This window comes from Pistacia vera, unplaced genomic scaffold (genome assembly GCF_008641045.1).
Source record: "Pistacia vera cultivar Batoury unplaced genomic scaffold, PisVer_v2 Contig1242, whole genome shotgun sequence".
NCBI classification, from domain to species: domain Eukaryota; kingdom Viridiplantae; phylum Streptophyta; class Magnoliopsida; order Sapindales; family Anacardiaceae; genus Pistacia; species Pistacia vera.
This window is the reverse complement of record NW_022195296.1, coordinates 58,400-130,488: the sequence shown is the minus strand read 5'-3', so window position 1 is coordinate 130,488 and position 72,089 is coordinate 58,400. Positions and strand designations below refer to the sequence as shown.

Below are 72,089 nucleotides of genomic sequence, written 5' to 3'. Positions count from 1 at the left end.
TTTAAATATAATCTCACTAATTTAATTTTAATATTAAAATTAAATGCAGGCAACAACCTCAGCAAATTTAATTACACTGTGAGATTATCAAAATACCCTTTCCTCCCAAAAGACAAAAATACCCTTCTCACAAATTGATTCTTAAATTATCTTCTAAGTGTGTGACCCGTAGGCTCCTCATCATATCGGCAGTGTGTAGTATCGCGATTAACACCAATTAATTGTCTCACTATACATAGACCAAGATTGGCCCCTAGCAAGGCATCATGGCCACCCGATAGATTCGGATTTAGCGAAACCGCAGCCTGTCAATGGTACGGTTACCATACAATCAAATCCTTTCATCAACTGTTATCTCATCAAGACTGAGGTACATAAATATTGTCAATCTCAGATATCCGCAACATGTTTGTATTCAGTTAATGGACCAATGATCGAAATAATAAATTGGATTGAGCATCAACTCAATCCCACTGTGGTCACAGATTTAGTGTCATTGCCATTTACTGAATTACCCAGTGAGATAACTTCTCCCATAACCAGGAGTGATGAATCATTTGTCAATCCACCATAATCTTGATACACTTCTCAATGTAGCCAATCACTACCGTATTGATAGCTCTGAATAGAACTATGTTGGGCTAGTGTCAAACTACACTAATTGGTGCACAAGGCACTCCAGTGATCTCCAGTCTAAGGATCATATGCACCACCATCTATTAGAGGATTTATTCCATAGATACTAGGGTTACCATCCATATGGAATCCTTTGGTGGGTCTATCTAATAAACTTGCCTCTAGCAAGCACCCCTACGTTGCACCAGGTTGTCGACAAACAACCTTGACAAGTGAAAGCAGTCACTGCCTTTCGACAGGGTCGTTTAACACTATGATAGCCTTACTGTATTATCTATGTCCTTGGTCAGAATAATACTGGAGCTACGAACATTTCTAGAATGGCGACCATATGTGATCGTACGGTTCTCATTATCAAGATTTGAAACACTTGATACCGTCGTCACGATTCTACCATCCTAAAGACATATATCATTACATATAACTATGATTTACGTGATATAGAAGAATATACTTTTTATTGATAAATAAACATTTATTACTGAGTCAATTTTACAATAATAGATTGGCTCTAGGGCACCTACTTTAACATAACAAAGTTGGCCATTCAGTAGTGCAGTGTTACCACAGGTTCAATTCAGCTTATAATGGTAACATGCAGTACTCTAGGTAGTATCCTGGATCCTGACATGGCAATATGTAATATCCTAGACCTTCAAATGTTCCCCAGTTTACTGGCTCTACTCCACAACAGTTCTACAACACAACCAGCAGTATAAATTCCTCTTAGATGCCTCATGGTGATTTTTCTGGTTTCACATGCAATTCCTGAAGTGGAACTGCTTCAGCAGCTACTTTTGGCCCTCCTATCCGACTGCCCACTGGACACAATCAAGCCTTTCTCGCTGCCACTTCATTTAGTTTTAAACCAGAAACTACACTCGGTCTATGCTACTCAGGTCACCCCTATTGATCCCATTTGGTATATGGACTCTAGGGCCACTGATCATGTAGCCTGAAATCTAAGTCAGCTGCAAATCAGCAAGGAATATGGTGGTGGAAGTCAACTTCAAGTTCGGAATGGTGAGCATCTTGATATATCCCATACTGGTAACATGCTCTTACCTAGCTTATTTCATTCTAAGTGTTTACATCTCAAAAATATCTTATGTGTACCAAAATAACAAAAAATTTGATTAGCTTCTCTAAATTCACTGAGAACAATAATGTAATTGTTGAATTTACTTTTGATTGTTGTGTTGTCAAGGACCAAACAACCAGAGCAATATTACTACAAACGGATCTTAAAGGTGGCTTGTTCCAACTAAAAATCCCTCACTCCAAACATGCTTGCTACTCACCATCTGCCTCATCTGTTTTTCAGCCTAGTTTATAGCCTTCTAGTTCAATTAATTACATTTTCAACTGTAACACTTTTTTTAGTATTGTGTCAGAGTCAAAGTGTCCAAATACTTTCATTATTGAGTCTAGTGGTCAAGACAGTTATGGTGTTTCTAATTTTGTTGATTCAAGTTTAAGTGTTTTTACTGCTCTTTTTAATTCATATTTTTAACTTGTTTCTTTGCAATTTTTTGTTTGTAATAATGTGAATGCTCTACAATGTATATCATCTTCTATTAATATTAAAAGTGTAGTATCTGATCTTTCTCTTAATTCATTTGTTATTCTGTCTAGTAACCAGCATGTTTCTCTTTCTTTATCTACTGATTGTATATCTCATAATATTGTGCCTGAAATATCTGAGTTTACACATAATGAATTCAGTTCATATTATTTTTCTTATCCATTATCTACTGATTGCATATCCCATAATATTATGGTTGAAAAATTTGAGATCACACACAATGATTTTAGTTTACATGCTGCTGTCTTACTGAAAATGCATCTACACAACATTACATCACTTGGCATAGAAGGCTATGACACCCTTATTCCAATGTTATGTCTGCAATTATGTCCTCCTTGCCTAAACACAAACACCCGAGAGTTAATTTTAACTGTTTTTCTTCATTTTATGATACATGTCACCTAGGAAAAATGCATCATGTTAGTTTCCCTGCATCTCAAACACAAGCTATTGCCCCATTAGAACTTATTCATAGTGATGTATGGGGCCTTGCCCCTTTATCATCCATTGAAGGTTTTAGGTACTATGTTCACTTCTTGGACGATTATAGTCGATACACATGGTTGTTTCCACTTAGAACTAAAGCTGAAGTAAAATCCATCTTTATCAAATTTCATCACCTAGCCGAGAGGCAATTTGGCAACAAACTAAAATGCCTACAAACTGACCAAGGAGGAGAGTTTGTTGCTCTTCATTCCTACCTTATAGACCTTAGGGATACAATTTAGGCATTCTTGTTCCCATATTCATCAACAAAATGGTAGAAGCGAAAGAAAACACAAACATATAGTAGAGACAGGCTTTACACTACTTGCACATGCATCAATGCCTCTTCAATATTGGTGGCTGTCTTTTGAAACTATTGTCTACCTAATAAACAGAATGTACACCCATTTTGGATAATGTTTCTCCTTGTCAGAAGCTTTTTCATAAAACTCCTTGCTTTGAAAGTTTGAAAGTGTTTGGATGCTCCTGTTTTCCTTTTCTTAGAGTTTTTAATCAATATAAGTTTAGTTTTCACTCAACCAAATGTGTTTTTGTTGGTTATTGTCTTGTTCACAAAGGTCATAAATGTCTAAGGTTTGATGGAAAATTTTTTATTACTCTTAGTGTTAAGTTTAATGAGTTAGAATTTCCTTTTAGTTCTACCTTTACTCTAATGATTGATTCGAGTTTTTCTATCTCTAAAAGTCAGCATGATACTCTCACCACCACTATTTCTTTTCCATTCACTGGTGTATCTTTTAATTCAACCCTTACTCCAACATTTAATCCAAGCTTTCCTACCTCTAAAAACTAGTCTGATACACTCGTCACTACTGCTTCATTTCCATACACGGCTGTACCTTTCAGTATTGCTACACAGTCACTCTCCACAGTCCATTGCAATAATTAGCTCTGGGAAACAGGTTAATAGTAGTACGACAAAAAGCACTGGTTCTTCAGTTCCAAATTACTGTCATTCATCACTTGGTCTTTTATCAAATCGCCCTTCACAATCAGTCCACAATTCACAAGCAGCCAACAATTGCTCTTCACAACTACCACAACCTACCTCATCATTATACACATGTCCATTAGTCTCTACACTACCTGTCATTACATACTCAACCTCACTTTGATAATCCGAAGATTATACTATTTTATTTAGGCATTTATGCCAGATTTTAGATACTTCTTAGTTTATTTATGCCTGAATTGCTACTTAATTCTTTATATTTTGTGTTTCAGGCCAAAATGGACATTTTGAGCAAATAATGAGCGAATTGGAGTTTCTGGACTCAGAAGTAAGTGGATCTCAGAAGTTGGGAGAGTTCTGAAGCAGAGTGAAGCACCATGAAGCTTGTTCCCATGGGAGAGCATCGAAGATTGAAAATTCAAGCAAAGAAGCAAACGGAGGGCAATTCTATAATTTCAGCATTTTGTATGAAGGTTTGCCATGGTGAAGTTTGTTCTTAGCCGTGGCAAAAAGAGTTACGCACGAGAGTCATTTTTTACTTCGTCGCCGCGGCGAAGTCTACAAATTTCAGTTTCTTTAAAACGCCTAGTTTCAATATTAGGCAAAGTCTTAGGTTTTTGGGCGAAGTATAAAAGCAAAACTTTGCCATTTTGAGAAGATGGTCGTTTTTGGTCTAGAGCAGCTTATTTTCATTCTCCTTAGTTTAGATTTGACGAATTTTGGGTTGAAAAGTGAGAAGATTTGGGATTGAATCTGGTGGGTTCTTCAACTAGGGGAGATCTCTTGTCTTTTCTCTCATTTCAATATGTTGAACCTTGAGTTTATTGTTTTTCTTGCTTGTTATGTTGATTTAGCTATGAACTAACCCATTTTGGTTTAGGGTTTTGATGTAATTCAGATTTCCATGGATTGAGTAATTGATTTTTGTTATTTTCATATGCTATTACATGGTTTGTGTTGTTATTCTGATTTTATTGCTTTTATTTGATGAACATGATGAGATTGAGAAATGAGTCATATTAAGCTTCTTGGGTAATCACCATTGTAGTATTGAATGCTAGAGATAGATTTAAGAATCAACGAAATCAATCTAGGATTCCATGTGCTTAATGAGCTTAGAACTATTAATCTTCAAATTTTTGGGTGCGGAAGTTTAATAAGGAAATTTAGGAAAACATCGCCTGAGAAGGTATGTTTTACAATTTAGAGAATTTGATTTACAATCAATGCATGTGAATATAGAAATAGCATAATCCATAGGTTTAATCCATAGAGTTCGAATGAAGTCAAAACCCTACCCGTTTGTTTAAATTGATATTATCTTGCTTTCATAATTTAGTTTTAAATATTTAGCAAATTTTGTTTTAGTTTTAAGTTCAATTTTCTCCCATTAATCCAAACAAATTCGATTGCTCCAACTTGAAAACAGTACAAAACTTAGTGCTTAGCAACCCATCCTCGTGGGAATGATACTCACTCATCACTTTATTACTTTGTACAACTAGTGCACTTGCCATTTATGCATGTTGTAGTAACAACGCATCACACTTCTAACTTGCTCACTTGAAATTAATCTCACATCCACAACCAACAATTATCCTTTAACAAAACCACAACCTATCTCCTCATTATATGCATGCCCATTAGCCTCCACATTACCTGTCATTACATCCTTAGCTTCACTTCCAACCTGCTGATAATCCGAGAATTATACTGTTTTTATTAGGCTTTTTGGTCGGATTTTAGATACTTCTTAGTTCATTTTTGCCTGAATTGAATCTTAATTCTCTACATTTTGTGTTTCAGGCCAAAATGGACATTTTGAGTAAATAATGAGCGAATTGGAGTTTCTGGACCCAGAAGTGAGCGGATCTCGGAATTTGGAAGAGTTCTTAAGCAGATGGAAGCACTATGAAGCTTGTTCCCATGGGAAAGCATTGGAGATTGAAGATTCAAGCAAAGAAACAAGCAAAGGGCAATTCTATAAATTCAAAATTTTTCATGAAGGTTTGCCTCGGCGAAGCTCTATTCTTCGTCGTGGCAAAGAAAGTTAACAACGGGATTCCAACTTACCTCGTCGCTGCGGCAAAAGTCTTCCTTCGCCGTGGCGAAGTCTGCGAATTTCAGATTTCTTCAAAATGCACAATTTCATTTTAGGAAGGTTTTAGGTTTTTAGGGCGACGTATAAAAGGAATACTTTGCCATTTTTGTAAGGGAGAGACGTTTTTGCCTTGTTTTAGAGTTTTCTTTGGAACATTACTTGGATTTATGTTGAGAAATAGAGAAGATTGGATTTTTTAACCTTGGAGATTCTTCAACTAGGGGAGATATCTTTTCTTTCTCTTTATTTCAATATGCTTACTGTTTTATTTACTGTTTTCTTTTATGTTAAATTAGTTATGAACTAACCCTTTTTGGGTTAGGGTTTTGATGAACTTCGGATTTTTATGGATTAATGAATTGATTACTGTTATTTCCATCCTCTATTGCATACATTGTGTGGTTATTCTGTTTTTATGGAATTTATTTGATGAACATGATGAGATTGAGAAATGAATAATGTTGAGCTTCTTGGGTAATCACCATTGTAGTATTAAATGCTAAAGATAGATTTAAGAGACAAGGGAAAGCAACCTAGGGTTTTATTAGCTTAATGAACTTGATTCTATTATTCTTCAATTTGTTGGGTGTAAGCGTATTATACTATGATTTTGCATTGAATTTTGATAGGATTTGGGATACTTTATACAATTTGGGCCATAATTGCTACTAATTCTATTAATTTGTCTTTGTAGGCCTAAACGATGATTTAGCATAAATGACAGTTTTGAGCGTAAATTGTGTAACTTGAGCTTGAAAACTCGGAATAACCTGAATTTAGAAGCTTTGGAAAGCTAAGAAGAAGAGCTACAACGTTCATGTTTGGGTTTTCCTAATTCTGATGGACAAAGGTGAAAACTTGGCTTGAAGTCGTGAAAAGGACGCTGGGAACTGAAGAAAAACGTCTTTGGACGTGCTTCCGTATTTCTGCCATAACTGAGCTGTAGACCTGTATTATGCTGATTCTTGAACGACCAGAAAGATAATTGAAAGGGCTACAATTCATATGTTTTACACTTTTCCAGATTCTAATATATCATGCTCAAATTGGGCCTGTAAGTCTTCTCCGCGGCGAGGAAAAATCTTCGCCGCGGCGAAACCCGCGTCAGATGCAAAAATAAAACGACGCATTTTGGCTTGCTAGGGCTTCGTCCTTAGTGAGAGAGGTATAATTAGAGCGAAAAGGAAGAGAAAAGAGGGCTTGGTTCGTGATTTGGGAGGCAGCTTATGGAAGGAGAAGATTATTGAAGATTTGGGCTTCAAATTAGAGAAGATTTCTCCATCTTTTGCTTGCTTTTCAATGATGATCTTGATTCTCGTTTGTTTGTTGTTTTATTTCGTTTTTGGCATGAACTGAGTTGTTTAGCTAGGGTTTGAGTAATCTTGATACAATGATTCAAATTTATATGGATTGATTACTTTGAGTTTTAATTTCATGATTGAGTGTTTATCTCTTTGCTTAATGGCTTTTGGATGCTTGATCACCTTCAAATGTGTGTTGTTCACAATGAGACTGAGAAGTGATTTGTGATTGTGCTCTTGGATAAAACCATGTAGCAAACGCTAGAGATAGGTTTAGCGATCTATGAAATCTAGATAGAATTCCACAAAGCTTAAAATCCTTTGAACTATTAATCTTCATTTTGTTGGGTGCGGAAGCTTAATAGGGATAAGTAGGGAAATGTAGCATGAGAATGTATGTTTTACAACTTAGGGAATTCGATTTTCAATCAAGGAATTAGAACTTGGGTAATAGATTCTATGATTGGGTTAGCGTATTTAGGTGAATTCAACACCTAGCATTTGTTTTAGAATTGTTAATTAGTTAAGTTGGGTTTTGCATTTATATTTAGTTTGTTAATCTTCCATCAATCCAATTTATTGTTGCTTCAATTAGGACTTAAACTAGAAAAATCGGTAATTAGTAACACTATCCTCGTGGGAACGATACTCACTCATCACTATTACTTTTTGCGACTAGTATACTTGCTATTTTTGCATGTTGTAGTAAACACGCATCAAGTTTTTGGCGCCATTGCCGGGGATAGTTGATTATTAATATTGATAGTATCTAGTGTAGTGCTAAATTGAAGCTTTTATTCCATTTTTGTAGTAATTGTAAATATTGTAGTCTTAAGTATGAGAATTGACATTACCTCTTTCGTGCAAGGCAATGATGAATCACTATATGAAGCTTGGGAGAGGTACACGGGTTGTTAAGGAATTGTCCACATAATGGTCTACCGTTTTGGAGACAAGTCCAAACATTTTACAATGGGTTGCTACCAAATATTCAAATGATGGTAGATGTGGCGCAGGCGGAGCCTTAAATAACAAGACCCCAGAAGATGCTTATGAATTGCTTGAGTTGATGGCCAACAATAACTACCAAAGACCTAATGAGAGAGCAATGCCGAAGAGAATAATGGGCTACATGAAGTTGACGCGTTCGACACATATCTGCACAAATTGCACCATGTCAAAGAGATGGGAGGTATGAATGTAATTCTACACTCACATTTATAACTTGTGAATTTGTGCAGGAAACCATGGGAGTGTGGAATGCCAAGATGGAAACCAGTTATTTCTCACACAACCGAGCAAGTGAATTACAGGTTAGTTCACAAAGGCTGCAAAATGACCCCTTCGCCAATACCTACAATCTTGGTTGGGAGATCACCCAAATTTGTCTGGAGCGATCAAAGCAGTCAATCAAATCAAAGGACAATGCCAAACCATCAACCAGTGGTGAATCATCAACCATGGAGCAAAGAATGTCGAAATTGGAAGATATATTCGAAGAGGTCATGCAAGAAACACAAGTTTTATGAATGAGACACACTCAAACTTCATAAATCAAGGAGTGTCCATTCAAAATTGGAGGTTCAAATGGGGCAATTGGTTGAACAACTGACAGAGAGATCTCAAGGTTCTTTGCCGAGCACAAAGGTCACAAATCCTGAAGAACAATTAAATGTCATACCATTGAGGAGAGGTAGTGTTAGAGCAACCTCACAATGAAGAAAAGTTGGAAGAAACATGAAGACAAGACCAATGAAGAGGAAAATCTCAAAGCAGAAAGGTGTACAAAATACTTACGGGAATTTCAACCAAGCAACTCACCTCACAAGGAACAATTTGAGGAATTTGGTGTAAATGCGCACAAGTCAAAATTGGTGTTGGAAGAGACTAAACATTGGACTCAACCAATCACCATCTCATCTCAAGTACGCATATACGAATTTGAAGTTCCGAAAAGATGCTTATAGAATGTCCGAAATCCAAAGGAAGATCAAGAGGTGGCAATGGGAAGTGAAGCACCCCACAAGGATCCGGATTGACGAAGGACCATGGGAAAGTAGCTTTCGACTATAAACAAGCGCTTCTTGGGAGGCAACCCAAGTCTTTCAATTGTTTTTCATTCATTGCTGTTTGAATTTGTTTAGTTTTCTTATGATTTTGAATTAGTTTTAATTTATGTGTTTTGGGGTTTAGGTGAAGTTTAAAGCAAGGAAGAAAGGAAAAACCCAGACTTCGCCGGGGCGAAGTGCCCTGAAGAATGTTGTAGCTCCTGTATTTTCGCCGCGGCGACAGCTGGGTTTGAATTTAGGGTTTATCATGAAGAACTTCGCCACGGCGAAGTCTATTCCTCGCCGCGGCGAAGTCTGTTTTCTTTAATAGTCGCGGTGACCTTTCATTTTGTGAAAATTTTCCTGAAGCACTTTTCTTTTGTTTGTTGTTTATTTTTATGTTGCAAGTAGGAATTAATGTTGATTTCTGGTTTTGGCTCTTTATTTGTTTTTGTTTAGATTAGGTTTAGTTTAATAAGGTTGAGATTAGGATGTAATTCTTTCATATTAACGGTGAGGGTATCTAACACATTTGGCACCATTGACTTTCATTTGTTGACAGATGATGATGATAAGGAAGCCAAGGAATGGATGCCAGGATGTTGCACAAAAATTGGCCTTTACGGATTAGTCAGGGGAGTATCTCAACATTTACTTTGTTTTTCTATTCCTTGGATGTGTATGATGTGACATTGGGGACAATGTCATTTTAAGTTTGGGGGTAGGAAATAGCATAATAAGCTTGGTTTAAGGGTATATCGGCTGGAAACCAGAACCGCCCTAAAAACTGCCTAGCAGTACTTGGCAACTCTCAGTATAACAACGCCACGTACACCTAAACGGGAAAAAAAAAAAAGAGTTTTATTTATATTAGTTTGATTGTTTTGCCGATGATGAATTGCATAAGTCTATGATGAAACTTGAATTGTTGGATATTATTCTTGGAAAATGTTAAGCATTGCTTCAAGTTTAGGTTTATTGACTAAATTTTGATTGAGGTTTGTTGAGTGGTTCAGCCACCATTTTCATTTATTTCGGCATGCTTAGAAACATTTTATGTGGTTAGGTGAAGTTTGATAATGTTGGTGGACTCTAGAACCTAGTGAGAAGTGCTTGAGGCGAAATTCTGGATTAGACATTGTGAGGAAAGATTGGCATTTTTTTTGGGAACGTTTGGCCTTTCCAGCTGACCCATAAATGAATCTTCCCTAGTCACCCATTGAGCCTTATGAGATTTTCATTGCCTTATTTTCCTTGCAAACCAAAAACTGTCCAATCCCTATACCCTAAACACTTTATCATACCCTTAGGAGAATTATGGACCTAATGTATGACACAAAAGAGCTTTGAGAGGTGTGTGAATAAGGATGGACCAAAATCTTAAGTTTGGGGGTTGCAACAAAAAAAAAAAAAAAAAGGCAAGAAGAAGGGGCAATAGAACTCAATGGTGTTGCAAAAATTGTTATTGTAAATATTATATTTGAAAAAAAAAAAGAAAAAAAGGAAGAAGAAGAAGAAAAAAAAAAAGAAAAAAAAATTGCTTTAGTTCAATTCAAAATCAACAAAAGAATGCATAAGTTTGAGGGTTGTAAAATGGTTGACACTTTGATTGGTGGTTGAGAAAGAAAGTGGGATTGATGTAGCTCTTAGTGTTTGCATGAGGAAAACCGAGTTCTCTTACTTGTTTATCCTATCCCTTCCTTGGAGCCCATACCCTTGCCTAACGTTACAAGCTTGCAAAGACCTTTGATCCTTAGCGATGTCTAGTCCACATTAGTGGAGGTAGTTCGATACTTGGCTTATGGAGTCTGCCACCATTGATAAACTTTACATTTCTGCATAAAATAATCCGGGAAGTGGAATGGGACTGAAGTGGGGATCACCTACTCGGGGGATCAATAGAGAAATAGTCGATGCAACTATAACTTCTTGGAGTGTTGAACATTTCTACTAATTATTTTCAACAACCTTAGAGACTTGTATAAATTCTAGGCAATTCGTGTGTTGAGTTTGAGCCTAATTTTTGTTTGTTCATTTTTTTGATTTTGTTGTTTGTGTTTTGGTTGTTGTTGCTTTCTCCTTAGTTTTATCCTTTTTGCTCGAGGACGAGCAAATCTTAAGTTTGGGGGGTAGTGATAAGCGTATTTATACTATGATTTTGCATTGAATTTTGATAGGATTTGGGATACTTTTCATACAATTTGGGATAATTGCTACCTAATTCTATTAATTGTCTTTGCAGGCCTAAACGATGATTTTAGCATAAATGACAGTTTTGAGGTTAATTGTGTAACTTGAGCTTGAAAACTCGGATAACCTGAATTTAGAAGCTTTGGAAAGCTAAGAAGAAGAGCTACAACGTTCATGTTTTGGGTTTTCCTAATTCTGACTGGACAAAGATGAAAACTTGGCTTGAAGTCGTGAAAAGGACGTGGGAACTGAAGAAAAACGTCTTTGGATGTGCTTCCGTATTTCTTCCATAACTTGAGCTGTAGACCTCGTATTATGCTGATTCTTGAACGACCAGAAATATAATTGAAAGGGCTACAATCTATGTTTTACACTTTTCCAGATTCTAAATATATCATGCTCAAATTGGGCCTGTAAGTTCTTCGCCGCGGCGAGGAAAAATCTTCGCCGCGGGAAACCTGCGTCAGATGCAAAAATAAAACGACGCATTTTGGCTGTTGTAGGGCTTCGTCCTTAAGTGAGAGAGGTATAAATTAGAGCGAAAAGGAAGAGAAAAAGAGGGCTTGGTTCGTGATTTGGGAGGCAGCTTATGGAGGAGAAGATTATTGAAGATTGGGCTTAAATTAGAGAAGATTTCTCCATCTTTTGCTTGCTTTTCAATGATGAATTTGATTCAGTTTTTTTGGTTTTATTTCGTTTTTGAGCATGAACTGGTTGTTTAGCAGGGTTTGATGTAATCTTGATACAATGATTCAAATTTATATGGATTGAATTATTGAGTTTTAATTTCATGTTGAGTTTTTATCTTTGCTTAATGTCTTTTGGATGTTGATCACCATTCAAATGTGTGTTATTCACAATGAGACTGAGAAGTGATTTGTGATTGTGCCTCTTGGGATAAATACCATAGATTAGCAAACGTAGAGATAGGTTTAGCGATCTATGAAATCTAGATAGAATTCCACAAAGCTTAAAATCCTTTGCGTATTAATCTTCATTTTGTTGGGTGCGGAAGCTTAATAGGATAAGTAGGGAAATGTAGCATGAGAATGTTGTTTTACAACTTAGGGAATTCGATTTCACAAGGAATTAGAACTTGGGTAATAAGTTCTATGATTTGGGTTAGTATTAGGTGAATTCAACACCCTGCATTTGTTTTAGAATTGTTTATTAGTTAGTGTTGGGTTTTGCATTATATTTAGTTTGTTAATCTTCCATCAATCCAATTATTGTTGCTTCAATTAGGACTTAAACTAGAAAAATCGGTAATTAGTAACACTATCCTCGTGGGAACGATACTCACTCATCACTTTATTACTTTTTACGACTAGTATACTTGATTTTTGCATGTTGTAGTAAAACACCTCATTGGGTGCGGAAGTGTAATAGGAAAGTAGGAATTCATAGCGAGAAGGTATGTTTGACAATTTAGAGAATTGATTTACAATCGTGCAGTGAGTGTGGAATTAGCATAATCCATTGAAGCCGTCCATAGGTCTGAATAAAGTTAAAACCCTAACCATTTGTAAATTGATATTATCCTTGCGTTAATTTCTTTCTTTCAAATTCAGGTTTAATACCAGAGGTTTGTTTTAGTTTTAAGTTTAATTTTCTCCATTTAATCCAAACAACTCGATTGCTCCAACTTGAAAATAGTAGAAAATTTAGTGCTTAGCAACCAATCCTCGTGGGAACAATACTCACTCATCACTTTATTACTTGTGCGACTAGTGTACTTGCTATTTATGCATGTAGTTACAACGCATCAAGTTTTTGAGGTTTTTGGCGCTGTTGCCGGGGATTGAGTTTCGTGCTAGCATTAAAATTTTCGTGTGTTAGCTAGATTGGAGTGTTATTTTTACTTAATTGTTGTTTGTTTAATTTTTGTTATTTTTCTTTGTTTGGTGTGATTTCACTCTTGCTATTTTTCTGTGTAGTTTATGTGAAGAGCAAGACGTCAGCCAGTGGTTCCTGTTGATCCTGAGATTGAAAGAACCACTCGAAGACTGAACAGAGAAAGAAGAAAAGAGAAGCTATAGTTGAACTAGAAGTAATAGTTGTAGAGATGACAGAGAATAGAACACTGAGGGAATTCTCTGTTCCCACAGTTGAAGACAGTGGGTCGAGTATTACTAGACTAGTGATACAAGCCAACAACTTCGAGATAAAGCCGACAATCATCCAAATGATCCAATAGTCGGTTCAGTTCAGGGGTGATTTGAAGGAAGATCCAGATCTACACATTGCAAATTTTTTAGAGATTTGTGATACTTTCAAGTCAAACGGAGTATCAGATGATGCAATCAGATTGAGACTATTCCCATTTTCATTGAAGGATAAAGCTAAGGGATGGTTAGTAGCACTACCATCAGGAACAATCACCACATGGAGTGATTTAGCACAGAAGTTCCTAACAAAATTCTTTCCTCCAGCAAAGTCGGCAAAGTTGAGAAATGACATCACGTCATTCATTCAAGAAGAGTCAGAATCATTGTATGAGGCTTGGGAGAGATACAAAGAATTACTGAGAAGGTGCCCACATCATGGGTTGCCAGTTTGGATGCAAGTCCAAACATTTTATAATGGATTAATGGTGAATGTGCAAACTATGGTGGATGTAGCCTCGGGAGGAGCATTACAGAATAAGACTTCGGAAGAAGCTCACAAGTTGCTTGTGGTTCTAGCAAGCAACAATTATCAAATACCTAATGAGAGGGTGCAACCAAAGAAATCTATGGGTCTTCATGAAGTTGATGCATATACAGCCATTTCAGCCCAACTGACAACACTTCAGAAATAGTTTGGAAGTATGCAGGTAAATTCCATTCAAGCTCCTCAACTAAGTTGTGATTTTTGTGCTGGTAGTCAGGTGAGCAGTGAATGTCAAGTAGGGAACACTTTCGTCTTAGCATCGTCATCATAAGAGCAGGTTAACTACTTGGCTGGAAATCAAAGGCAACCGAACAATCTGTACTCCAACACATATAATCCTGGTTGGAGGAATCACCCGAACCTGTCTTTGGGCAATCAAAACCAATATAATTAGTAAAACAATCAATGGAATCAAAGGGCATTGCCAAACAACCAAACAGGGGTGAACAACCAACAAGGAGACCCAAGAGTGACAAAATTGGAGGACATGTTTGGGAAGTTTATGCAAGAGACCACGGGTTTTATGAATGAGATGAGACTAATTTCAGAAATCAAGGGGCATCCATTCGGAACTTGGAGGTACAAATGGGGCAGTTAGTTGAAAAGCTAAATGAGAGACCACATGGGTCTTTACCAAGCAACACAGTGACTAACCCACATGAGCAAGCAAATGCAATAATTTTGAGGAGTTGGACAGTTTTGGAAGAGGTGGAAAAATCAAGAGAAGAAGAAAAGCCACCAAGGGAAAAGGAAGAATCTGATGAGGAAGTAGATGAAGAGATAGTTGCTGAAGAGAAACCATCTATTTCTAGGGAAGAAGAACAGAAACGGGAAGAGAGGCAAAGGAGAAGGAGAGAGAAATTGTCATTTCCCGAGATATCACCAGAATTGGCACATCACACTCCACCTGTGCCGTTTCCTCAAAGACTGGAGACAATGAATCAGGATAAGCAGTTTTCCAAATTCATTGAAATATTTAGAAAGTTGCACATTAATATTCCTTTTGCAGATGCATTGCAACAGACGCTGAGCTACGCGAAATTTCTTAAGGAAATTTTATCAAACAAAAGAAAGTTAGAGGATGAGGAAATAGTGATGCTGACAGAGGAGTGCAGTGCCATTCTCCAAAAGAAGCTACCTCCGAAACTCAAAGATCCAAGGAGTTTTACTATTCCTTGCATTATAGGAGATATTACTTTTAATTGTGTTTTATGTGATTTAGGTGCTAGCATCAATTTAATGCCTTTTTCTGTTTTCAGGAGATTGGGAATTGGTGAAGTGAATCCAACGACCATGTCGTTGTAACTTGCAGATAGGTCCATAAAACACCCACGAGGTATAGTTGAAGATGTGTTGGTGAAGGTAGACAAGATAATCTTTCCGGCAGATTTTGTCGTATTGGACATAGAAGAGGATAAGGAAATGCCTCTTATTTTGGGTCGACCATTTCTGGCCACAGGAAGAGCACTCATAAATGTGCAAGAAAGAAAGTTACTGTTGAGGGTTCAGGATGAGACAGTAACATTCAATGTGTTTGAGGCTATGAAGTTTCCATCCAAGACGGATTCTTGCTTTAGTGTTGATGTGGTGGATAAACTAGTAGCGGAGACCATTGAAGAGAATACTCCACAACTACCTTTAGAAGCATGTATTGCACAATCAAGAATAGTAGAGATAGAGGAATCGATAAAGAATGAATGTGCTAGATTGTTGGAAGCACTTCAGCCGATTGATGAAAACCGAGATCTTGAATTTGAGGAATTTGATTATGAGAAAGAGAAGGCAAAGGAAAGAAATGAGGAGCCTCCAAAGCTTGAATTGAATCCCTTACCTTCCCACCTCAAATACATGTATCTTGGGGGAATCGGAAACATTCCTAGTAATCGTCAGTTCAAAGTTGAGCAATTTGGAAGAAGAGCGATTGATTCGGGTTTTGAGAGAACATCGATCAGCGATTGGATGGACTGTTTCGGATATCAGAGGCATCTTTCCATCTTTTTGCATGCATAAGATACTCATGGAGGATGATATCAAGCCTAGAGTTCAACCACAACAAATATTGAATCCTTCGATGAAGGAAGTGGTGAGAAAGGAGATAGTGAAACTTCTAGATGTGGGAATAATTTATCCCATTTCTGATAGTCCATGGGTGAGTCTGATGCAAGAGGTTCCGAAGAAGGGAGGTATCACAGTGGTAAAGAATGAGAGCAATGAATTGATACCAAATAGGACGGTCACAAGCTGGAGAGTGTGCATTGATTACCGGAAATTAAATGAAGCGACAAGGAAGGATCATTTCCCACTTCCTTTCATTGATCAGATATTGGAGAGGTTGGCAGGGCATGCTTACTACTGTTTTCTGGATGGTTATTCAGGGTACAATCAGATTGTCATCGCTCTTAAGGATCAAGAGAAGATGACCTTCACTTGTCCATATGGCACCTTTGCTTACCGAAGGATGCCCTTTGGGTTATGCAATGCACCAGCCACATTTCAGAGATGCATGATGTCGATCTTTGGTGATATGGTGGAGAGGTTTATAGAAGTCTTCATGGATGACTTCTTTGTTTTTGGTTTGTCCTTTGATCATTGTTTATCTAATCTTCCGTTTGTTTTGCAGCGATGTCAGGAGACGAACTTGGTGCTCAATTGGGAGAAGTGCCACTTCATGGTTCAGGAAGGGATAGTGCTTGGTCATAAGATCTCTAAAGATGGAATAGAAGTGGATCGAGCAAAGATGGACGTGATTGAGAAGCTGCCACCACCCTCCAATGTTAAAGCAGTTCGAAGTTTCTTGGGGCATGTGAGGTTCTATAGACGGTTCATCAAGGATTTTTCTAAGATTTCTAAACCCCTTTGCAATTTATTGATTAAAGATGTTGCTTTTGATTTTAATGATGAATGCATGCATGTTTTTCAAACTCTAAAAAAATTACTTGTATCTGTACCTATTATTGCAGTCCCTAATTGGAGACTACCATTTGAATTGATGTGTGATGCTAGTGATTTTGCGTTAGGAGCAGTGTTAGGACAGTGGAAAAACAAAGTGTTGCATGTAATTCAATATGCTAGCAAAACACTTATTGATGCACAATTGAATTACACCACCACTAAAAAAGAATTGTTGGCTATGGTTTTTGCTTTTGATAAATTTTGTTCATATTTGTTAAGTGCCAAGGTGATAGTCTACACGGACCATTCAGCACTCAACCACTTGTTGGCAAAGCAAGAAGAACCTCGGCTGATAAGATGGATCTTATTACTATAAGAGTTTGAGTTGGAGATACGAGATAAGAAAGGGTCGGAAAATGTGGTAGCGGACCACTTGTTAAGGATTGAACGACCAATTCAGGGAAATGAAGAAGAAACCCAAATCAGAGAAACTTTCCTGGATGAGAAATTGATGAGAGTAGAGGAAGCATCGTGGTATGCAAATTTTGCAAACTATTTGTCAGCGAGAGTGCTCCCGATTGGCATGACCTTCCAACAAAAGAGGAAGTTTTTCTCAGATTTGAAATAGTATTTCTGGGAAGAACCGTTCCTTTATAGACACTGCGTTGACCAGATGATACGTATGTGTGTGCCAGAAGAGCAAATGGAAAGTATTCTAAGGCATTGTCATGAGAGGGAAGTAGGTGGCCATTTTGGAGGAGCTAGGATAGCAGCCAAGGTTCTTCAATTTGGGTTTTACTGGCCAACCCTTTTTAAGGATTCTTTTCGGATGGTTCAGAATGTGACCAATGTCAATGGAGTGGTAATATTTCGAAGAGGGATGAGATGCCGTTGAACAATATCCTTGTGGTTGAGCTGTTTGATGTGTGAGGAGTTGATTTCATGGGGCTCTTCCCAAATTCTTTTGGGAACACATATATTTTGGTAACAATGGATTACGTATCAAAGTAGGTGGAAGCAGTTGCATTGCCGTCTAATGATGCCAGCGTAGTGATTAATTTTGTCAGAAATAATATTTTCTCAAGTTTTGGAGTACCAAGGGCAATCATTGGTGATGGAGGATCGCACTTTTACAATAGGCAATTTGATGCCCTGTTGGGAGAGTATGGGGTAAAACATAGAGTTGCAACACCTTACCATCCACAAACCAACGGGCAAGTAGAACTGTCGAACAGAGAACTAAGGGAAATTTTAGAAAAGACAGTAAATGCATCTAGGAAAGATTGGTCACGGAAATTGGATGATGCATTATGAGCATATCGAACTGCATTTAAGACTCCGATTGGAATGTCTCCATTCAGGATGGTTTATGGGAAGGCATGTCACTTGCCGGTAGAACTTGAGCATAAGGCCTATTGGACAATAAAGCAGCTCAACATGGATTTACGAGCTACTGGAGAAGAAAGGATGCTGACTTTGAATGAGCTCGATGAGTTCCGTCAAGAAGCATATGAGAATGCTAGAATGTATAAGGAAAAGACCAAGAAGTGGCATGACAAGCATATTTGGAAAAAGAACTTTGAAGTGGGTCAAAAAGTGTTGTTGTTTAACTCTAGACTTAGGCTTTTCCCAGGAAAACTTAGGTTAAGATGGTCCGGACCCTTCATAGTTACAAGAGTCTACCCATTTGGAGCAGTGGAGGTGTCACATGAAGAAAAAGACACATTTAAGGCCAATGGCCAGAGGTTGAAGCCATACATCGACGAAGTGATGAGTTGCAAGTCAATTCCTCCCCGGCTCGACATTCCAACATGAGAATTCAAAAGAGCCGAGCTTTCCGACTATAAATAAGCGCTCCTTGGGAGGCAACCCAAGTGTTTTCATTTGTTGTTGTTTAGTTTTCTTATAATTGTAGATGAAGTCTAATTTATGTGTTTTTTGGTGTTTCAGGTGACTTATCAAATCAAGACGGAAAACTGAATTGTCTAGTTTACGCGACAGTGAAGAACATTTGTGAAAAATTGGAATTCGAAAAGTCCCAGACTTCGCCGAGGCGGTGCGTCTCTGTAATTGTTCACCGCGGCGAAGAAAGTTGAGCAAAATTTACAAAGGGAAAGTTCACCATAGCGAAGAAAGTTCTTTATCGGGGCGAGTAGCTACTGGAATTGTTTGCCACGGCGAAGAATTTGTCCTCGCCGCGGTGTCGACTGGGTTTTTAAAAACCCTAATTTCGACCTGATGAACTTCACCACGGCGAAGAACAAGCTTCGCCGCAGCGAAGTCTGCTTTATATAAATACCCACTTTATTTTCTTCATTTTTCACGCCACCCTTCAAACACATTTGAGAGAAAAAATTTTCACTTTCAGTCTTGATCCTTTCCAGTGAATTTCCATCACTTCTTCTAACTCCTAAACCATCCCAAACACAAACACAACTTGATCTAACCAAGATCTTTGCGAAAAATTGAAGGTGATTTTTGGCTAAATTGGTGGCGAATACTCCATTGTTTTGGTAAGAGTTCAAGTTCCCTAAGCTTTTAATCGAAATTTTTTGTATTTAGATTTATGGATCTAAAAATATTGATTGTGGTTGAGTTGTGGATTTTGGTGATTTTATGCGTTAATTTTGTGTTGGAGGAAGTGTTGAATTTGCATTGTTTGATATTGAGGAGTGTGGATTTTGATTTTTGGAGTATTTGGTTGATTATGGAAAATTTGTAGTTTGGGGGTCATTTTGCAGGTTTTGGAAGTTGTGGTGCTTCTGCAGGATTGAGTGTGGTTGTTCGTATGGTGTTTAGAATTGAATTTTTGAGTTAAATTGTTGTGGGAAAAATGCCGGTCAAAGTACCATCCAAAGGTAAAGGAAAAGGGAAGAAAGTAGACAACCGATTTATGAGTGATAAGGCTCGGAAATGCTATGAAGGGACAGCCCAAAGGAAAGATAAAGGATTTATCCCTAAGTGTGGATTGACCATGACCACGCTGACGAATGGAGTGAAGGGAGACTTTGGGGGTTGTTTATGCGTTAACCCGAGCATGCGGCCGTAGAACCGATTGTAAGAGAGTTCTATGCCAACCTCCTTGAGTGTAATGAGGGGGTTGTCTATGTGAGGGGGATTGATGTACCTGTTGATGTTAAAGAGATCAATAAATTCTTTGAGTTACCTAAAACCTCCCGTGATGAACATATGGAGTGGAAGTCGAGACGATTTGATGCTGATGTAATACTTCTGGTCTTAACAAAACCGGGTACTACTTGGGAGGTTTCGAAGAAAGGAAAGAAGTCTATCAAGGGAACAAATCTGACTCCGATGGCTCGGTTGTGGCAATATTTTGTGAGTACGAGGCTGATTCCGGAGACACATTACAGCACAGTAACTTATGAAAAGACATTGCTTCTTTATTCCATTGCCACAAGGAAGAAAATTGATGTGGGAAACATCATCCTGAATAGTATCAAGAATGCAGCTCAACCAGGGCGAGGCAGTTTCCCATTTCCACAGCTCATCATAGCATTTGCCTTAAAGCAAGAGTCGAGAAGTCTGATGATGAACCACTGATCCATGCTGCCCCAATCCTCGACTCAGACTACTATCATAAGCACCTTGAACGTACAAACGATGAGCAACCTAGCGTGGGACAAAATGACAGAGAACCACACAGGGAGCTGCCACATCATCCAATTCCACAGCCACTATGAAGGAAATGGTGCAGTAGATGATGTGTCAGATGAGACGTGTGATAAAACGTCAGGAATGGCTGGCAGAGTAGACCTGGATAATGTTTGACATGTAGAAGAGTAGCTTCGACAAGCTCAATGTTGATACTACGGCATTCCAATGGGCTGACTGGGATTCAGATGAGTGGATGGGCTCCGAGTCAGAAGAGGACGACGTCGAGGGAGATGAGGAGGCCGACGAATGAGCCGGAACACCTGTTTTGTATTTTGTTTTTGTTTGTTTTTTTTATTTTGGTTTATTGTTGGGTATTGTGGAACTTTGAATTGATTTTTGATTTGTCTGTGGTTTGTTTTTGGATTTTTTTTCGTTTAGTTTAAATTTGTGTTGAACTTTTTAGTTGAAAAGACGAGATTAGGGTTGTAATATTTTCATATTAGTTCGTGAAATTTTTCTAACACAGTGGACACCACAGTTTTCAATTGTGTTTACAGATTTTGGTGATGAAAAAGTCAAGGACCGAGTGTTCACAATGTTGAGCGACATTTCAGCTTCACAGATTAATCAGGGAACTATCTCGTACTTTTACAGATTTTGTTTTTCTATTCTTAATTTGTGCATAATGTGACATTGGGGACAATGTCATCTTTAGTTTGGGGGTAGGAAAAATTTGAGAATTTTTGAACTTTTTATTTTATTTCATTTCTATGTTTTGTTGTGTATGCCAACGATGAATTGTATAAATCAATGATGAGACTAGGGTTGTTGGGATTTTATTGTTGAAAAATGTTAAGCATTGCTTCAAGTTTTTGTTTATTGATTAGATTTTGATTGAGGTTTGTTGAGTGGTTCAGCCACCATTTTCATTTATTTCGGCATGTGTAGATTCATTTTATGTGGTTAGGTAAAGTTTGATAATGTTGGTGGACTCTAGTACCTAGTAGATAAGTGCTTGAGGCGAAATTCTAGGAATAGACATTGTTGAGGAAATGATTTAGGCATTTTTCGGAACATTTGAGCCTTTCCAGCCAACCCACAAATGAATTTTTCCCTAGTCACCCACTTAAGCCTTATGAGATTATCATTGCATTTTATTTTCTTGTAAACCGAAAATTTTCCTATCCAACTACCCTAAACACATAATCATACCCTTTAGGAGAATTTTGAACTTAAGGCAAACACAATGAACCTGAAGAGTTGTATGAATGAACTAAAAGAATAGTTTAGGGGTTGTGAGATGAGCAAAAAGAATAAGAGAGGTAGTTAACCTCAATTTGATTTTTATTATTTTCCAAAAAAAAAAAAAAATTGAGAATTGCATTGCAGAAGCAAAAATAAGAATTGTGCATGGTTGAGGGTTGTTAATTGGTTGACATATTGAGTGATGGTTGAGAAAGTAAGTGGGAGTTTGATTAAGTCTTAGTGTTTGCTTTAAGGAAACCAAATTCTTTTGTTTGTTTATCTTTTTCCTTTCCTTTGGAGCCCATTACCTGAGCCTAACGTTATAAGCTTACAAAGACCTTTTCATTCTTAGCGATGTCTAATCCTCATTAGTGGAGAGTAGTTCGATATTTAGGCTTATGGAGTCTGCCGCCATTTGATAAACTTTGCGTTTCTGCATAAAATAATCCGAGAAGTCAAAAGGTGGATTGAAGTGGGCATTACCTACTCGGGGGACCAATAGAGAAAGATAGTCGATGTTACTTATAACTTCTTGGAGTGTTAAACATTTTTCTAGTAATAATTTTACAACAACCTTTGAGATTTGTATAAATTCTAGGCAGTTTGTGTGTTGAGTTGAGTCTTATGTTTTCCTTTTTAAGTTTTGTTAATTTTCCTGTTTTGCGTTTATTTGGGCGTTTGTTGTTTTTCTTTCATTTTGTTTTGTACCTGATCTCGAGGACGAGCAGGTCTTTAGTTTGGGGGTATTTGATAATCCGAGAATTATACTGTTTTTATTAGGCTTTTAGATACCTTTTAGTTCATTTATGCCTGAATTGCTACTTATCTTTTTACATTTTGTGTTTCAGGCTAAAATGGACATTTTGAGCAAATAATGAGCGAATTGGAGTTTCTGGACTCAGAAGTAAGCGAATCTCAGAATTTGGAAAAGTTCTGAAGCAGAGTGAAGCACTATGAAGCTTGTTTCCATGGGAGAGCATCGAAGATAGAAGATTCAAGCCAAGAAGAAAGCGGAGGGCAATTCTGTAATTTCAGAATTCTTCATGGAGGTTTGCCGCGGCAAAGTTTGTTCTTCGCCGTGGCGAAATAAGTCACGCACGAGAATCCCTTTCACTTCGTCGCTGCGGCTAGATTTCTTCTTCGCCGCGGCGAAGTCTGCAATTTTCAGTTTCTTTAAAACGCATAGTTTCAATATTAGGCAAAGTTTTAGGTTTTTGGGCGAGGTATAAAAGCGAAACTTTACCATTTTGAGAGGGGGGTCGTGTTTTCCTTAACCTAGAATAGCTCTTTCATCTTCTTAGTTTGATTTTTGACGAATTTGTGTTGAAAAGTGAGAAGATTTGGGATTAACTCCAGTGGATTCTTCAATTAGGGGAGATCTCTTGTCTTTTCTCTTATTTTTATTATGTTGAACTTTATGTTTATGGTTTTTCTTGCTTATTGTATGGATTTAGCTATGAACTAACCCATTTTGGGTTAGGGTTTTGATGTAGTTCGGATTCTCATGGATTAAGCAATTGATTTTTATTATTTTCATATGTTATTGCAATGATTGTGGGGTTATTCTGTTTTTAATGTTATTAATTGATGAACATGATGAGATTGAGAAATAACTCATGTTAAGCTTCTTGGGTAATCGCCATTGTAGTATTAGATGCTAGAGATAGATTTAAGAATCAATGAAATCAATCTAGGATTCTAGGTGCTTAATGAGCTTAGAACTATTAATCTTCAATTTATTGGGTGCGGAAGTTTAATAGAGAAAAGTAGGAAAACATAGCTTGAGAAGGTATGTTTACAATGTAGAGAATTCGATTTACAATCAATGCATGTGAATATGGAAATAGCATAATCTGTAGGTGTAATCCATAGAGTCCGAATGAAATCAAAACCCTACCCGTTGTTTTAAATTGATATTACCTTGTTTCTAATCTTGCTTTCATAATTTAGCTTTGAATATTTAGAAATCTTGTTTTAGTTTTAAGTTTAATTTTCTCCATTTAATCCAAACAACTCGATTGCTCCAACTTGAAAACAGTAGAAAACTTAGTGCTTAGTAACCAATCCTTGTGGGAACGATACTCACTCATCACTTTATTACTTGTGCAATGCACTTGCTATTTATGCATGTTGTAGTTTCAACGCATCACACAGCAACCTTTGGCTCTCCCATATAACTTACTATTGATATGCAAATACTCTGCAGTTAATTCATCCCATCCATTACTGCTTTTTTCTTGACATATTAAATAATATAATACTAGGAGTATTTTTTTTCTAAATAATAACTAGGCACATGCATGAATATTAATTCTAAGATACTTAAGGCAGTTTAATAAATTATAAATTGTTGATGCTTGATTTTAACACCAAAGACTCGCACGTGCAAAGTGCTAAGGAACTCTTAGAAATCACGTGAATAATTATGATAATCTAATGTAAAAACCGAATAATAAATAAAAGATGATTTTTGAAGTGGTTTGGATGCTTAAAGCGAATCATACATCCACTGCTATTTTATATATGAGATATTACAGAAGGTCGCATATAGCGAACAGAGGTACAATAGCTGCATATTCATATTGAATATTAAGTCAATCTCTTTCTCTTAGGTTATCTTTGCTCTGGAAATAAAGATTACAATCAGAAATCCCAAAAATGAAAGGGGGAGTCCTCTATTTATAGAAGAGGAATTCGAGGTAACAATTACAAATCTGCAAATGGGTAGATGTTGTGCAAGTCCTTTCTTGTGTCTCATTGGTTGATAACTCATAGACAAAACTTGAATTTGCCAAGTTGGTGACAACCATACTCTTTCTGTCATAGAGCGACGTGGCAACTCCTAGACGGCACAAAGCTTTCCTAAACTCTGATTGGTGCTTACTGACATAAGCTTACACCAACCCTGACTTTTTAGACATAACAGAAGCTTCCTAGTTCTTAGGGTTCAAGGATTGAGTCTTGAGAACTTCATGATTATGTCGCGACCTGACTTGTTATGAGGAGTATTTGCCCGAGCAATCAGTTGAGGATAGCCACATTGTTACAAATGACATGAGGTTGATAGCTTTACTCGACCAGCGAACCGAGAGAAGGTCACGACATGAATCTTCAAGATTTACACAAGTGACCTGAGGTGATCATCCTAAAGGGTTCAGCGACCCATGATAGATCTTGCTTAGTGCTATAACGATGTGTTTTGAGCTCTATCTGACTTTAGCGACCTGAAAACACTTAGGATATTTCGCTATCGAAAACTGAGAATCATTTCACTTTGAGTTTGACACGAAGAAAAGAGTGTTTTATTCGAACAACCTCTTTAGATGTTATCTGTTGTGCTTGACAGCTATTTTGATCAATAAAATAAGCTTTATCTAATAGACGTGTCTCTGCGCAATGAATGTTAGCCATGATAATGAAATGCAAGCTATGCTGAAACGACATTCTCTTTTGAAGTATTAAATGCATATGAGGGCGCATTCAATGTAGAGGGGATAATCACGCCGATGTGTGACGATTTCAATGAAGGGAAACGTCGGTTGATCTCCACAAAGCATGATGGTTACTCTTCGCACAAATTAATGACACGTGATCACGATCAACAACTATTAATGCGTCCCACCAAAACGTCGCTTATAAAAGAAAACCAAGCGTCATCTTCCTCCCTATAAAACCCTAAGTCCATTTCAAGTTTTTCACAGAACTTAAACTTTCAGAGAGAAAAACAGCATTTTCACACTCAAGAGATTAGTTCATCCTTTTCCTGGTTAATGTGCACTCATTGGTACGACATAACATCTACTCCCAGTAACTGAGAGGTAAAGTAAATACTTTTCCTTTTCTTTTTTTCATTTCTGTTAAAAAACTTAGTTTTTATAGTAATGGTGGGTGTAAACGTCTGATAGACTTAGACAGTGAACATCCTCAGGTTGTGTTTAAAAAGAAACACTCTTAAGAGTTGAAACCTAGGGTATAGATCTTTAGAAAACCACCCTTAAGAATTTTTAGGGTTTGTAGGCTATAGAAGAGAAACCACGGTATCTTTTACTCTTTTGAGTTGTCGTACAGGATAATGTAAACGGAGACTGGGTCACTTTTACATGTCGCACATTTTCTGACTCTAAGAGGGAGGCTCACAACCACCAGGCACCTCAGCAGGCCTCGGGCAGGTGGTACCAACAACGATTACGAAGGATGAAATCCAAAAAGCACTAGACCAGTATACGATCAACGTAAATGTGCATCAGTACAGGTATACATTGCTCAAGACCCTCTTAAGGGAATGACTGTGATCTCAGAAGCGATCTTCAAATGTGGAGTGAGGATACCTCTCCACCCCTATATCAGGTCGATTCTCGACCATTTCTTGATTGCACCATCCCAGTTAATGCCAATTGCGTATATGATAGCAGTCGCTATGTGTATCACCTTTAGCGAACACAACCTCAGCGAGCCAACAACGGTGGAACTTGGCTGCGCTTACTACCTAAATAAGAGTAAAGATAAGGATTCATACTATCTCTCCAAGTGATCAACGATCGAATGAGGGATATTTAGTTACCCCAGCAAAGTCAAGGCTTATGAGACCAAGTATTTCTTCTTCGAGTACGATGGAATCTATAAATTTAATGAACCGAGTAGGTTTTTCATTTAATTTCCAAACTACTCATCCTTTAACTCTTCCTTGATAAATAAGGCTAATGAATTTTTTACTTTCTTGCAGAAAACAAAATGACCAGATTGTTGGCGCTAGCTGATTTTAGCCGCATTGAGGCATTTGGTCAATTGCCCAACCAGAGTCGTGACATGAAACTGCTTGTGACTACCGCTAATCTGCCAAAGTATGATTTTTTCAGCCTCGAGACGTCTTTGGAAGCTCCAGCACTAAGTATTTCTCATGTAGAAAAACTTTAAGTCTTTGCTAACAAAGGAAGACTCCGTTTGTTGATGCCTTTTTTATGCCATGCAGCAACTATGCCACCAAAGGGCCCGAAGACATCAAAGAAACTTGGGGGGTTCACCTTCCCCAAGATTAATTTGATCGAACCAATTGGAGCGACCTCAACGATATCCCAACAAGGGGGATACGAATTGGTGTCAAAGGGCAACAACCCCCTGAGTGACGTAAGGAAGCCCCCCGTTTTGTGGCTACTCACGCTCTGAAGAAGAAGAAAAAGACCACGGGCCAGAAGACCAAGAAAAGAAAGCAAATACCCATCGAAGAAGAAACTGATTCTCAATCAAAAGGCTTCAGGGTATTGATAGATAGGCTTCAGCCCTATCAAGTCTTCTCTACGGGGGGCACCCTCAAAGGAGGCTCCTGGGACCTCGGCTGCCCCCGGGAGTTCGCAAAGGGAAGAAGGGCCAACCACAACTGCTCAAGGAGAAGCAGACGAACAACGGGTCGAATAGGGTCCTGCCTCTACAAGGCTAGACCCGTCCGTGTTGGATCTATTAGGGCAACTACTAGACCACTAACGGCTGGTGGTTTACACCCTCTTAGAATGCCAACTTGCCACAAGCTTCGACAGGTTTGTGGCTTCTCGACCCACCAACCTGGTGACCACCGCCCTTCAAATGCAAAGTTAGGTAAAAAGATATGCTCTCTTCGAGAACTTTTCCTTACAAGACGTCCTCTTAATTTTTTAAGATCTAAAAAAAAAAAAAAAAAAAAAAAAAACTAATTTTATATTCCGTTTCCATGTAGTCTTTGCTTGCCTTGAGTGTGGCCCAACAAAAGATGAAGATCAATTCTGCTGGCAAACTCCACGAGTTGAAGGAGGAAATTGCCAAACTGAAGCATGATCTTGCGGCTTCAAATGCAGAGGCGAAGGCTTCCCATATTCAGGCGAACATGTACCTAACATAAAGGAATTCTGCTCTATGAGCAACCGACTTTCAAAAGACCGAGCTTGAGAAGAAAGACAATAATACCAAGGAGCTCCAACGGATAGTGGCAAGGCTCACCAAAAAGTTGGGCCAGAGAGAAAATGAGCTACAAGCTAGCGCGAAGCGTGAAAAAGCAGTGGAAAAGACTGAGGTGAGTTATGGGAAAACTTAGAAAAGCAGAAGAAGGCATTGTAGATGGATCTCGAGTTGGCTCAAGGGCGAGTCACTTCGTTGACCGAGCAGATGAAGCGGCAAAACCTTGATCTCGAGAGGAAGGCTACTCACTAGGCAATATAAGCTATTTACAGCTTGCGGTTGAGAAATTCGGACATGGATATCTCCGACCTCCTTGATGAGTATCAAGTCACTCTCGTTTCCATGCTCGAGGCTGAAGAGCGAGAGGAACAAGAGCTTGTCTGGGAGGGTGATTAGCCGGAAACAAAAATTCTTGAAGATTGAGGAGATGACCCAGAGGTTGGCTATCAGCCAAACGACCAAGAGGTCGCGTATAGGGATCTCGAAAAGGAAGACTAATGATCGCTCTCTTCTCTGCTTAAATGAAGTCTTTTTTGCTTATCTTTTATTGATGTAGCTCCTGGTCTTCCCTTGTCCATATTCATGAAATATATAAAAAGGAAATTTGACCAATTGTGATAGTACTTTTATAACTCAAGCACTTCATAAAACAAATATAGCATATCCAATCATTGAATCTTGTAAAATGTTATAAATAACAAGATTGTTAAAAACTTGAGATTACAACACAAGTATTCCTTTAAAGAGAATTGGAACAATCTTACTCATGATATTTACAACAATGAGAACTTTACAAGTAAAAAAAATGATCAAGCTAAAAGCAAGTTCGGAATTACTAATAATAAGGGTGAAGATGCTTAGCATTCCAAGCTTGCGGCACCTCAAAACCATTAAGCCTTTTAAGGTGATACGTTCCAGGTCATATTACCTTGTGACGCAATATAAGCCTTCCCAATTAGGTCCCAATACCCCCGCACTTGGTTCTCTTGTGCCAAGAAGGACTTTTTTCAAAACCAAGTCGCCAACCTAGAAGTCTCTTCTCCTAACTTTAGAGTCGAAGAATCTTTTCACTTGTTACTAGTAGGAAGCTATCCTTAACCGAGGTTTATTGTGATGTTCTTCAGCTAAGTCTAGACTTGTACGTAAGAGTGCTTCATTGTTTGCTTTATTATAAAATTCCCTCCGAAGAGAACCAATCCCTACTTCCACTAGAACCATTGCCTCACAACCATATGCTAGCGAGAATGGTGTTTCTGAAGCAGAGGTTCTCGGAGTTTTTCTATATGACCATAGAACTTCTGGGAGATCATCAGTCTAATTGCCCTTGGATGCGCCAAGCTTGGCATTCAAGGTGTGCTTGATAGTCTTGTTGACAGCTTCAACCTAACCATTAGCCTACGATCTTGCTATTGAGGAAAATTTCTTATAAACCCCCAACTCTTCACAAAACTGCTTAAATTCCTCATTGTCGAACTACTTCCCATTATCAGAGATAAGTGTATGAGAAATCCCATAATGGCACACTATATTCTTAAAGACGAAGTCTTTGTGCTTCTTTGTAGTGATCGCAGCCAAAGGTTCTACCTCGACCCATTTAGTGAAATAATCCACTACGACTACTGTATACTTGACGCCCCCTCTACCGGTTGGCATGGGCCCTATGAGATCAATTCCTCACATAGAGAATGGCCAAGGACTGGTCATCATCGTTAACTGGTGGGAAGGAGCTCGCGGGATGTTCACCAATCTTTGGCACTGTTGTGTCGTTTGCAACAACTACTAGCAAGTGCACTAGTCTCAAGTAATATAGTATAATAAAATACAGGTTATCGTACCCAAGGGATTGGGTAAACAAGTACTGAAATATTATTTAGTCTTAACTTTATCTAGATAATCAAAACTTAGAATGGTGATCTTTAAAACTGAAAATATTAAAATCTAAAATATTAAAAACAAATTGCAGTAAAAGTAAAATTAAGAATTCAATGAGAGAAAGCGGCTAAGACTTCAGGCTCATGTATAACTTCTCTGCACCACTCAATTTACTATGGTCAATGAATTTATTTAATTAATGTGACAACGGGATTTCCTAGGTTAACCAATATTCTCTCTCAAGCAATATTAATTCTACTTCTATTTCACAACCTAGATATCTCTATATAGATTCAATGAAATAGACGAGCATTTAGCTTTGTGAAATCCTCTAGCTTTCAGCAAAAGTCAATCCTGCCTATGACTATTGCATGTATCAATTCATATATCTCTATATCCAATTAATCCATGGCCTATATTACTAGAGCACTCATGTGAGATCTCCTCTCGGTCTCAATCACACAAAACAATTCTATCAGAAATTGATCAAGTTCCTAATAGCATTAAGCACATAATATAGACTCATCATTAGAAAAATAATTCACTGACCAAAAAGTAAAAGATTGATCACAGATCCATAAATAGACTAACCCTAGTCTTAGCCTGGGAAAATTAGTTCATAATAAAAGAAACAAGAATAGAATCCAAGAAATAAATCATATAGAAAAGTAAAAACAAACTCTTTGATGAATTGTTGTTCTTGATTCTCCTTTCTCTTTTGTTACCTACTAATCTCTCCCCAAGAATGGGTAAAATTCCGCCCCCAAGGAGTAATCTTAATCATCCTTAAATACCCAAAAGAGTTCTAAACGAAAAAGGAAAGAAAAACTAATAAAAACCCTAAAAGTGCCTGACACAGCCTAGGCCGTGTCTAAATGTACGTTAACACAGCCTAGGCCGTGGTGTTTCCTGTCCTCATTATTTTATCTTCATTCCACCACCACGACCGTGGTAAACCACCAAGGCAAGGCCATGGCTTTCAAACTTATCAGCAAATCTCAATTTCTTCAAGCTTTGAGTTCCAATTTCATTCTAATGCTCCAATCTACTCAATTAACGCCTGAAAATTACAAAATTCTCCAAATCAATAGCTAACCATTCATATTTCAAACTTAACAAAAACTAACATAAAAACACAAAAAACAAATGAGAAATTAACTAGAAGGCTATAAAAACAAACCTAAAAATACTAAATTTATGCAACTTATCAGGCACTTATCACACTTTTTCACAAAGTTGAAGGCATCTTCATGAAGTAAAGGTCAATAATATCCCTAACGAATAATTTTATTGGTGAGAGATCGTGTAACAGTGTGATTACCACATATCCCTTCATGTATCTCTTTCATGATGTAGTCTGCTTCATCATCCGTCACACATTAGAGGACGGGAGTGCTAAACCCTCGCTTATATAACTGATCTTTGATGAGAGTGTAACGGGCAGCTCGAGTTCGTAGGAGTCTTGCCTCAGCCTTGCTGTCGGGCAAAATCTCATCTCGAAGATACTGAGTAATCGAAGTCATCTAGGAAATAGATTTGGTTGTAGCTACGGCTTGCTCAGGCGAGTTAATATTGGAAACCTTGATGTATCAAACCGGAATACTGTCCGTAGCATCGAAATCCAGTGACAAGGCTATCTTTGCTAAAACATCTGCGATAGAGTTACTGTCTCTTGGGATTTGCTTAATTGTATAATGTTTGAAGGGCTCAAGCATGGCCTTAGCTTTCTTTAAATAGCTGATCATATTCTCTTCTTTGGCTTGATACTCTCCCAAAATCTGATTGACGACCAGTTGGAAGTCTCTATTAATGTCAATCATATCAGACCCCATTTCTCTTGTTAGTCGTAAACTAGCAAATATCGCTTCATATTCAGCCTCATTATTCGTAACTTTGAACCCAAACCTAAGGACTCCATAAATATGAGTCCCTACGGGACTAATAAGTAGAAGGCCAGCTCTAGTTCTTCTCTTGTTCGAAGACCCATTAACATAGAGGCTTCAAGTTGACAAGTTTTGAACAGTTTCCCGGACAACTTCACTAGCTGGCCATTGAATTTTTCCTTCTTCTCAGATGAGAGCTGTGCTGACTGCATCTTGAGAGATGGACAGGTAAAGAAATAAGATTTCCTTGGGAAGTGGCTTGGACAGAATATGTGGCTTTCTGAGATACTCTTTTATACTTTGGAAGGCTTGTTCACATTCTGAACTCCATTCAAACCTTTTGTTGGCCCCAAGTATATTAAAGAATGGCAAACAACGATCTATCGCTCTTGATATGAAGTGACTAAGAGCCACTATCCTCCTATTTAAGCTCTAAACTTACTTTCGGTTGGTGGGACTCTTCATATCTAAGAGAGCTTGGATCTTTTCGGGGTTGACTTCAATTCCCCGATGGTTAACCATATACCTCAAGAATTTCCCTGAGAATACTTCGAATGAACACTTAAGAGGATTAGGTTTCATTCTATATCTCTGGAGTATGTCAAACATCTCTACGAGATTGGTTATGTGATCTGAAGCGACATGCGACTTGACCAGCATGTCATCGACATAGACTTTCATTGATTTTTCGATCTGCTCAGAAAACATATGGTTAACCAAACGCAGATAGCTTGCCTCAACGTTTTTCAGACTGAAGGGCATGACTTTATAATAGTACATCCCTCGATCTATGATGAACGAGGTATGCTCCTCGTCAGCCACGTACATTGGGATCTGATTATACCCCGAGTAAGTATCCATAAAGCTTAACAGTTTGTGCCCGAAAGTGGCATTAATGAGCTAATCGATTCTGGGCAAAGGGAAACTATCCTTTGGATAGACTTTGTTGAGATCAGTGAAATCAACACAAGTTCGCCATTTGCCATTGGTTTTCTTCACCAAAACAGGATTGGTGATCCAACTCGAGTAATGAGCCTCCCGAATGAACCCGATTAAGATGAGCTTATCCATCGCAACCTTAAGAAAAACATAACGCTCTAGGTCCATGGTTCTCTTTTTCTAGCGAATTAGCCTAATCTCATTGTCGATGTTTATTGCATGACATTACATTCAGGCTGATCCTGACCATGTCAGCATGAGTCCATGCAAAAACATCAATATTCTATCAGAGGAAGCTTGTCAAATCTACAGCAAGCTGAGGGTCTATACTGTCTTCCACTGGACCTGGCTGTGGTTTGATCCGACTGATCATCATAGCTTGCTTAGGAATGCCAACTGGCTTCCCTTTCCCTTTGCATGTCATCTGTACTACTCTTACATAGCAGTCACGAGATTCACTTTGAGACCCCTTAACTTCTCTGCACCCTATCAGTGTAGGAAATTTCACCTTCAAATGATAGATAGAGGTGACAGCTTTGAAGTTTCGAACTAAAGGTCATCCCAATATATCATTGAAAGCGGATGAGTAGTCTACTACCAAAAACTCCATCATCTTAGTTACTTCGTGGGTCTCACCCAAAGTGACACGAAGTGCAATTGTTCCTTTGGGAATCAGATGATCCCTTGTGAAACCATAGAGGGGGATAGAGGCAAGCTTCAAATCTGCCTCGTCCAATTGCATTTCCTCGAATGCTCACTGAAATAGGATATTCATGGCACTACCATTATCCACCAACATCTTGTGGACTTCACACCGACCTATTTCAAGCGTGATAACAAGTGCATCCTTATAGGGTGATGAAATCGTACCACGTCTTTTTCTGAGAAGGCAATTCCTCCTCTCTGCACACTTTTACAGGTTGCAATGTCGTGCTCATCACACTCATAAGGTCATGACGAGCTTTTATAGCATACTTCTCCTAAGTACTTCGAGAATTCTACGCAAGGTGCAACCTTCCAAATATAGTTCCGACCACGATGGTTCTTCCCCTGGTCCCCTTGATCCTTCTCCCGAGTAGGAGTTAGACCATCAACATACTCTTTGAAGTGCCTCTTTTAATGAGGTCTTCAATTGTCTGCTAAAGAGCTTGACATTCATCGGTATGGTGCTTATTATCTTGATGATAACAGCAATACTTCTTGCTGTTTCTAGCTAAAGGGGGATTATTCATGGGCATCGGCTCTCCGAGCAGATTACTTCTTCTAATTTATCCAGAATAGCTAATATCGATGCATTCAGTGGAGTATACTAATTCTTGTCGTAATCGCGATGAGGGACCTAGGCATAAGACTTCTTGGGCTCAAATCGCTGCTTCTTTCCCTTTCTCTGATCTTCATTAGCCCATTTGCAATCAGACTTTCTACTACCCTCCCCTTGGTTTTTCTCCATTTGACTAGGAGAGCCAGTCGAAGGACCAGGGTCGTGGTGGTTCAAGGCAGCCACTGAATTTTCAATCTTACGATACTTCTTAGTGAGGTTTGTGAAATCAAAAGAATTTTCTTCATATTGATTGTGAACAAAATACAACAATATATACACATTCAACAGTCCATCTAAGGAAATGAAATAATCTAAACTAGGAAAGGGAATGATCTAATTTCCTATTCTAAAGATCCTATTCCTAAAACATTTGATTTGTACAACTCAACACTCTCCCTCAAGCTGGGGCATATAAATCATATGCACCAAGCTTGTTACAAATAAAGTCAATACAAAGACCCCTAAGTGATTTAGTGAGGATATCTGCTAGCTGATCATTTGGGCTGACATGACTAGTTGTAATACAACTAGATAAGATTTTCTCTCTGATAAAATGATAGTCAATTTCTTTATGTTTAGTCCTCTCATGAAACACCGAGTTGGAGGCAATATGGAGAGCAGCTTGATTATCACAAAGTAACTTCATCTTTACTACTTCTGTAAACTTAAATTCCTGGATTAGTTGCTTTAACCAAATGAGCTCAGAAGTTGCTAGAGCGATTGCACGGTATTCTGCCTTTGCACTTGATCTGGCAATGACATCTTGCTTCTTACTTTTCCAAGATACAAGGTTTCCTTCCACAAGAATACAAAAACCTGAAGTGGAACATCTATCAGATGGAGAACCTACCCAATCAACATCAGAATATCCGACAATCTGTGTATGGCCTCTGTTTTCATATAATAGACCTTTGTCCGGTGTACCCTTTATATATCTTAAAATCTAAATAATTGCATCCCAATGACCTCACAAGGAGACTATAGAAACTAACTAACAATACTAACGAAGAAGGAAATATCAGGTCATGTAATGGTGAGATAGTTAAGTTTACCAACCAGTCTTCGATATTTCCCAACATCAACAAGAGGCTCCCCCTCTTCAGGTGAGAGCTTTGAATTATGATCCATAGAAGAGTTTATCGATCTACAGTCTGACATCCCTGTTTCTTCCAAAATATCCAGTGCATATTTCCTCTGCGAAATAGCAATACTTGAGCTAGACTGAGCCACTTCGATATGCAGAAGAGGGCAATAGAGGTGGACCTTGAGCTGTCTTAGGGGCGAGTCGCTTTATTGACTGAGCATACGAAGCAACAAAACCTCAAGCTCGAGAGGATGGCTACTCGCTGGACAATACAAGCCATTTATAGCTTGCGGCCGAGGAACCCAAATATGGACATCTCCGACCTTCCAGACGAATACCAGTCCATCCTTGTTTCCATGCTTCAGGCTGAAGAGGTCGAGCAGCATGAGGAACAAGGACCTCCTCCAGAAGATGATCAGCCAAACATTCCCGAAGATTAGGCAGACGACCTGAAGGCTAACGATCATCCAGAGGATCAAGAGGTCGCGCCCGGAGGGCCTTGAAATAAACGCCAATGATCGCTCTTTATTTTGTCCTCGTAGTTCTCCCAGCTGCTCAGCTTTTGTAACTCTTTGTCGTCTCTTGTACATATTGTTTTTTCAATATATAAAAGGAACTCCTAGTCACTTGTGATAGCACTTTTATAACTTAAGCACTTCACAAAACAAATATGACTTATCTGACCATTGAACTTGCAAAATTTTATAAAGAACAAGATTATTAACAAAAGAGTTGAGATCACGACGCAAGTTTTTCTTTGAAAATAAGTAGAACAATCTTATTCATAATACTTACAAGAAGGAAAATTTTACAAGTAAAATGAAAAAATCAAAGCTGTAAGCGAGTTCAGAATTACTAATAATACGGGCAAAAATGTTCAGCATTCCAAGCTCGCGGTACTTCAGAGGCATTAAGCCGTTTAAGGTGATATGTCCTAGGTTATATTACCTTTGTGATGTGGTATGGACCTTCCTAGTTAGGTCCCAATAACCCCGCACTTGTATTACCTTTGTGATGTGGTATGGACCTTTCTAGTTAGGTCCCATTAACCCCGCACTCGGTTCCCTTGTACCGAGAAATACTTCTTTCATAACCAGGTTGCCAACCTGAAAGTCCCTTCTCTTGACCTTAGAGTCAAATAATCTTTTTGCCTACTACTCGTAGGAGACTATCCTTAATCAAGCTTTATCACAGTGTTCTTCAACCAAGTCCAGACTTGCATGCAAGAGTGCTTTGTTGTCTACCTCGTTAAAAAATTCCCTCCGAAGTGAACCAGTTCCTACTTCCACTGGAATCATTACCTCACAGCCATACGCTAGCGAGAAGGGTGTTTCTAAAGTAGAGGTTCTCAGAGTCGTCATATATGCCCATAGGACTTCTGGGAGGTTATCAACCCAATTGCCCTTGGCTGCGCCAAGCATGGCCTTCAATGTGTGCTTAATAGTTTTGTTGACAGCTTCAACCTGATCATTGGCTTGTAGTCTTGCTACTGAGGCAAACTTTTTATGAATCCCCAACTTGTCAGAAAACTGCTTGAATTCCTCATTGTTGAACTATTTCTCATGATCAAAGATGATTGTATGAGGAATCTCGTAGCAGCACATTATGCTCTTGAAGACAAAGTCTTTAAGCTTTTTGGTAGTGATCACGACCAAAGGCTCAACTTCGACTCACTTAGTGAAATAATCCACTAAGACCACTACATACTTGACGCCCCCTCTTCCAGCCAGCATGGGTCTGATGACATCAATTCTCCACATAGAGAATGGCCAGGGACTGGGTCATTGTCATTAGTTAGTGGGAAGGAACTCGCGGAACATTCATGAACCTCTGACACTTACCACACTTCTTCACAAAGTTGAAGGTGTCCTCGTGAAGTAGAGGCCAATAATATCCCTAATGAACAAATTTATTAGCGAGAGATCATACGGTTGTGTGAATACCATAGATCCCTTCATGTATCTCCCTCATGATGTAGTTTGCTTCATCATCGATTACACATCGGAGGAGGGGAGTGCTAAACCCCGCTTGTATAGCTGATTCCCGATAAGTGTGTAACGAGCAACTCTAGTTCGCAGGATTCTTACCTCAGTTTTATCGCTGGGCAGAGTCCCGTCTCGGAGATACTAAGTAATTGGAGTCATCAAGGAAGTAGATTCGGTCGTAGCTGTAACTTGCTCGAGCGATCTGATATTGGAACCTCGATGTACCAAACTGGAATGCTGTCCGGGACATCAGAGTCCAACGAGGAGGCTATTTTTGCCAAAGCATCTGCGATAGAGTTACTATCCCTCGAAATTTGATTGATGATATAATGCTTGAAAGGCTTGAGCACAGTCTTAGCTTTCCTCAGATAGTTGATCATTATCTTTTCTTTGGCTTGATATTTTCCTAGGATCTAATTAACGGCTAGCTAGGAGTCGCTATAGATGTCGATTATTTCTAACCCCATTTCTCTTGCTAGCCGTAGACTAGCAAGTAGCGCTTCATATTCAACCTCATTATTCGTATCTTTGAATCTAAACCTAAGGATTCCATGATTTTAAGTCCCTTCGGGACTAAGGAGTAGAAGACCAGCTTCGGCTCTTTTTCTATTCGAAGACCCATCAACATAGAGGCTCCAAGTTGATAACTTAAGAACAGTTTCCTAGACAACTTCGTTGGCTGGCTATTCGGGTTCTCAATCTGGCTAATAAGAGAACTCCGAAATGAAATCAGCAATAGCCTACTGTTTGATTGTTGTCTTCGGTCTGTAATGCAAATCAAATTGGCTTAATTCCATAGCCTATTTAAGCAACTTACTCGAAGCCTCCGGCTTCTAAAGAACTTGTTTGAGTGGGTAGTTGGTCAGAACATGGATGGTATGGACATGGAAATAAGGTTGCAACTTCTTGGAAGTGATCAGTAGAGCGTAGGCTAATCGTTCCATCTCTAGATACCGTGTATCGATATCCAAAAGTCGCTTGCTCATATAATACACTGGCCACCGAACTCTAACCTCTTTCTAAATGAGAGCTACACTGATTGCATACTGGGAGATGGATAGGTAGATAAATAAGATCTCCTTCGGAAGAGGCTTGGATAGAAGAAACGACTTTCCGAGATGTTCCTTTATGCTTTGGAAGGCTTGCTCACATTCTAGAGTCCATTTAAACTTCTTGTTGGCCCTAAGTATATTAAAGAACGACAAGCAATGATCTGTTGCTCTCGATATGAAGCGACTGAGAGCCACTATCTTCTCATTCAAGCTCTGAACTTACTTTTGTTTTATGGGACTTGTCATATCTAGGAGAGCTTGGATCTTTTCGGGGTTGATCTCAATCCCCCAATGGTTAACCATATACCCCAAGAATTTCCCTAGGGATACTCCGAATGAACACTTGAGAGGATTAAGCTTCATTCCATACCTTCGGAGTATGTCGAACATCTCAACGAGATGTGCTATGTGATCTGAAATGACATGTGACTTAACCAGCATGTCATCGACACAGACTTCCATGATTTCCTTATCTGCTCAAAAAACATACAGTTAACCAAACTTTGGTAGGTTGCCTAGCATTCTTTAGACCGAAAGGCATGACCTTATAATAGTACAGCCCCTGATCTGTTATGAACGAGGTATGCTCCTCGTCAGGCTCATACATCAGGATCTGATTATACCACGAGTAGGTATCCATGAAGCTTAACAACTTGTGCCTAGAGGTGACGTCGACGAGCTGATCAATCATAGGCAAAGGGAAACTGTCCTTCAAACAGGATTTGTTGAGGTTAGAAAAATAAACACAAGTTCGCCACTTGGTGTTGAGTTTCTTCACCAAAACTGGATTGGTGACCCAACTCGAGTAATGAGCTTCCCGAATGAACCCATTTGAGAGGAGCTTATCCACCTTAACTTTAAGGGCAGCATAGCACTCTGGGTCCATGGCTCTTCTCTTCTGGCGAACCGGCTTGACTACGCTGTCGACGTTGAGCATATGACATATTATATTTGGCCTGATCTCGACCATATCAGCATGAGTTGATACAAAAACATCAATATTTTGTCTGAGGAAACTCATTAAATTTGCAATGAGCTGCGGGCTGAGATTACTCCTGATTCTCAACACTGGCGTTGACTAATTCTGGTCGATAGATACCTCCGAAAAAGACTCAATCGACCCACTGTGGGAATACTCCTTCTGAACACGAGGATCTATGTAATCTTTCACTGGATCTGACTATGGCTTGATCCTGCTGATCACCATTGCCTACTCAGGAATGCCCACCGGCTTCTTTTTCCCTTGGCATGACATCTGCACTACCCTTACATAGCAGTTGCGAGATTCGCTCTAAGACCCTTTCATTTCCCCAAACCCCGTCGGAGTAGGAAACTTCATCTTCAAATGATAAATGGAGGTGACGTCCTGGAAACTTCGTAGTAGAGGTCATCCCAAAATGACATTAAAAGTAGACGGACAGTCTACCACTAAGAATTCTGTCATCTTAGTCACTTCATTGGTCTCACCCAAAATGACGGGAAGCGCGGTTGTTCCCTTGGGGACTAGATGATCCCTAGTAAAACCATAGAGAGGGATAGAGACAGGCTTCAGATCTGCCTCATCCAACCGCATCTCCTCAAAAGCTCGCTGAAATAAGATGTTCACAATGCTACCATTGTCCACCAACATCCTGTGGACTTTGCACCGACCTATTTTAGGCACGATGATGAGTGCATCCTCATAGGGATAATGCAATCGCACCGCGTCTTTCTCTGAGAAGGTAGTCTCTTCTTCTTTGCGAACCTTAGCAGGTCGCGACGCTGTTAATGAGAATCCTAGCCCATCATGCCCATCACAAATGCTAGGGATTTCAATGAAGACTCAAGGAAAACATGAAGATCCACATTCGACCCAAGCATCCCAAACACTCAAGGAAGTTCACAAAATTGTCCAAGAGGTCTTAAGGTTCCAAGGCACGGCTCAAGCCCAATTTTGTGACCTAAAACGTGAACAAGAAGTGGGAGCAAGTTTCATTTGCCCAAGCCCAAGTTTTGGGTGTCATTTGATTCAAATTTTGGAGGAAAACCCTAAAATTTTTGTTAAGGACATAGGTCCTTAAATTAGGGAAAAGTTGTCCACTTGATCATTAAATGGTTATGGCTTGTTTTTGACATGTGTGGTGGACTTTTGTTTATTAATTTGAATGTAATATTTTAATGTTTCCATCATGTAATATTTGCTAGGGTAAATCCCTAATTTTTGTAAAGCCTATTTAAAGGCCACTTGATCATTTTGTAAAGGGACTTTGAATATTGAATGAATAGTGCTTTGTCTTGAGAATTGTTTTCTCTTGTTTTCCTTTACCCAAGTTCGGCCAAACTTGGTGGTGGAGTGTTTATCAAGCTGGTGGAGTTTCCTTTAGGATTGATTAATTCCTTGGTCATCTCTTATGTAAATTGTTCTCCTTTAGTTTCAAGTTAACTCATTTTCCGGATTTTGTTTTGCATGGTGTGTATGAATCCATTTGTGGTGCATTTGAACGCAAATGACTTTGTGAATGACTGGAGTTTGATATAAGGAGTTGTTTTAAGTCATTTAATGGTTGTGATTGTGTATGGAGTGTGATAGCTGAATGGTCACAAGGAGTTGGAAGAAAACCTAGCCTAGGTTGAGTCAAAAGTGGTTGTTTTGGGGTAGTATATGAATTGAGGTTGAAGAAATTCATATCAGCTGTGCTTATCACACTCACAGGGTCATGACGAGTTTCCCAAGTGTACCTTTCCTAGGCACCTCGAGAATTCCCCGTGAGGTGCGATCCTCCAAAGATGATCCCCACGAAGTAGAGACCCTTACGACCAATGCGTTTTTTCCCTTGTTCCTCTTGATCCTTCTCCTGAACGGGAGTCAGACCATCAACATATTCCTTGAAGTGCCCCTACTCGATGAGGTCTTCAACTGCTTGCTTGAGAGCCCAGCACTCATCAGTGTGGTGCCTATTATCCGGATGATAATGATAATATTTCTTGCTGTTTCTTTGTGAAGGGGGATTGTTCATGGGTGTCGGCTCTCCGAGCAGGCTGGTCTCTTCTGACTTGTCCAGAATAGCCGATACTGATGCATTCAGAAGGGTATACTAATTCTTGTCGCAATCGCGATAAGGAACCTCGGCATAAGATTTCTCGGGCTCAAACTGCTGCTTTTTTCCCTTCTGTTGATCGTCATTAGCCCACATGTGATCAGCTCTTCTACTACCCTCCCCTTGGTTAGGAGCACTGGTCGAAAAACTGGGGTCGTGGTGATTGAGAGCGGCCATAGAATTCTCTATTCAGAGGTACTTCTTCGTAAGGTCGTAGAAGCGAGTGAGGGAAATGTCATCCTCAGATTGTAGCTTCTTTCATAGGTCGGTTTGCGGGCGAACTCCCGCAATAAGGAGAGTCCGAACAAATTCTTCAGGTGTGTTAACCACCTTGTGCAGCTCCCTGTGGAACCTGTCAATGTAGGACTGGAGGGATTCATTCTTTTCCTTTCGTATGTTGCTCAGATAGCTTAACGGCATTGAGAACTTCCTATTCACCTGGAAGTGTCACAAGAATAACGAGCTCATCTACTGCCATGAGTTAATAAATCCTGGCAGAAGTGATCTAAACTAGCGCTTGGTGTGGGTAATTAGGGTCACTACCAAACAACAACATTTGGCCAAGTTGTAAACTTGGTGAAGCTCCATAAGGTCATTAAACTCATAGAGGTAATCCTGCGGATTAGAATTCCCATCGAATGCTTGCATATTTGGCATTCTAAACCTCAACGGAAGAAGGGCAGCTGACACTACCGGAGAAAAGGGAGACACCTCAGCGACCTAACCATGCTCATTTTGCTAAGCTCTAAGCTGATCCAGAGCTTGTTGTAACTCCTCAATTCGAGATAGCACAACTACCTAGAGATTAATTTTTGCAACGTTGGTTCGACCCTCACAATTACAGTTAAGGAAAGACCACTGATCGAACTCTTCCTCACCTTGGCCGGATGCTCTGGCATATCTTGACACATGTTGACTGGAGTCGTGTGAAGGCAATGAAAGGTTCGGGGAGTTAGCCCGACCTTTGCAGTGGTCTAAACCGGCCCGTGGTTGCTGGGGGTTTCCCTACCTTGCACTCTTGTGGGGGCGCCCATGTGATGTGGCGTGGGACAGTTCATGATGTGACATGTCGGCAAGTCGCAAAGCCACAGATATTCTACCTATTTCGCGATCGGTATTTGTTGGTCCCTTGGAGCCCTTCGGCCTATTATCTGCCACCTATTTTCCCTTGCCTTTACGCGCTGTAGTGCGAGCGACATGGGACTTCCTCGTTTTCACGCTTTAACGTGACCTACAGGCGTTTGTGGCGGTGGCACCGCCTTGTCAAACTCAGGTGGTACAACCTAGTCCAAACGGTCTAACCTTCGGTTAACCATTTGGATAGTATTATTAAACTTTTCCAGGTAATCCATCACAGCTGAGTCAAGCTGTGAGCTCGAAGGAATGTCCGCTGTAGTACTATGTTGAATTAAGGGCACTTCGAGAAAAGTGTCATCCTGTACCCAAGGGACCTCCTCATTGCTAAGGCTAGCTCACTTGGTTTCAAAACCATGAGTCATTTACTAGTGAATAGACTCGATTGATCAGAGATTTCTAATGAACAGTGGATACTAAATCAGGGCCTTCCTTTTAACGCAAAACTATTGATGCTCGATTTTGGACACCAACTATTCGCATGTGCAAAGTGCTAAGCAGACTTAGAAATTGCACGTGAATGGGAAAATGAAACAAATAAAAGGGAGATGATTTTTAAAGTGGTTTGGATGCTCAAAGCGAATCCTACGTCCACTGCCTTTTTATTTATGAAAGATTACAATCAGGTCGTATGTAGCGATCAGAGAGAATAGAGATACAAAAAAGGAGAGAGAGAGTTTATATTATCAGGATTAGAATCCTGAAAAATGAGAGGGGAGCTCTCTATTTATAGTAAGAGGTTTCTGGATAATGATTACAAGTCTGCCAGCGGACATGTGTCGTACAGTTCTTACCTTGCTTCCCATTGGCCAGTTGCACAGAAAATATCCTTAAATCGCATAAAGCTTTGGGCAAGTGGGTGACTCCCAGCCACTCACTCGCCAAGCCTTTACCTGCCAAGCTGATGACAGCCTTACTTCTGCTATCCTTGGACAATGTGGCAGCGCCTGGACGGCACAATGTCTTCCTGAATTTTGATTGGTCCTCGCTGACGTACGCTTGGGAAGGGATATCAACATTTATGCATCAAACACCACAATAAACTTCAACAGATTACATCAAAACAAAAAATAAAACTTTTAGAAAAAAAAATAATGGAATCATAAAACTACTGGGAAGGGACAAATGAAAGCCTGAACAAATTTCAAAATATGAATCAAAAGACCAACTTGTCACTAGAAGTCGCCAAAAACCTCACCGTTCATCGAAAAAAGTCCTTGTCAACAACCCTTAATCCCTATCGTTAACACTGTACACGAACCCAAAACCCTAAACTCGCAAACTGCCACTCCATTGCCAGTTTACCTCACCGTTAACACTCATCGGTTGCCGTAAATAGTCACCAGGAGGCAGTCGAAGACGTCAACCCAAAACACAAGAGTCTTCGCTTCAAGAACACGCAAAAGTCAAATGACTATTGCATTTTTTTTCTCCTTTGCATTCAAATGTCAACTCTAATGGACACGTGTCAATGCCGAAGCCCTACACTTCAATTTCAAATTTTAATTTTAGATTTAAATTATTAATCAACAATAGTGCCCTTACTTTTAAGTGTCTTTTGACCACTATGCCCTTATACATCATGAAAACTACTAACGCACTTGACGATTGGGTGGGAAAATGGTATTTTGAAACTTTTTGGGTGGGGAAGGGTCATTAAGGCAAATCTTGGGTGGGAAAAAGTGTTTATTCCAAATTTAATATTCTATCAACGCCTAAAAAAAGGGTGTTACTTTTTTTAGGATATTATCCCAGAATGAATTGAGCTGGGTTTTGGATGATGGTCCTTCTCTCTAGAGTAAGGTGTGTCTCTCTGTTCTGACAGAGAGTTTTATCTTTTAGTCATTTAGTGGTTTCTGTGGAACGCATGCATGGCTGACTCTACGTTAACGTCGTTATGGGAAAGCTTTTCCTTAACTGAAGAAGAAGAAAATGACGTCGTTGTTTCCAACAAGACGATCGAAGATGTGGCCGCCAAAGTTAAACACTGCCTTCTGGCTCTCCTTATCACGGAGAAAAATTTCAGCAAAGAAGCATTTCGATCCACAATGTCTCAAGTTTGGAAACTGGAAGGCTGGATCCACTTTACAGATGCTGGTGAGAAACTATTTTTGCTAGAATTTCAAAACGTCACTGATCTGCAGAAAGTCCTCAACGGTCGACCGTGGTCCTTCGATAGGGCTTTGATAGCTATTCAACGAGTCGATAGTAGCACTCCTTCTAATGCTAGCTGTTTCACACATGAACCTTTCTGGGTTCAACTTCATAATATGCCTTTTGCTGCCATGAATGATGATTATGGAGTCCAACTAGCGTCTGCAATTGGCAAAGTTCTTGAAGTGGATGTTGGTGCGAATGGTTTGGGCTGGAGAAGCTTTCTGAGGGTCAAAGTAGAGGTTGAACTTACCAAACCTTTGGTTCGGGGGAGATTATTAAGGATTGGGGAGCAAAAATACTGGATTGCTTTCAAGTATGAACGATTACAGAATTTTTGTTTTAAATGTGGAGTTCTTAAACACAAGAATAGAGGTTGCTCTTCCATTAGACAGACTGAAGAATCCAGTAATCAATTCGAGCCTTGGTTGTGAGCCAGTTCACCAAAGTTCTACTCTAAAGAATCCAAACGCTATGGTGGCTCAACAGATCGAAACACACAGCATTGTCTTTCACCTTCCATGGCTGCTGCTGGTGAAACAAGGGGCACAGACGTAAACTCAGATCAGACAGATTCGGAGGCTGATTTTCAGGGAAGAATAAAGGAAGGTAGTAAAAGCATGCAAACTGTCTCTATAACGGATACGTTACATGGTAGAGATGGCCTGTCAGGTCAACTTTCCAAAGAAGATGTGGAGAATATTTCATCCATGAATTCTTCATATATCTCTGCCAATAACGGATTAGCCCAAGATTCTCTCCCAGAATCAAATGCTTTAATTGAGGATGTTACGACACAAGACGGGAAACAAGCCCTTCCCCATTAGTTTGTGACAGTTACGCCCCAACTTCCTAAAGTCTCCTCCCAGGCTTTACATCAAGGTGGGTCTAAGAGATCCACTTGGAAACGGAAAGCTAGAGGCACTAATCATATCAGTGTGAAGGAAGGTATTACTCAGGAAAAAGAACGAATTTTTCGATTATCAGTAGAAGGTTCTACTGAGAAACAAAGTTCCAAGAAACAGAAAGTTTCAGATGAATCTGATACTACTCTCTTCATGGTGGAGGCTGCTTCGCAGCCCCACCACTCCCAATGATTTGCCTTAGCTGGAACTGCCGTGGGCTTGGGAACCCACGACAGTTCGTGAACTTCATCACTGGGTGAAGACTAAGTGTCCCGATTTTGTTTTCCTTATGGAGACAAAGTGTAACAGGAATAAATTAGAGATCATAAGAAACATGATTGGATTTTCATGCAGCTTTGTTGTTGACAGTAGAGGGGCTAGTGGTGGCATTGCAATGTTATGGAAGGATGACAAGGAAGTGGACTTGGTGTCCTATACTCAACATCACATCTCTTTTATCGTTAATCAATCAACTGCAAACCAGAAATTCATCTTAACTGGTTTTTACGGACATCTGGAGGTGTCTAAAAGATCAGGTAGCTGGAACTTGTTAAGAGAACTTAAAGCTCAAACGAATATGGCATGGCTGTGTGTAGGTGACTTCAATGAAATTTGCCACCAATATGAGAAGTTCGGAGCTGCAGATAGACCATATAGGCAGATGGAAAATTTTCGGGAAGCACTTATTGATTGTGATCTCAGTGAAATCCCTTTCAATGGAGATTTCTTCACCTAGAATAATGGCAGAGAGGGCTGGTATTTCACAAAGGAAAAACTAGATAAAGGCTATGGAAACAAGGCGTGGTTTGATTTGTTCTCAGATTGCATTGTGAATTCTTTAGGTGTTACTTCTTCCGATCATAAACTAATTCTCATCCAAATCAAAGGAGAACTTGAGACTAAAATTAGGAAGCATAGGCCTTTCCGATATGAAGCTGCGTGGGATAATAGAGTCGAATGTGGGGAGCTGATCCAAAAAGAATGGCTTTGTAATTTAAATCCCAACTCTAGTCTGCCAGTTGTTATGGAAGGACTCCAAAGGTGCAAAGAAAAGCTGTCCACCTGGAGCAAAAGTACTTTTCGAAGCAAGAGGAATATTGTGACAGACAAGTTATCTCAGCTGAAGCATCTGGAAGCCTCAAACAGAGGTGACAAGAAGGGAGAACTGCAGCAGCTTAAACAAGAAATAGATGGACTTCTGGAAGAAGATGATATCAAATGGAAGCAAAGAGCTAAACAACAATGGCTAAAAGATGGGGATCGTAATACAAAATTCTTTCACTTATGTGCTAACCAACGCAGGAAATCTAATGTTATCAAGCAAATCTCAAATGATGATGGCAGGTTGGCAAATAAACCGGAAGAGGTTAGCAACCTTTTTCAAGTTTCTTTCAAGCATTATTTTCTTCGTCAATGCCCGAGAGAATAGAGGACTGCATCCACGTGATTAAGTCGTCATAACTCCAGAAATGAACAGTGATCTGGTCAAGCAAATTTCTAATGAAGAAGTTGAAAAAGCGTTTTCACTATGAACGGGCTAGGATCTCAGGACCTGATGGATTTCCTGCCATCTTCTATCAGAAACATTGCAGACCATTGGACCTAGCGTGTGGTTGCTGTGAGAGAAGCCTTTTGTTCAGGGAGCTGGCCTCAGGAATTAATGCCACCCTTATCGCTTTAATACCCAAAGTTAAAACACTTCCAAAGTGTCAGAGTTCAGACCAATTTCCTTTGCAACGTCCTTTATAAATTCTGGCAAAGGTCTGCCAACAGACTGCAAAAACAATTGCCACAGATTATTCTCCATCACAAAGTGCGTTCGTTCCAGACCGGTTGATTACTGACAATGCATTAGGGGCATTTGAGTCATGCATACTATGAATACCAGTCTAAAAGGAAAAGATGGTTACATGGCGCTGAAGCTTGACATGAGCAAGGCTATGACAGACTTGAGTGGTCTTTCCTGCAAGCTGTCATGCGTAAGATGGGTTTTTGTTCAACCTGGATCAACGCATCATGAACTGTCCTTTTTCAGTTTCTTATTCGGTTCTCATCAACGGGATTCCTCAAAAACCATTCAAACCTTCTCGCAGGATCAGACAGGTGATCCTTTGTCACTATCTATTCATTATTGGAGCTGAAGCCTTAGTAGACTCATCCAGGATGCTGAAGACGAGGAGATATCAAAGGGGTTCCATGGAGCCTTCCAGAATGCGCATTAGCCACCTCTTTATGTTATGACTGTCTTCTCTTCTGTAAGGCAAATCAGTATGAATGGAATAGGTTGTTTAAGCTTCTAGACACCTATGAAAAGAACTCCAGGCAAAGACTCAACAAGGAAAAAACTTCGATATTTTTTAGCAAAAATACTAGAGTGATGTCAAGCAACAAATTATTAGTGGCTGGGGTTAAATCCTCTCTCTTATGACAGATATCTGGACTTCCAACGTTGATTGGGAGGGACAGAACAAGAGGTTTCAAGCACATCCTGGAACGTGTACGAGGCAAACTTAGTAACTGGAAGATGAAATATCTTTCACAAGCTGGGAAAGAAACACTACTTAGGCTGTTATCCAAGCTCTCCCAACATACAGCATGGGTGTTTTCAAAATCCCAAAAACCCTCCTACAAGAGTGAACCGATTGATTAAAAGTTACTGGTGGGGACAAAAGAATGACGAAAAAAGAATTCACTAGTGTTCATGGATAAAATGAAGCTATCAAAAAATGATGGGGGGCTAGGATTCAGAGACTTAGAACTCTTCAACTGGCTGCTTGCAAACAGGGATGGAGACTTCTTCATTATCTATTCACTTGCAGCGAAAGTTCTATCTACCAAATACTATCCTGACGGTAATTTTTTAGAAGCAAAGGTTAAAAGGTCATCATACTTTATTTAGAGAAGTGTAATGGCAGCAAGGTCTGTTTTGGAATCTGGCTTGATGTGGCACATTGGTGATGGGTCCAAGGTCAGGATTTGGCAAGACAAATGGCTTCCTTCCGCATCTTCTTTAAGATTCAAAGCCAATGCCTTGGTTGGACCCAGAGGCTAAGGTGGTTACTCTCATTGACCCAAACAAAGTCCTGGAAGTTGGACCTACTCAAAGATTTGTTCTCTGAATTAGAAGTTAACATCATCTGTCGTATTCCATTAGTATCTTCAACAGACCAGATAAAATTGTTTGGAGATGCTCTCAAAATGGTCTCTTCTCAGTAAAGGTGCATATCACTACAAGTGGAGTCCCAATCTATCCCGAGGCCAACTCTTCTGCAACTACTGATAATCAAAATTGGAAGAAGCTATGGAAGCTTCCCATTACTAATGCCGAGAAATATTTTGTGGAAGGCTTGCCAAGCAATTCTCCAACCAAGTGTAACCTTGTTAGAAAAGGGTGATTGAGGAACCTTTTTGCACCTTCTGTTGCTTAGAAGAAGAAGATGTCTTGCATGCTTTATGGGGCTGCGTGGCTGCCAAGGATATTGGTCAAGCTGTTCCCTAACTTTCAAAAGATGAACAACAATTTCACCAACTTCAAAGAGCTCGTTATGGTTTTGCTGGCCAAACTTGAGGAAAAGTATTTAGCTGAATTTGGGGTGGTGGTCTCAAAATTGGCAAAGGAGGAACGAGTTTACTTTCAAACATATTATCTACTCCATCCCAGCTCATTCACCATGCAACTAAGAACTGGACATATTAAATTCCTTGATTCAATCGAAGACCTCTCCAAATGACCTTTGAACTCGAATCCAGTTCACCAAGATGGCAGCCACCACTGAAGGTATCTTCAAAGTTAACTGGATGCAAGTGTGGAGAAAAGAAAATGGCAAAATTGGGGTTGGAATTGCAATTCGGGACTGGCAAGGCATATTTCTGGCGACTATGAGAATGAAAAAAACCATGCTGCCAGATGCACACGTGGCTGAATCTTTCGCAGCTCTTCAAGCAGTCATTCTAGCAGCAGATTTGGGATCAACCAATAATCTTGGAAGGGGACGCTTTCAAGTAGTCAATGATTCTTAGGGATGAAGAGAATTTGGGCCAAGCTAGTCTTATTTCTATGGACATAAGGTGCTTTCCAGGAATTTTCTCACTTTTTCGGTTCATCCTGTTAAAAGAGCAACCAATGTGATTGCTCATACTTTAGCTAACAATGCTTTAACCATTGATGATGTACTGGTTGAGCTTGAAGAAGTTCCAAATTGGATTGGATCCTAGTCGATCCTCTTGAATGCATTTAACTGATTTGATTTCAAAAAAAATATATATAATATTATCCCGTCAACTGGATGCAAAATTATGTTCTAAATATATACTATAACATAAGATAATTGTTTTAATATTCTATTTATCAACACGAAACTTATATATCTTTTTTTTTTTTTAACAAAACATAAAAGATATTTTGGCTAGGAAAAATAGATGTATTTTTTATTTAAAATAATTTGAAGGACAATGAATTGAAAAAATATTAATAGTGCAGTTTTATGTATTTTAAAATTACTGAAACCACATCCCACCTTTTTTTTCCTAAAATGAAACTACAAAAAATGCTAGTTAAATAACCCATTGAACATAAAATTATTCAATAAAAGGAAATACAATACTTCCCTTTCATCTAATCTTATTAAAATACTAAATCTTTATAGATGAATTCCCCAATAAAATAAAAAATAAATTGGAATATATAGGATATTGTAACAATTCTTTCTACTATAATATTCGTAAAATATATAATAAAAAGACAAGTATATTTATCAAAAAGATTGGGACAAAAAATTTCTTTACTTAAAAATACATTCTTTACATAGTACAACATCATTGTACAAAAAGACTCTAAAAAAAACAGTGGACAGTGCAGCCAAGTCTCCCGCTTGCCGGCGTCCACTCGACCACGTCCTCACCTATGTCCTGTAACACATAGAAAACAACGGAGTGAGCACAAAGATGCTCAGTAAGTAAATCTTCTACTCTATAATCCCGTGCATTACTCATCAATTCTTTTCATACTCTTATCACTATCTAATTTTAGTTCTCACTATTCTTTTCTTTCTTTCTATTCTCACCCATGGAGAATATCATAACCATGCATGGATGAGACACTAAGCATACAATGCATTTACTTTCTTTTCTTTTCTTTTCTTTCTATTCTTCTCTTATTTATATTCTTATTCTTCTTATTCTTCGATCAGTCTTGGTCGATGCATGGATTCAGAAACTTGCCATGTGAGTTTACTCTCTCTCGTGTATAGCTCTCATCCGCATGTATTCATGGCTACAAATTCTTTTTCCATCTCATTCCGCTCTCTCATGGCGGAGACCGCTCTCCCTCCTGGCGGTTTACATGCAGGTAACTCTGCACTCCACGGTTCCCCATCGCACAACCTATTTTCCTTTCTTTCTGTAGCACTTTATTCATTTTATTCTCTAGTGTCTATTTCTTTCTCTTCATTCTAAGAGAATTGGTTCTTTTCTTTATCCTATTCTTAGAGTGTTTCTTTCTCATTTCTCATATTTCTTTCTCGTGTGATTACTCAATTAAACATATGCATATGGATGGCTCATGCCTAAATCTTTCTTATATTCATTCATGAAATGCAAATATGCTATGTTGATAAAGTAAGGTTCTCTACTTTACTCATGCTTCTTTTAGGCATTTCATAAACAATATGTGTGCATACATAAACTCTATTCTAACTTTAATTAACTTCTTCTTAACATCCAAAATTGGAGTTCAACTTTAAATCATCACACATCTTGCAAAGAAAACACACTTCAAATATGCCTCTCAAATTCTTCAATTCTATCCATACTTCTACCAAAATTTATCAAATCAATCCACCTTTTTCATGGTGGAAATTCCTTCATAAAACAACATTGAACTCATTCATAAATTCATCAACTCATTTCAAACATAAAAACAAAAAAAAAAAAAAAAAAAAAAAAATCAAGCATTAATCATGTTAAATCTCTACACATCATTCAATCATGCAAATCACAACTTAGGTGGATTTACTTACCTTAGGCTCAAGTAGAATCCACTAAGCTCTCTACTCTTGATGGCTTGAACTTTCTCTTAAACCTTTAATACAAACCAATAAGGATCTATTCTTTCAACAATAAAATTCACATCTGAGTAGGATTCTCACCTTTAAGTGCTTAGGATCAACTTGCATCAATTCTAGTCAAAAGCTCTTCAAAGATCCTTGGAAAATTGAATGAAAGTTTGGAGAGGAATGAAGGATGAAAGAGGCGGTGGAGAAGAATGAATGAAAGGGTTTCTAAAGCTAAACCCTTAATATCACATATTTTCTCCACTCTTTCCCAATATACCCTTGCTCCTTCTTTGAAATTCCACCTATGACCTTTCATTCTTTGCAAAAACATCCCCATTCAAACTATTCTCCATGCAATTTCCTTGCATTTCACTCCCCACTTTTCCTGCTAATTAGGGGTAGAATGGTCATTGAGTCCCAAAAGGAAGAATTCTCTAAATCTCAAGGGAAAATTTCAACCGAGTCTTCGCCGCGGCGAAGCTATTTCTTTGCCCTGGCAAAAACTCAAAACAGCTACACAGGGGTTGTAGCACTTCATCGCCATGGCGAAGCTTCTTCTTCGCCCCGGCGAAGACTGTAACATCAAGATTTCGCCAAGTCTTACAAATTTTTAAGGCAACCACTCAACCAAACCAAAACACCCTTTCAACCAAAGGTCAACCAAATAATATTAACAACATGCTTACTCAAATGAGGATAAATCAATAAACATTCAAGCCATTCATCAAATCTTAACTACGTACCTCAAGTGGGGCGTTACATATATCGGATCATTATTTTCTATTTATTTAACATGAGAAAAAAGTTTTAGCAAATTACCAATAATATTTTGTTGATGGCGCTCTTTTAACGTTGTTGAGAACTTTTCATAGTTTCATTATAAAGAAGATCTAAAGATGGATGTGATGTTCAAGTTTCAATTAATGCAACAGTAAAACGAAAGCTCTATCATTTATATAAGCATCGAAGAGAGCATAAGAGGAAGAGGGAAACATTGAGCGATGTAATTCCGTCTGTAATGAAATTCCCTATAAATTATCGGAAATCTTCTTCGCAATTAGTGAGAGAAAACTTGTGGATATCAATTTTCATTAATTTTTTTAATTTTTTGTGTAAGTATTTTGGTGTTGTCAACTTATTCATTCGGATTGGTGCACAATCTATTTAGTTTCACTTTAAAGGTATTCACAACTAAATCTCAGTGATCACAACACGTCTGACAGATTTTATTTTAATGTTCATGCATATCGCACATGTCTTAATTAAATGTGATTATATTTCCAGTTGTGGAAAGATTTTTTGTGGATATTATATATTATGTGAGCTGGAAAAGATTTTATTTAATTATGATTTCAAGAATCCTTTTCCTAAAAGAAGATTATGATTTTAAGAATTCTTTTCTTATAAGGAGATTATAGATTAAAGAATTATTTCCTATAAAGGAGTCTAGGATCTTAAGAATCCTTTCCAAAACAAGTTTGGTTTCTTGTTTATCCTTTCAAATTCATTTTGTATTTTACTTTTTAATTCCATTAGCAAGCAATTAGATAAAACAACTATATATATTACAATGGAAAGTGATAAACTCATAAATCTGTCTATTGATTTACTCATATACTTGTGTAAAACTTGTAAGTATTTTTGTCAAATTATAAATTCAGTGTGGTGACATTGATTTTTGATGTCATGACATCACTTTTTAATGCACAATCGTTTTATTGTCTTCTAGTGCCATAACGCTATGTGTCTGTGTGATGTCACTTGCCCAGCCAGATTTTGTATACACATGTTGCTTCTCCATTTGATGCTAAGATTTTATCCTTATTTGAGACGAGTAAATGATCCTAGTACACTTTTAATTAGCTCATTAGGTGAATTATTTTGCTTTATTGTGGTCCATAGAAAGTTTGGTGAAAACTTTCCCAAAATAGCTAAACACAAAAAAGGTTGTTTGTTGGCTGTCCCCTTGCATTGGTGCCCAAGTTTTTTTATATCGTCTTCTCCAATGCATTTTATTTCAAGCCTGAATATACCTTGAAAGTTCTCTGCATATTCTTTGAGATTTCTTTTATTTTGAACTAGGTTTCATATTTTTAGGTAAGCTTGTTTATCCTTGTTTGAGTGTTGTTCAAACTTGGTTTCTTTGATGATAATGATGTTGGAACATGAGTTTCCATTGATAATGATTGATGGGATTTCAAGCTATTGAAGCTGAAGTGCATTTTCAGTGTTGAACTTTGAGATGAGCTCAAAGGTGACTAAATGGTCTCGTGGAGTGAAGCTAGCGTGGTAGTTCGAAGTTCAATCAAAGGATGAAGTTTGAAGCGTTGTCATAACATGGAGAGTTTTGCAACGGATACTTAACTTTGGCTTTATAATTGAACTATAAATGTTTACCATAATGGATTAGTTTCATCCAGACGTGGTCTCATCGATGTAGGTAGATTGCAGAACCATGTAAAAATGTGTTGTGTACTTTGCTTTTTGTCTTAGATTGATGCATTGTTTATATTGATGTTAAATAAGACAACACAAAAAACACAAATGAACATGTTAACCCCTTAAGTTTAATCAACTTGGTAAAGTGATTAAAACTTTCAAAACTAATAACACAAACCGCAATTCTTGACTTTTAAATGCCCCTAAAAACTGCATCTTGTACAAAAGGAGTAATTGGGACGAATAAATATTGAAAACTATTCATATTATTTACTGAGATATAATTCTTTGCCTTGATCACGAAAAAAAAAAAAAAAACATTTGAGTATTGATACTTATTCCATGAATCATCGTATAATTAGCTTAGATTAAACAATTGCGTATAAGATTATTTAAAAGCACTTTTAACTAGGTCGTTTCCTCATTCTGTTGACTGTTGATCAATTGTTTGACATACAACTTCGAGCATCATCTGAAATGCTTTCTCTATGCAAGACTTCAACTTCTTGGCATCAATGAAGCCTTTTTCTGCTCCCACAGCAACCCTTAGCACTCCCATATAACTCACTATTGCTATGCAAATACTCTGCAACTCATCCCATCCAATATTTTCTTGACATATTAATAATACAATACTGGGAGAAATTTTTTCTTAATAACTAGGTCGCATGCATGAAAATATTAATTCTAAGATGCTTAAGGCAGTAGCAATTGATTAATTATGGTTGTAAAAGAAAAGATTTAAAGTACCTGAGGTGCACCAACCACCGTGAAGTAGAGACCTTTAACAGGATGATTAGCCAAAGACATTTTTTCCTTTGGCCCGATGAGGTTTGTGATTCCCATACTCGAGTTCTTTAAGGTGCCATGAATATATTTAGCTACTGCCTGTGGCAATCAACATCCACATGTTTGGATTAAAGACATTCAAAAACATTTAATAAAATGTGATTAATTACTAATTAATTGAACACCGACAGCTCATAATTATAATGCCACCTAATTGTGTAATAATAAATACGCACCTCTGGGCCTCTAAATTTCTTCAAAATCTCCAGAAGCTGACCAGTGAGGTAAACAGCTAAAGAGCTTTTCTTGTCATTAATAATCTGTTGTGCTCTAAAGACAAATTCCAGTGGATTTGAAGATGAAGCATCAGTTAACGGAGGTATGGATACATGCAAGAAGGCAAAATGATTCCCCCAAGGGGTCTTGGCATTAGGTTCAACCATATCTTTTACTGGTTTGTAGCTTCGTAAAACCCTGGTATTGAGCAACACAAGTGCTGTAGATTGTGCCTTGCTCGACTCCTTACTCATTTCTTGCATGTATAACCGAGTCCCCAAGAAGATTGTTCCCGTAATCACGTCATTAAGAGTCTGTCACCAGTCATCATCAAGATTTGTAATCACTTGAAGTGAGATTTATCGGATTTCATACTAAAATCAGAATGGTTATTAATTGGGAGGAATATTCTAGATGGGAGACTCATGAATATTAAAAAAAAAAAGAGCATACATGGCTTTCTGGTTGGAGAATATGCAGTCCCAATCCAAAGTAGTTGCATGATATTAAAACGGAAAATGTCTTTTAACATAAATGCGAAATATGTATCTATGTGAAAATAGATAAAATGTTTCATCTTATAATAAAAAAAGAAATTATTTATAACAAGGAGACCATATTAGTGCCTAATTTTTTATCCTATAATAAAGAAGTATATGTAACATTAATTGTATAAAACATATAAAGAACTAATTCTAATTGGCGACATTTAACGGCACTTACCCAATCTCTCCTGCCAGCAGTAGCATTTAATAGTCTCTGTCTCTCAATCTATGAAATAGTGTAATAGACTAATACCCACTTGTTAATGACAGCAAACAATTAGACACCCTCTAAGAAGTTCCCAGAAATAACATAGATTATCTGGCCCATATTTGCACCTCCTCTCTTAAATTGTAATTATTTAATATTTAAACCTATATTTGTTCATAGACTCATAGTTCTAACCTTAAAAATTTTAACTTATATTGTTAACACTACGTTATATGAACAAATGATAAGAGTCTAATCCCGTCTCACTAACTTGATATAAAGATGGGATTCGGTCCATATATATGTAATATGTATAATATAACTAATTTAATGTTCTATCAATACATAAGCGATAAGGTATTATTTATCTATGATTAATAAATAATTTAATATTTTATCAATGCGTAAAATAAAAGACTAAAAGTAAACAACTTTTTCCCATCCAAATAATGGTTTAATGACACTTTATCACCTACAAACTTTTAAAATACCACTTTATTATCCAAATTTGTATTCCGTTTTTTATTCTAACATTATTGTAACCCCACACTATCACTATTCTCTTGCCCAATCATAACTTACCAAAACTCCTCAAACCTTACACTCGTTGACCCCGTCAATTGTCAGGAATAAAGCGATTAGGGTTTGAGCAGCTGCCCCTCCCAAGTTAAATTCTGATCAATCTCAACCACCAAAATCTAACATTCTACCCCCAAAAGACTCATCGTCCTTACCTCTTCAAAAGTCCCAACAACCTGGATCGAGTTTGCTCTCTATTGGCCGTTAGAATATAAATTTAAATAGTAAAGTGATATTTTAAAAGTTTGTGGGTATAACAGTGTCATTAAACTATTATTTGGGTGGGAAAAATTGGTGAACTCCTAAAAAAAAAAAAAAAAAAAAAAGGTGTTACTTTTCTTTTCAATATTAATATAACATGGTCCCATCAATTAGATCCAAAATTGACATTCTAATTATATATATAACATAAGTGATTTAATATATTCTATATTATCAGGACATAACCTATCTTTTATTTTTATTTTTTTTTTTTTTTGACAATAAAGCAAAAGGCGTTTTTTTTTCTGGGAAATCATTCGATGTAATTTTAAATTTTAAATAATTTTGAAGGGCAATGAATTGAAAGAAAAAAAAATTAATAGCTGAATTTTATGTATTTCAATACTGAAAAGTGAAAAACCGTCTACTTTTTTTTATGAGGGGGAAGGAATGAAATAATAAATCAATTCTGAGTCACTAAATAGTAAATTACATGTAGTCCTGTTATCATCTCATTATTATCTAAAATCTAATAGAAGTGAATTTTAGTTGTTACTTTCTAGAATATAGAAATAAAAATATTATGATCATATATTTATAACAGTATTAGATATGTTATTGTTACAAGTATATATTTTAAGTCTTTCATTTCAAATTATGCAATAATAATCTGTAACCATTATATAGATGAATACCAAGATAAAATTAATAACACCTAAGTTAAAATATTATTTATATATCGGATTATATTTTTCTATTTATTTTATATAAGAAAATAGTTTTAGCAAATTACAAATATTCGTATGTTGATGGTGCTCTAATAATCACTAAATTACCCAAGAAAGAAAAAAGAAAACGAATAATTTAATTGTTATCGTCTAGGTCTTTTAACGTTGTTGTGAACTGTTAGTAGTTTCATTTTTTTCATGAAGATGAATGAGCATGTTCAAGTTTCAATTTAACAGTAAAACTAAGGTTGTATATTATTAACCATACCGCTCCAACGTTGGCCTTAATTTTCTTGATGTGATCAAGAGAGAAACTCATTGTCGCCATGTTGATTGGCCGAAACTCAACTCCATCATCCCCGGATCGTATTGTAGTTTTATCATCTTTAACAATGTTTGCAAAACCACCATGCAACTATGGGGTTGAGTGTTCCATTTATATATGAATACAAAACAAAGTACAGTTTGAATACAAAGATAAAATAGGAAAGATAATTACAAATGGAAACATATAACACATAAATAGAAACCGTATCTCCCAAATTATATTTACTACAATCAAGGAGGATTCCGTAAATCAAGAACTGATTTACTGGAATCCTTTACAACCCCCGGCAAGCTAAGAGTGGGATTAACACAAACTCGTAGCTTGGATCGAAAGAAGACATAAAGATCCCGTGAGACACTCTTGGTGAAGACGTCAGCCAGTTGTAAGTGCGACGGAACATGCTGAAGACGAAGAGTGCCAGCAACAACGAGCTCACGAAGAAAATGGTAATCAAGGTCTATGTGTTTGGCGCGCTTGTGGGACACGGGATTGGAGCTCAAAAAAATTGCACTCTTGTTGTCACAAAGAAGAAGAAGCCGGTGAGTTAAAGTAACCTGAAGGTCTCGTAGGAGATGAGTGAGCCATAAAACTTCAGCAGTAGTAAGGGTGAGAGCACGATACTCGGATTCGCAGCTTGAATGAGAAACCGTCGGTTGTTTCTTGGCACTCCAAGAGACAAGATTATTGCCAAGAAAAATTGAGTAACCACAGGTAGAGCGTCTAGTGTCCGAGCAGCCAGCCCAATTGGCATCCGAGATGCAATTAAGCCCATTGAAGAGGATGAAGTGAACTTAAGACCAAAATGAAATGTTCCTTTAACATAGCGAAGGATTCGCTTGACTACCTGAAAGTGAACATCAGTAGGTGCATGAAGAAACTGACTTACAGAGTTGACTGAATGGGCAAGATCAGGACTCGTGATCGTTAAATACTGCAAGGCACCCACTACGGAGCGATAGAGAGTCAGATCTGCAAATGGAGTTCCTTCAGAGGAGAGTCGTTGAGAGACAATCATGGGAGTAGCAACTGGTTTGCTGTCCAGCAGTTGAGCACGAGCCAAGACATCAGTAGCATATTTAACTTAGCTGAGGAAAAGACCTCTGGGATGTAAGATGCCTCGAGTCCAAGAAAATAATTCAGTGGGCCTAAGTCCTTGACAACAAATTCAGAGTGCAGTTGGGAGATAAATCGACTGATGAGAGCAGAGTTATTCCCAGTGACTATGATGTCGTCAATGTAAAGTAGGAGATAAATGAGATCATCCTACTATTTAAAGACAAATAAAGAAGTGTCTGCGCGGCTGCAAGAAAAACCAAGTTTTAGAAGAAATGAACTAAAACGTTGAAACCAAGCACAGGGTGCTTGTTTCAAGCCATAAAGTGCCTTCTTTAATTTGCAAACATGAAGGGGATGGCGAGGATCAACATAGCCTGGGGGCTACTCCATATAGACAGTTTCCTGAAGAATGCCATTGAGAAAGGCATTTTTGACGTCAAGTTGACGTAAGGGCCACCTGTGAGACATGGCGAGAGAGATGACAACGTGAACTGTGGAGGCTTTGACCACTCGGCTAAAGGTGTCTGTGTAATCAAGACCGGGAAGTTGAGTGTAGCCCTTTGCAATGAGGCGTGCTTTGAAGCCATCAATGGATCCATCAGAAAGAAATTTAGTTCGGAAAACCCATTTGGAACCGACAATATTAGCATTTGAGGGTCGAGGAATAAGATCCCAAGTATGATTTGTTTGAAGCGCCTTCATTTCATCATCCATAGCAGCAAGCCAAGCTAGGTTTTTGGCAGCTGATTTAAATCCCTTAGGCACAGAGGTGGCAAGCAGTGCATGGATCAATGGAGAAGACTGCACAAAGCTGAGATGAGCAGGATGTCGTGGCTTGAAAATTCCAGATTTTGCACGTGTAATCATGGGATGAGAGGCAGAAGGAGCAAATGAAGTGGTGGCATGAATTGGTTCCATAGAAGCTGCAGGAGGATCCTGGTCCATAGTAGATGCAAGTGTAGGCAAAACTGCAGCTGATGGAGATGTTGACTCCATAGAAGAAGAAACCTGCAAGGGCTCAACAGCAGGGTCATCTGCACAAAAATGACAAGGAGGAGAAGGGACCTGCATAGTAGTAGGAGAAGATGTGGTAGGAGATGATGATGGTGCAAGGGCACAGGGTTCAAAAAAATTTGAAAAACCAATGTTAGCAAGAGAAGCGGCATTGGAAGTATTTAAAAATGGGAAAAAGTTCTCATCAAAGCGAGCATGCCGTGTAATATATGTTCGAGAAGTTATAGTGTCAAAACAACGAAAACCTTTATGTGAGGAACTATAACCAAGAAAAATACATGGTAAGCTACGGGGAGAAAAATTGTGAGGGGCGTAATCACGTAAGCATGGGTAAACTCGATAGCCAAAAGGATGAAAATTCTCATAATTAGGAAACTTACCAAATAAAACTTCAAAAGGTGAAAGACCACCAAGAACAGGCATAGGCAACCGGTTGATAATGTAGGTCACTGTGCTAAAAGCGTCAACCCAATACCGACGAGGAACATGGGAGTCAAAGAGGAGAGCAAGACCAGTTTCAGTCATAAGACGATGTTTGCGCTCAGCTCTACCATTTGGGGAAGGAGTGTACGGGCAAGACATTTGGTGGTGGATGCCAAATTGTCAAAGATGAGATTGAAAACGATTGCTTGTAAATTTGGCACCACCATCGCTTTGAAAAATTTTGATTTTGGTTGAGTATTGATTTTCAACCAATTTTTGAAATTGAAGGAAAATATCAAAGAAATCAGATTTTAATTTCATTGGATAAAGTCAAGTAAATCGTGAGTAGTCATCGATAAACAACACATAATAGAGAAATCCCAAATTAGATTTGATGGGAGCGGGACCCCAAATATCGCAATGTATGAGACCTAAAACAACATTAGATCGAGTAGTGTTGGGGGAAAAGGCAAGCGATGACTCTTAGCGAGTTGACAAGTAGAGCAAAGAGATGGATCAGGCAACAAAGAAGTAAGAAATAATTGTCCTTTTTTATTTAAAAGAGATAAAATTGAGTGATTTACATGACCAGGCGAGCATGCCATTCTTCAAAGGAAGTATGTAAATTCCTATTTCTAAGGACAGAAACAAAAGCAGAGTTGCCACGTTCCAGCACATAGAGACCACCTTCTCGTTTACCTTTTGCCACTGCCGTTCCTGTTACTCGATTCTGTACAACAAAATTATCATGAGAAAAAGTGACAAAAAAAGGAAAGTCAGAGGTCAGTTTGCTAATGGACAACAAGTTTTTGGTAAGACGAGGAACAACAAGAACATCCAAAAGTTGAAAATTGGAAGAGGGAGAGAGCGTGCCAGTGTGTGTAATAGGAAGAGAAGCAACATTTCCTACTACTACGCAGTCCTTACATGATAGGGCTCAACCTTGTCCAATTGAGAAGGGTCAGGGGTCATGTGAGCGGAAGCGCCGGTATCAGTGAACCAATCAGACTCTGAGTCATTTGGGAGGGAACAGGCTGCGATGAAGGCTTCAGCAAGCTGTGCCGTAGGTTCGGTGCGATCATAACGGCTTCTGCAACGATCAGCAGTGTGACCTTTAATCTTGCAGATTTGACACCGAGGGCTATAGAAGCCCCCTTTGCCACGTCCATGGCCTCCATTGTGGCCACCGCGAGAACAACGGGACTTGGAGGAATTACCACCCCGGGATGGAGGAAAAGACCTGTTGGTGGCAGTAAAAGCAGCAGAGGAAATAGGGGAGGAGGACCCGAGTGACTTCTGGAAAATCTCAAAACTTTCAGCTTTGGGAACCAAGTCTTTGAAAGTTGGTAATGGGGTGAGAGACATCTGGGCAGTAGAAAAATTAGCAAAGTCAGTGCCCAATCCTCTGAGATACCAGTGAACTTTGTCTGTATCATCAACCGAGCAGCCCATTGCAGTGATTTGATCGCATAAAGCCTTAAATGAACGAGAATATTCAGTGACACTTCGGGTGCCACGTTTGATGAGTTGCAAATCATCTTTGATGCGAAGCTCACGAGTCTTGGAAATATGGCTGAAGGAATTTTCCAAAGCAAGCCAGACATCACGAGCAGTGGTGAGACCAAGAACTTCGGCCATGGCTTCTTCAGTCAATGAGGAGAAGAGGAGACTGCGGAGACGTTGATCTTGAAGTTGCCATTCCACATATTTAGGATTTGGTTGAGAAGAAGAAGAACCAGAGGTGATGGTGATTGGAGGTGTTGCAACGGAACCATCGACATGGCTGAGGAGCTTCTGACATTGAAGAAGAGGGAGAAGTTGATTTTGCCAGAGAAGATAATTTGTGGAGGAGAGTTTAATAGTAACCATGTGGATCATGGTGTTGAAGTGGAAGGAAGAATCAACCATGAGAGGATCGAGGAGGCTAATCCAAAGAATGCTCTGATACCATAACAATGTTTGTAAAACTACCATGCAACTATGGGGTTGAGAGTTCCATTTATATAGATGAATACAAAACAGAGTACAGTTTGAATACAAAGATAAAATAGGAAAGATAATTACAAATGGAACCGTATAACAAATAAATAGAAACCGTATCTCCTAAATTGGATTTACTACAATCAAGAAGGATTCCGTAAATCAAGAACTGATTTACTGGAATCCTTTACAATCTTCAACTACAGTACTCTTTGTCACGCTCCAACAGAAATCCGATACTGTCTTTGAAACCACGGAGAATATTTTAGGCAAAATCTTCAATATGCTGTTATTGTTATCACCGTTCCTGTTGTGGGAAGGCAACTGAACAGAAGGAAATGTCAAAGGAAGAGAAGGATCATCAGCTCTTTGTAAATATGAAAGAAGAGCTCCCATTAAAGAGAAGCCATCACCAAGCGAATGGTGAAGTTTGAATATTAAAACACCGGGTGCAGTGGTAGTAGGGTATTTGAATATATGAATTTCCCATAAAGGTCGAGATTTTGCGAACTCTTCCATTCCTATTTTGGAAATATATTCATCAAGATAGTTGTCATAAGATTCCGGTGAAAGTCCAGAGAGGAATATGGGCACGTTTACATGGTCTTCCAGTGTAACTTCCACTCTCTTCCATTGTTTCTGTCCATTTTCGTCTACAACCTGTTGATAAATTTCCACTCGTTAATTAACACCATATACACAAAAAGGGAAAATCATAGCGTTTGTTGCTTGTATATATGTATTAAAAAAGGTGAATTAATATATATGCATGATGCATGGTGGTGGGATTGAATGGAAAGCAGAAAGTTGTTTTCAATATAGTTCAATTAATAACTCTACATAGAAACAGACAGGAGATAACGAAGAGATTACGTACCATGACAGAGGAGAATGTGAGTTGATGGGAAGAAAGACATCCTTGAGTAAGGACATAGTTTGAGAATCATCAATTGGTACTTCAGATTCAAGAAAACAAAGAACAGATAACGAAAGAGCTGAGCTGTTCAAGTATTGTCCCGTGGGGCTTACAGGTTCTTTCAGCTCATCCATTGTAGTTTTGCTTATTTGAGCCTATCTCTCAGCTACTAACCACAGACACTCTACTGTTTATATAATCCTAATTGTGTGTGTACACGTAAGCGTCAAAAAGAATAACATCAATGCCAATATGCTTTGGCCATGCTTTGTTGTCTCACAAATCTTGGAAGTTTGCTAGGATTATCAATTATGATTTGAATATATAAATAAAAAAAATCACTACGAAATGAATTCGATTTAAAAAAAATAAAAATAAAAAATATTATGACCAATTATTTAAGCATGGCTAAAACAATAGAATATATAAATTAACAGCGATGGGCAGCATAATTAACTTGATCGAAACATGGTTTGCTAGAAGCTGCCCTACATGTGCAGTTGGATCACTGATTTGATTTTTCTTATTATAAGGTTACAATACTGCGTGGTCTTGCAAATTTCATCTCAATTTACAACTAGCAATTTTAATACTTACTTCAGCCCAATTCTCAAAATTTTATAATTAATTTTATTCTGATCAAATTGGTAATTGAAATTTAATTATGTGGACAGTCTGTCGATTATGTGGCTGATTAATTACTCTCTTCATTTTATAATTTATAAATGGGAATTTCCAAGTGGCAAATTATAAGTGTGATGGTGGGAGGAGGTGATAAGTCATCTGAAAAGTGTACATATTAAAGGGAGAGTTGCCCAGTGGTTGATACTCGGGAATAATTTACCCGGACAGATAACCAAACCCTAAATTAGGTTTTTTTTTTCTAACTCTACATGAGAAAACGACTTTTTTCCACCCAAGATTTGACTCAATGATCCCACCTTAAAAATTTTAAAATAACAATTTACTACCCAAAGTTTATATTATGACCAATCGCCGACGATTTTGGTATCGTTACGACCCCACACCACCACCATTCTCATCACTACTCAAACATTGCTCCCACCGATCCCACCAATTGCTAAAAATCGAGCAATTTGTGAAATCCGTAGCCACCCCTCCCAAGTCAGATTCTGACCAATCTCAACCGCCAAATGACTCATTGGCATTCCCCTCTTCAAAAGCCCCAACAGTTTAGACCGATTTCATTCTCCGTTCGCAACCGAATTAGAAAGTGTATTTTGGATAGTAAACCGAATATAAACTTTAGGTAATAAATTGATATTTTAAAACTTCTAGTGTGAAAAAGTGTCATTAAGGCAAACCTTAGGTGGGAAAAAGTCCTATACTCAACTCTATATTAATAATTTATTCTGAAGCTAGGTTTGGCACTTTGGCAGAAGTTCTATACATCCAGTCAAACCCTACCTTTATATTGAGCCACTTCACCATAAATATTTTTAGTAAAAGAGACAAGGAGTATAGGACTTTTTCCCATCTAAATAATGGTTTAATGACAATTTCTCACCCACAAACTTTTAAAATACCATTTTATTAGCAAAAGCACAATTCCATTAATAAAGTTCATTGTGAAGAAGAATAAAATGATCAAAAGTCTGTTATAAGTAAGGGCATGATAGTCGATTAATATTTTGCATACAAAAATTAAAATTTAAAATTGAAGTATGGATAATTATAGGGTTAATGGTTGCCACGTATTTTCTTTGTAAAGTGATTAAACAAATTAATCAAATCTGAACGAAAGTGAATAAAAAAAATCTAAAATGTTTAATCAAATCTCAAATATCAAATCTCTCCTGAGAAGAAAGTGATCAAATCTACCCCTACCCAAGTTTACTTCTCCTGCTCATCCTCACAACAAGGGCTATGGCATTTTCTAGTGTTTTAACGGTCTGAAACAAAATTGGCTCAAGCTCAACCCACTAAAAAAATCATCTCACTTTCTGTGGAAATTATCTCTTCGTTGCCAACACTTTCTTCTCACTAATTCCCTTTTTTTTGTCTTAATTTCTTTCAAATAAAAAAAAAAATTTAAACCCATTTGCTTTTCTAATCTTGTTTCATCATTATAAGTAAAATCTTGTCAGGAAGTTCGGTTCGAAGAATTTTGGTTAGAGAGGCAAACAACTATGCTACCATAGCCCTTGTTGTGGCAATGAGCAGGAGAACTAAACTTGGGTAGGGGCTGAAGAACTGAGAAGAAAGTGATTAAAAAAATTAAGAAGAAAATGAGAAGAACTGATATAAGAAAAAGAGAAGAAAATGTAAATGAAAGTAAGAAGAAAGTAACGAAGAACGAGAAACAAGAGGAGAAGCGATGGAAGAAAACGGAAAAGAAAAGAAAAAATTCATATTTTATATAACATTATTTTTTAATAAAAAACTAGAGTATAAATTGGTAATTCACATCATATGAGGGCATATAAAAATTCGGGTGCCTGTTTTAATATTTGGATAGTATTTTTGAAAAAAGTAAGAGTCGGTAGTTATTCGAGGTAGAATTTGAAATTAACAAAAAAAACCTTCTTAGGTGTTAATTTACTAAACACCCCTATAAAAATATTAAAAATTAACAAAAACATTTCCACCGGCCACCACCGTCAGAGGGTGGCCGAAATCTAGAAATGTGGGTGGGTGGGGGTGCTTTTGTCAATTTTAAACTTTTTTTGGGTGTTTAATTAAATTAACAAACTTAGGGGTTTAAAAATAATTGAATAAATATAATAGTTTTCATAATAGAGAAACAAACGTGTATTTGGAAATGATAGGAATAAGATAGGGCAAAAATAGGGAAACAAACGCACTCATATTTAAAAAGTAGGTATATTAGTAATTGACTCATTGATAAATATGGCATAAAAATAAAAAAAAATTAATTCAGATAATAAAGGGCATTTTTGTCTTCAAAATGAATTAACGAAAATTATTAATAAAAACATACATGTGATAGTAAAATAGTATTTAAAAGTATTGGTGGAAAAGTGTCATTAAACCTTTTTTTTTTTTTTTTTTTTGGGTGGAAAAGTATTTACCAAAGAGATAAGTATTAGTTTAATACTGTAGTATCTAAAAAAAACAAACAAACGAAGCAATTATAATCTCAAGAACTAATTAATTTGAGTCGAGATCATCTATATAAATATTTGAAGAACAAAAACTATATTTTAATTAGTTTATTGTATATGTATGTTTGTGTCATGAGATTCCAGAGAATAGTGTTCCCTAATACCTGGTTTTTACCTTTAAGGAGACTTGATCTTTTAATTAATTGTACACAAAAATTAGCGAACACAAATCCTTTAACAAAAATGAAAATTACCTATGGTGTCAACTTTTACCTAATTAGAAAATGTAATGCCTGGGAAAACAAGAGCTGACGTGGAAAGTCACGTGATGAAGTGTGACCTACACCCGTCAGAATGGTAAGCACACATCAGGCTTGCCAAGCGTCATGGAGCTCCCACGTGTCCATTTCCCTACTCCAAATCGCGTGAAATCAGCTTGGGAAATGGGGAATGGGACGTAAAACCGGATTATGCTCTGACATTCACACCAACCCATGGATTTCATGATGATTACATGCATTCAACTCGATATAAAAAGAGGAAGACCCCTTCATTAAGGGGATTCGGCCATTTTACACTTGAACTCTCTCTCTAAAAACTTTGTATTTACTTTTCCCAATCATTTGTAAGTCAGTCCGCTTTTGCGACCTGACCCACAATACTAATACAAATCAGTGGACGTAGGACTTGCTACCTTAGCATCCGAACCACTTTAAAAGCTCTCATTGCATTTATTTCACATTTTCTATACATAATCACGTGTGTTTCTTGACCAATCAACGTTGCGCACGTGTCGATTAGTTGGTGTTAGAATCACGCATCAACAGTTTGGTGCTAGAAGGAGGGTCTGATTTAGTGTTTACCCTTCATCAGGAGAATCTTTGACTTACTGGTCCTACAGCAACAAATGGCCCGCCAATCTGAACCTGAGCAAGCCAACCAGCGCGTCGAGGGAGTTCCCCTAACCCAGGGGGATATCCCTTCCAGGATACTTCCAGTTTCACAAAATGCTGCGTTGGATATCCCGGCAGCTTCGCAGCTTGACCCCGCCATCAGAAGCTACCTGGAGAGGTTCGACAATACTCTCCAGACGGTCAACCAAAGGCTGGACCGTTTGGACCAAGGCATGTCATCTACAACTGCTGGGGCGGTGCAACCGCCAAAAACGCCTGTAGGTCACGCGAAAGCGAGGCGAAGGGAAATAGCTCGTGCCGCGAGCACTGCAGCGCGTAGACGTAACGGTAAGCAAGTGGCAAAAGGTAAGCCTACGGGCTCCCAAGGACCAGCGAACACAAATCGTGCCCCGAGCAGGGTGCCGGCAAAGCTGAGACTCGACGAAAAAGTGAATCCCGAGCTGTCCCATGCCACGTCGCAGGTGAACCCAAGCAAAAGCGCCAGGCGCGACGATTCCTATCACTGCCAGCAGAACGATCCCGATCGTTATCATGCGGGTGGTCCCCACACCTCATGGGGTGGTTCATACCACCGCGAGGGTCGTGAAAATGCCCCGCGCAATCCATCGCCGTCACATGCCTCTAGCCAGCGTGTGTCGAGTGCGACCGGAAATGCTGGTCGAGGTGAAGAGGAGTCCGACCTCCGGACTTTCCTAAACCGTAATCGCGAAGGCCAGACTCGCATAGGTGAAAGCAACCCCTAATTGGCTCCGTTACCACAAATTGAGGAGCTACAGCGAGCTCTGGACAGGTTAAGGGAGCAGCAAAACGAACAGGCCCAGGTCACCTCTGCATCCCCTTTCTCTCCCGAAGTGCTAGCTGCTCCACTCCCACCGGGGTTTAGAATGCCCGACATGCGACCGTTTGATGGGAACCATGACCCGCAGGATCATTTGTATGAGTTCAACGACCTGATGGAGCTCCACCAGGTTTCGGACCTTGCAAAATGTCGTTGTTTGGCCGTGACGCTCACTTCTCACGCCAAGCGGTGGTTAAGTAGCTCCCAACGGGATCGATCAGTTCGTGGCGTCAGATGACATGACGTTCCTACGGCATTTCCAAGCAAATCGAAAGTTTTCGATGCCTCTGAGCTACCTCAGCAACATAAGGCAAGAAAGAGACGAATCCCTGCAATCTTACATCGACCGTTTCCACAAGGAACTCAATAAGGTGGCTCATGCCCTAGAAGAGTCCATCCGAACACTTATAATAGCTGGAGTTCACCCGCAAACCGACCTGTGGAAAGAACTACAGGCTGAGGACGATGTTTCCCTCACCAGATTTTATAATCTTGCAGAAAAATATCTCTGAATAGAGAATTCATTGGCGGCACTCCGCCATCGCGATCACGGCACTTCAAGCAGTATGTCTGGTCGGGGAGAAAATAGGAGAGCTGATCGCAAAGGAGACATTGATGATCAGCGAAAAGGGAAGAAACCCTACTACGAGCACAAAAAGTCCTATGCTCCTGTTCTTCGTCGCGACCGGGACTGAGCTCAATACACTCCGCTGAACGTGTCCATATATGCAATCCTTGACAAATCTAAGGAGGCCAGCTTGCTTGGTGAGCCGGAACCCATGAAAACCCCTGCTACGGCCAGAAATAGCAAAAAATACTGTCGTTTCCATCGGGATAACGGGCATCACACTGATGAATACCGAGCCCTAAAGCAGGCAATCGAAGAGCTCATTAAAAAAGGGCACTTCAAGGAGTATATTGATGACTCTCCAAAAGAGAGCCAAGGGGAGAAAAAGAAAAAGTGTCGTGATCGCAACGGATACAGTAGTGTTAATATAATCTTCGGAGGCCTGCACCTCACGGGAAACACGCAAGGAGCGCAGGAAAGGTATGCTCGCAAAGCATATCACGACCCCATCAGAGTAATGAACACTTTGCAGCGACCACAAGAGGCTCGAAAGGAGGAGCCGATCACCTTCTGCGAAAAGGAAGCAGCTCGCTTGCACCATCCTCACGAGGACGCCCTGGTGATCACGCCCTTGATAGGGTGCCATAATGTCTGCAGAATGCTTGTGGACAACGGAAGCGCTGTGAACATCATGTTCAAGATCGCTTTCGATAGAATGAACCTAGACGAGACCGACCTAAAGCCCGCCTCGATACCTCTTTATGGTTTTACAGGGGATCACCTGATCCCCAAAGGAATGATCTAGCTACCAGTCACGCTCGGCGACTACGACGAGGTGACTAGGGTTACCGAATTTTTGGTCGTGGACTACCCATCGGCCTTTAATGGAATCTTGAGGCGACCTCTGTTGAGAAGCTTCGAGGAAGTCACTTTCATATATCACCTCAAGATGAAGTTCCCTACTCCAACAGGGATAGGGGAAGTAAGCGGATCGTAAAGCGCATCTCACGAATGCTACGTAAAAGCGGTGCAGATGGCAGACAAAGGAAAGGGCATATCGCGATGTGTGCCTCGCCAGGCTATGGCGATCAGCCGGATCGAGCCAAAGCCTGGCCCAGCGGAGGATAACATAGATCCGCGAGTCCAGGAAATCCCTCCTAGCGGCCCAGTTGAGGATCTGTCCGAAATTTCGGTTGATCCAAAAGAGCCGATCCGAGCCGAGTGTTAAGGATTGGAAGCTGTCTCAACCCTCAACTCGCTTCTGAGCTGATAAGCTTCTTAAGGGAAAACATTGACGTGTTTGCCTGGTCACATACAGATATGGTCGGGATCAGCCCGGACATTATTTGCCATTCATTAAATGTCAGCAGTGAAGCCAAACCGGTTCGCCAGAAAAGAAGAGCGATAGATCCGGAGCGGTACGCCGCACTAAAATCAGAAGTGGAAAACCTCCTCCGAAATGGGTCCATCCGAGAGGCGCTATACCCGACTTGGGTTGCCAACCCGGTCTTGGTAAAGAAGCCAAGCGGCAAGTGGCGGACCTGCATTGATTTCAACGACCTCAACAAGGCTTGCCCGAAAGACAGCTTCCCTCTGCCGAGAATCGACCAGCTCGTTGACGCCACCTCGGGGCACGAGCTGCTAAGCTTCATGGATGCGTACTCGGGATACAATCAAATCTCGATGTATGGGCCAGACGAGAAGCATACATCCTTCATTACAGACCGGGGGCTATACTGTTACAAAGTTATGCCTTTCGGCCTCAAGAATGCGGGCGCGACCTATCAGAGGTTGGTCAACCAAATGTTCTCCGACCAGATCGGGAAGACAATGGAAGTCTATGTGGACGACATGCTGGTCAAATCCCAGGTCACCTCAGAACACATTGCACATCTCGCTGAGATGTTTGACATCCTTCGACTGTACAGAATGAAGCTAAACCCTCCCAAGTGTTCGTTCAGGGTATCGTCAGGAAAGTTCCTGGGGTATATGGTTAATCAGCGGGGCATAGAAATAAACCCAAGAAGATTCAAGCTCTGCTCGATATGGAGAGCCTGACTAGCAAAAAGCAGGTTATGAGTCTAAATGGACGAATAGCGGCACTTAGTCGCTTCATATCGAGATTAACAGACCGCTGCTTACCATTTTTCAATGTTCTGAAGGCCAACAAGAAATTCGAATGGACTCCCGAATGCAAACAGGCATTCCAGAGTATAAAAGAACACCTAGGGAAGCCACCTCTCCTCTCTAAGCCTCTTCCACAGGAAATCCTACTCATCTACCTGTCCGTCTCTCAGTTTTCAGTCAGTGCAGCTTTAGTACGGGAAGAGGAAAAGGCACAGTGGCTAGTGTATTATGCAAGTAAGCGTCTATCGGATGCTGATGGGAATGCAAAATGTCATATTTAACCCCCTTAATGTTTAGTCTTTATATGTATTTGTTTCCTATTGTACTCATTATTACTTATTTTGGTTTAGGAAGCAAATGGAGGTGTTAATTGAAAAAGGGAATTAATTAGGGGAATTCGGACAGTTTCGCCACTGCTTCGTATTCTGGGCATAATTTCTCATCCGAGCTCCGATTGAGATGATTCAAAGTGATGTGGAACGCTAAGAAAGATATCTCAACTTTCATGTTTTGAGTTTTTAGAGATACTGACTGAATCAAGGTTTTAATTGAGCTTGAAGTTGACGCACCTGATTACCGACGTCCTGGAGCGTTTGACTTGTTATGCAAGTCAGTTTTATTGCACGTTTTGAAGACATACATGCTGCACGAAAATTACAGCTGGAAACACCACCTTCCTATTTTATTAGGACTCTATTTTATTTTATTCCAATTAGAATTAAATTAGGATTAATGTTATTTTAGGATAGGAGAATATTTCTTTTAGGAGATTGAGTGGGATTTGAATTCTTAATTAGTTTTAAAAGGGAGTCAGAGTAGGTTGGGGGACCACGCCCTCTCTCTTTCTTTCTCTGAAATTTCTTTCACTTGAGTTTTTGTGATGGCCATGAGCGGCTAGAACTTTTGTAACTTGGTCGAAGGAAACGGAAACCTCGGAATCAAATAAACTGTGAGATCTTTCTGTTTTTAGTGTTAAATTCATGTTTGAGTATGAATGTTATTATGTGCAATTTTTTATGATTGATGCATTTAATTACTAGGAGGCTACTAGTGTATTATTTGTTGAAATCTAATGCTTTGATATCAAATCCGTAATGTTTGATCCCTCCAACTTGTGAAGCATGGGGTAAGTAATTTGCTGCGTGGAATTAGTAACCTTACGAGAAAATTCAACTAAATTAAATACAACTGCTTGTGGTTGTGTTGTTTAGCTTCGTCGATCTCTATTCTTAAGGCTGCCACTAGATTAATCTGAGCGCTGTCTAGGGTTGTTTAGGGGTAAGATTATTAGGATCGCTTGTTCTGATTAATTACAATAAGGAGAGATAGGAATTATTTCAACGGTGAATATTCAATATGTGAATTGATTTCTTTGCATCAATGATCAGTTATAAGATTTCGATGGTGGATGTTGACAGAGACCAAGTTCGTCCTTTTGATTGAATTCGATTAAATTGTTTTTGCTTTTATGAAATTGTTTTCTGTTTTACACAAACCCCCCAGCGTTTTTCACATCAAAGAAAATTCGGGTAGACACTCTTCGGGGATCGACCCTTGCACCTATTTACAGTTCAGTAGTTAGGTTCGGAAGGTTTTAATTCTGGGTGCCACGAGCACGCCAGATTTTGCGCCGTTGCCGGGGAGTGATTCTAGTTGATTTTTTTTTTTGTTTTGTGTTTGTTGTGATTTATCTTGTTTTTGTTATTTTATTTTTATTTTTATTTTCCAGAAAAAAAATTTTTTTTGGTAGTACGTTCACGGCAGGAATTTGGTGGAATTAGGAGCGGTGCGAGTACCCGTTTCGAAGAAAACGAAACTGCACAAGACTAGTTATCCGTTAAGGACTTACTAGCCCCACCTCTCGAGGCCAAAAAACGTTGTTTGATAGGGTTTTTGGCTGTTTTGTTGGTTTTGGTCAATTTTTATTTTTATTTTTTTTATTTTTTTTTTAGTCGGTTTTCAT

The 72,089-nt window shown here is 38.8% G+C and overlaps 2 protein-coding genes and 1 non-coding gene across 3 annotated transcripts; 1 reads left to right on the top strand and 2 right to left on the bottom strand.

Moving 5' to 3' along the window:
- Positions 1 to 13,766: 13,766 nt before the first annotated feature.
- Positions 13,767 to 13,873, bottom strand: LOC116118752. Its single transcript, XR_004126208.1, has one exon. It is a non-coding gene; the product is annotated as a small nucleolar RNA R71 (small nucleolar RNA).
- A 29,997-nt stretch (positions 13,874 to 43,870) lies between these two features.
- On the top strand, positions 43,871 to 44,587 carry LOC116118597. The gene has a single exon (XM_031404585.1). The coding sequence runs from the start codon at positions 43,871 to 43,873 to the stop codon at positions 44,585 to 44,587; it is 717 nt and encodes a 238-aa protein (XP_031260445.1).
- Positions 44,588 to 53,944: 9,357 nt separating this feature from the next.
- Positions 53,945 to 62,810, bottom strand: LOC116118717 (O-acyltransferase WSD1-like). The gene is given in 7 exon segments (XM_031404691.1): positions 53,945 to 54,136; positions 54,301 to 54,438; positions 54,576 to 54,929; positions 57,145 to 57,260; positions 61,872 to 62,337; positions 62,555 to 62,574; positions 62,577 to 62,810. Coding segments are annotated over 7 exon segments (1,410 nt in total). The 5' UTR covers positions 62,728 to 62,810; the 3' UTR covers positions 53,945 to 53,971.
- Positions 62,811 to 72,089: the final 9,279 nt, after the last annotated feature.

Excerpts from the sequence above, each read along its gene's own strand:
- LOC116118597 (XM_031404585.1), top strand. The coding sequence starts at position 43,871 with ATGGCTGACTCTACGTTAACGTCGTTATGGGAAAGCTTTTCCTTAACT.